We start from the raw sequence: 72,089 nt of genomic DNA on the forward strand, positions 1-72,089 counted from the left end.
ATAAAATTTCATTATTTCCTTCCAATAATTGTAGTTTGTTCCATCAAACTTCAAATCGTTAACATGAAAGTCCTACGCCATTTCTAGATCTATCTCAAGCAGTTAAAACTTTCCAAAGAGGAACCATGCTCTGATACCAATTGTTGAACACCCAGCGGGACTAAGAGGGGGGGTGAATCAATCCGGAACTTCAAAAACAATTATTAGTTAACTTATTCAATATCAACACTTTAATCATCAGCACATGAAACGGAAACACAAACATATGAACACCAGATTTACGTGAAAAACTCAAACAAAGAAAAATCACAGTGAAAATCTAACTCACAATATGAAGAACAATGTTTACAAACTACTATCAAAGGACTCACTGTCAATTAGCAACGAATGAAATAGATGAACTGAAATTGAGAAGGATTCTTCTAATCATGAAATTGTCATTGAACAATAATCAAGCAACCAATAACATGGCAAACACCTCTAATGATCTCCACTGTCACAACACTCTATTTGGCAGAACATATCAACTTCAAAGCTCTTCCCAAACTGACTTTTGCATCACCACAAACTCAAATTTGCTTGCAAATCATTCGCATACACTTCTCACACAATTCACTTCTCAGCCATACTCTACTCATCCTTCCGCACATCTTATATATGAGATACACCATTAAAATCCTAATCAAGGGTCAACCAAAACAGAATAAGCAATATTACACAAAATAAGCTACCCGAACCTAAAATACTTAGATCGGTCCACTCCAGGAAAAAGAGAGAACCAAACATATCATAATACATCATTCCATGAATGATCCGACAAACCGCACACGCTAACACATATCCCAAAAGATGTTACAAAGCATAACGTGTAGATATAATCAACAGATCGACCACATAACCACTTCCAATGCAAAATACTTCATGCGGATCTCCACATACCAGAGTGAGACCCAAATAAACATCTCAAAACATCTTCCAACACATATCCAAGCCAAAAGAACATGATCCACTAAACCGCAATGCAATTAACAACATATTTGGAGGGCGCCAAAAACATTCCAGACCAACCTGAATACAGGATGACAACCAACACCAAAAGAATATTCAGACCAAACTCCATCCAAATAACCAAGGTCTAACAAAGCATATCCAAATAACTAGGTTTGACATCAATAACAACCATACAAGCTCATGCTAAACAACAATCACCAACAATCGTACATTCAAAACTATACCCTCTAAATGAGAGACCAGAATGTTATTCATGCATAACATATTTGATAGAACAAGAAGTAGTCCAATGTTTCTAAGTTAACCCCCAAAAACCGCCACATTGTATCAAGAGCACCTCTTAACATAAAGTTGAACTACTTTTGTTTTATAAAAAAATTCTAAGAAAAATGCTTGAAACATTTGTAACAGGTTAGATCTGCGTAATTCATATATATCAGCATCATATCATGTAGCGATTTTAGCATTTCTTATGGTTGCTAATTTATCCTTTCTCGCTTTGTTATAATGCTCGATTGGCTTGTGTTTATTTCAAAGTTCCCAGACTCGGACTCGGCTCGGACTCGGCTCGGACTCAGCAAGGCTAACTCGACTCGTGACTCGGCAATGACTCGGCAATGACTCGGCAAAATAAAAAAACCCTTGAAATTAAGAGATTTTTAACAATTTTAAACTTGTTTCATGCACCCATTATTGAATAAAGCCCAATTATAATGTGTGCTAGCTTGTTATGCCATGAAAGGCATGTTGGTAGAGTATCTACTTGTTTGGGGCTTCTGTTTAGTATTTTCTTTGGCCAAATTGAAATTTTGGGAGCACCAACATGAGACATCATGAACATCTTCACTTGGAAACTGTAAGGAGTGCTTGTGTATGGTAGCATTAAATAGCGTGCTTGTTGAACTTAGATTTTACCTTGGGACTATAGTTGACCTTGGTCTTTCTTGGACCTCTTAGTTTTTAGGCTATATATATGTTGGATGGAAGGGGGAATTGTGAGGCCATAAGGGTTTGAAATTATGCTCTTCAGAGACATGTCCCTTGCCAAAAATAACCTTGTGCCCCATGGCGGGATTTTTTGGGATGTGGGGATAGGTAGGAAATGTCCCCAACTCACCCTCTTTTTTCAAAATTTTAAGAAACATCCCTGTTGTTAGGTACTCACACATCGCCCCATTGCAAATGAAGACCCCCACTTTTTGCTTTCTAGGGTTAGCTCTTTTAGTTTTGTTGTTGGTCGTTTTAGTGTCTTAGCCTTTGCATTGAAGGGATTGAGTTTCTCAAAGGTCATCAATTCAAGTGGATCTCCTCAAGGTGGACTAAAGGAGGTTAGGTCAGTTGAGTGATTAGGGGTTATTTAGATCATTCCTAGGGTTTTTGTGTACTATCTGGTCACGCTTCATGTTGCTAAATCAAACCTTGGTGTAATGCATAGTGTCCTCCTAGGTCTCGTCCCTTACATCAAGGTCAGAGTGAACTCGCCTTAAAAGTCTGGAATGTCATCCTGATCCTGAAATGACTTGAAATTTGACTAAGTCTGGAAATTTGAAGGATCCTCCAAAAACTAGATTTTGCATTATAACTCATGGAGGTCCGAAACCACTCTCAAACATCCTGACAATATATATGGAATATAACTTAAAGTATAAGAAAGACTTAAATGTTATATTCCATATATGAATCCTGATGGAGAGAAAAACTTGTCAAACAAGTCAAAACATTGACCTATCGTGGCCGAGTCTTGGAGCTTGGACTCGGCGAGTTTTGCCATAACTCGCCAAACAAACTTATCAACCAAAAAATAATTTTAATGGTATTATGGTTACCTTGATAAAGCAAATAAACCAGAGTTCCCAAACTCGCCGCGAGTCAGGCGAGTTCGTCGAGTTGGTGAGTCGAGCCAAGCTCGGCGAGTTATGCTGTTAACTCGCCTACTGGAGAGTTATGGCAAAACTCGCCGAGTCCGAGTCCCAAGTCAGCAAAACTCGCCGAGCTTGGCTCGACTCGCCAACTCGACGAACTCCCCTAACTCGCGGCAAGTTTGGGAACTCTGGTTTATTTGCTTTATCAAGGTAACCATAATACCATTAAAATTATTTTTTGGTTGATAAGTTTGTTGATAAACTGATCTCCACAATACCATTTCGAGTTGATGATACATTCAAATCATGTCACTACTAGATATAGGATTTTTCTATAAGATTTCACATAAAGTCAAAGCAAAGCAATCCGTTTCCGGCTCATTTTCTCATCGTCACGTAAGATTTGAGTATGCGAAATGTGTTTTAGGGATGGATTCAAAGATTTCCAGAATTTAGGGCATAACACAGGGAAGTGGAGCTCACAGTGTATAAAACATAGAAAAGGAAACTGATTCTTAAGAAAAGTAGGAGAAATCACAGTCACAATAAAAGTGAAAAAGGGGAACCGTGTCTAGAATTTTAAAAATAAAATATGTTTTTTTTTCAATTCTTCAGTCATCTAGGGCAATCAGACATACCCAGGGGTGGGGATTTTTGTTTGTTTTTGTTTCTGTCCAGGGAAAATTCTTGGAATATCCCCAAATCATCCCTCTTATTTTTTAAGATTTTAGGTAACATTTCTGGTGCATCTCCCCATCTCTGCACATTATGAGGGATACAGGTTACAATCAACTACCCGTAGGGACTTATACTGAGGCTCAGCAGTTCCGAACTCACAAAATGTTGGAACAACTAGAAGAACTGAAGTTGATCGTCTTTTTGAAGTTATTGTGGCAAAAAGTTTATTAACTACTGATTTGCTATTTGGCATGCGAATGTACAATTACTACAGCCTTGAGGAAGATAATCATAGCATTGAACACTTGGAGATAAATTATGAGGGCAAGGGAACCCCTTACAAATCAAGCTTTGGGAGTAAATGTACAAGTACAACAATATTATGTACACATATTGTCACCAAATGATGTGGGAGGGGGTAGGGATGGCGCCCTCATATCTATACTAGGTTTCTGGTGACTGAAGATAATTAATATTCTCATGCAAAATTTTATATCGAGTCGAGCTGAAAGCATTCAAAACTGAGTAGGGCAATATTATAAACACGTATTGTCACCAAAATATGTGGGAGGGGGTAGGGATGGTGCCCTCATATCTATACTTGAGGTTTCTGGTGACTGCAGATAATTTATATTGTCATGCAAAAATTTATATTGAGTTGAGATGAATGCATTCGGAACTGGGCGCTTGAAGCTTCTATTTAGTTCTCTTGCAAATCCCATGAAAAGACTGTTTCTACTAGTTGTAAACAGAGCATTAGCATTGATTCATTTTGACTGGGAAGAGTGACCTAGGTATGCAAAAATGCCAAGAGATATATTTTTTACTACATAATTTTGCCAATAATTTATGAATGGACATGAAATAAAGAAAAAGACCAAGAATCTATATGCTTTTAATATACAGGAAGAAAATAATGTGGGCTTATCATAGTCTTGACTCAAACCACTCATAATTTACAATCATATAGAATATATAAGTTTATGCCTGTTGTCAGGAATTATTGTAGATTGTTGTCATAATTTATGTCTAATTTTAAAGAACAATGTCGGCATTGATTTTACGGAGAGGAATTGACTCTTGCACTAACACTGATTTCATTACTGGACACTGATTTTACGGAGAGAGGAATTGACTCTTGCACTAACACTGATTTCATTACTGGACCTTTGCCTTTGATGGGGCAGGCAGCAACTGCAAAAATGACAATAGAACTTATCAGACTATAGAGCTAAGTGTTTTTGTACTTACTAAAGGCTCATGAGAAGACCATAATCATGCCTTCAAACCAAGAACTTTAACTTTAGCAGAACAACATACCTGATAGCAGGAGATGAGAGAGGTTATAAAGCCAAAGGCTCCTGTTATACGTGGATTAACTTTCTTGGGAGCCAACTGAAGCAGCCCTACAGCAACCACAATATCCATTGATGATTTAATCAAGTTCAACAGCCGATCATTTGATTGCTTGAGTTTGGAAAGGTATTGCTCATTCTGCAAACAAAACAATTCAAAAAATAAGCCACCCTTTGTAGACATATACCTTAAATGCTTTCCCTAGTCCCTACTCTCTCATTCGATATACAAAATGTAATAATAGATTCATTTAATAAACTACTCTATATTTGTCATGCATTAATGCACTTACTAAATTTCCATAATCAAAAGCAGACGACTGCAACTTATTTCCTGACGTGGCTTGCTTGAGCTCTTTCTCTAACTTTTTTATTGATAGAGTCAACCGCCCAATCTCTGAGAGCTGGAAAGCATTCCCATAAACAACAAAACTATTTGGATAAATATTTTACATAAAAAAATCCTTACAAATAGTAAGTAGAAACAAATGTAGACCTACTAACCTCTATTAAAGTAGTGCAAACAGAAGAACCCAACCAGCAGAAAAGTGAAATTCTGGAAATAAGCTCAGTATGCTCCTTATTCTGGAGAAAGAAGTCCAATATAAACCGCATTTAACATATACAAACTTGGCTTACTGACAAAAATGGGAAAATTAGATTTAGAAGGTTACTAAAGGCTACTACTTACCTTGTAGATGCCTGTTCTTCCTGCCCAGACAATTTGATCTAATGCCAGAAAGGTTGACAGCAGAGCATTTTTAGACTGCAGGGAAAGAAATATATGATGAGTATGTGCTTAACAAATGCGATTTTTGAAAAGTGATGAAACCATGCACATCTGAGCCAATCATGTACGGATGAGACATACCTTCCCAAGCAACACAAGAGGAAGAGGGGTTGCCTTTTGTGATGGAGAAATAAGCGCATGCAAGTCATTCACAAACTGCATGTATGCTCACATATCTTGGTTATCTCATGGAACTTGTTTAAGACCTGCAGAGGGTTAAAATAGCATAGAGAAATGACAATTCAATAGCTTTCGAAGGCAAACCTTGAAAAGGCGAAAAACTTTCCGTGCTAAGCTTGTTGACTTGTCAACATTTTGTGCTGTACCGGGTTCACCATTGCTAAGGAACTTTGAACCATATTGAATAGCTCTACATATTTTATCTCTAGCTTCTGCTTTATTTAAATACAAAACAAGGAGAGCAAGTTCTGCTCTAGCTGTGTCTATCGAGCTCATTACTTCAATATTTCAGAACTTAGTTGCAGCTGTTAACAAGTAGCAAAACTAAGTTGATTAGTAGGATGAAAATCGAACATCAAGGAGATGAATGAAGCTGAGATGATGTGAATGTCAAGAACATTTGTGTCCATATAAAGAGTAGCCAAAAGAATCCTTTTTCTCCCCCCCCCGACAACCAAAAAGTTAAATGTGTTAAAACTTTTACAACCATTAATGAGAGGGAAGAAATCTTTTCTCTTATACCAGATCCACACTAGAATGTAAACATTACGGTGCACTAATGAACAGCTGTAGATCTTTATGCTACCAGAATTTCAAACCAAAGATAGAATCCGTCAAGCAACTGCAGTATTCATCACTGCCACTTATTGTAATAAAAGGAAAGCATTAGCTTTAAAAGAGAGTTTTGAAACATATGGCACCAAAATATTCTCACAAAACAATACCATTAACATCCAAGAAATGGGATTGCAGGGTCAAAATTGAAGGCTAGTGAGAGTGGAGCATTGGAAGGTGAAGCAGCAGAGGTGCAGGTAGAAGGGCAGATGATCAGCATTTTGTTCAGCCCAGTAAGCCCTCTATCCTTCAATGGGGCTTTCATAACTCATCCAAAGGCTTGCGTTTCAGACAAAGATTTGCATTTGCTGCTGGAAGAGGGTGCTGTCAGGCAGATTTACTGAGCATGCAAAAATACCTCTAACACTCTTTCTCTATTCTGATGGAGACACTCTTTGCCATGGATAAGTTCCAGAAAATCCATTAGGTACCAACTTTGGTGAGATTGGTGTGGAGGCTATTGTCAGGGGGGATTAGAAGTAGAGGAGACATGAAGAAGTGTGGTCTAGGAGTCTACTACTGAGGCACTGGGGAGTCTGTTCTCTAGAGATAAGGAACAGTTGGAATCAGTTTTCCTCTCCTTAGGGGACATCCTGATAACTCTAGTTGATGATGATGTACTGGATCCGATCCTCTCAGATGTTTGTGTTGATTAGCTTTCAAAGAATCTGGAAGTGGATCTCTAGTCAGCAGGTTTATGGCATAAGATCAAAGTTTGCAAAGATTATCATTTGGATGGAGTTCATCTAGAGCAACATCAAGTGCCCCTCTCCATCTTTGTTGTATAGAGGCTTATTCCATGAATTTTATAGTTTGCAAAGCTTCAAGATTTTGTCTAGAACAATGGCTCATGGTTTTGTGGAACAGTTGGTGTGCCGGTATGCCTTTGGAATCCCTTTTGTTGATCTAAAGATTGAAACTATTACTAGGGTTCAACTTTGGATTTGTTGTATAGATTCCCTATGGTTATGTGAAATTGAGAAACGATTAAGCTGTTGGCAAAGAAGATTGGAGATTTTATGAGGATTGATATGGAGTGGGGGGATTTTAAAAACAATTTTGCAAGGATCTGTAACTTTGTGTTATTGTAGACATTTCAAAACCTGTTTTGCATTCCATTCACATTGTATTTGCACATGGAATGTGGATTCAATTTTTGTATTGAAGGACTACAAACTAGATGGTTCGGGTACAATGAGATTGGGTAGAAGATTTTTTAGTTCCATTCTCCTAAGTTTCTAGGGTCCAGTTTGGTTCATTAAGAAAAGTGGATCCCCTAAGGTGGGAAGCTAGATGAGTATTTTATGCAACTAAACCACAGTTGTTTTATGGTAAGTCAGGAGGATGGCATGATGATTCTTTCATAGGCTCAATCTAAAAAGACTCTGACTGTTGCAAATGATGAATACTAAGAGGGGGGGGTGAATCAGTATACCAAAGAATACTGAACTTAAACACTTAAACAATTTAGCAGTAAACCGGTATAACAGTTTTACTAACAAACCGGTTAACACAAATGCAAACCAGACAGCAAAAAAGGCATTCACCCACAGAAGCACAATCACCATAACACGAGAGATTTTGACGTGGAAACCTAAATGGGAAAAACCATGGTGAGATGAAACTCACAAGTAACTATCTGCAGAATAGTAACCAAATTGGTTAAGGTCAGACCGGTTAAGGTCATACAATGTTCTTCACCAGAACAGATCTTGTTAGGAATCTCAATCTCTGTTAGGAGATAAGTCCGATTAAAGACTACCTTGTGAAAGGATTTCAGATCCACAAATGTGAACCACCTTGTTAGAGGATTTACAAAGGCTTTTCTGGGCCTACCCGGTTAGGGGTTTCAGACTTGTCGAAGATGTGAGTAATCAACAAGTGAATGATCTAGCAAATAGCACAGTCTGCTTGGTTAGATCCATGATAGCTCATTGCTAATGCATTTCAGCATTACTTCAGTCTTCAGTAAATCCAAACTTTGTTACAGCTTACAGACTCGATCTTCTCTTCTAAGATCGCACATACAAAAACTCATCAACATCCAAAAAAAACCTTAACAGCTACTTCAACTAAAACCCTAGACATGATGTCCTTAAAAAGGAATCTGATTTCATGTCGGTCCAATAGGATTACATTGCAAGTTCCTAGGTTCATTGCATCTAGACACATTTGATAACACGGCACAAAATCACCGTCAAAGTGTCGGTGGATGGTAACTCATCACAAAGTATTACCGGTTCATACAACTTTACTGATTACCGGTTGGTAACTCATCACAAAGTAATACCGGTTCAAACATTAAACCGATTACCGGTTGTCAAAAATGAAGACTGGGAAAATGATAACTGCGGCTTTAGTTTCTTCGCTCCGCTTGAGGTCTTCATACCGCTTGAGATCGGTAAACACTTTCTGCAAAACACCGATAGCCTAAAGACTCTAATACATAATACCGGTTTGGAACTCATACATAAAAAGTGATCTCAAAGCAAGTGTGTCCCCATCAATGACAATCACAACATAAACATCAAAAATGCCAACAATCTCCCCCTTTGGTATTGATGGCAACACTTAGGAAAATTTTGACATCTAAGTGTTTTACAACAAAAATATGCCATAATCAAAATTACTCCCCCTAGGCATATACACTATCCCTTTTGCAGAAAATACAATGTATACTACTCCCTTACAAAGATAAACATGAAAGTATACATAACATGCAGCAAAATTTTAAATACAGAATACTACTCCCCCTTTGCCAACAATGACAAAGTACAGCTGAATAACCCCTGTTTCCATTATCATTAAAAATAATAAGTGTTTATGACAATAAAGAGTGAAACTTGTCAAAAACTGATTTAAAGTCCCGCATAAATGTCTTCATGGATAAGGACCATGACTCAAGCAATGAGGTAGCAACCTCACTTTCCGTTTGCATCTAGGATACATGTTCTTCCATGGCGTCCAAGGTACTCATCTCTTGAGTGACCGTTAAGGCATCCAGATTGAGATAACATTTCTGAAGTATTTGCAGTCTTGGTAGTAGAATCAGTTGAAGTTCTTGCAAATCTCGTGTCTGGTTGCTGATCTCTAACTCTATTCTTGCAGTCTGGAGTTGAAACCGGTGAACGGTTTGCCCATATGCGGTGAAGGAATCATAAGGCATCTTGAAGGTGCTTATGTATGTCTGCAAATCAGTTTGCAGTTTGTCTTTCTGAGCAAGCACATCATCACAAAATAGATGAGGTTGACATATCTTACTGAGCAGCAGATTCCCCTCATACAGAGCATCTCTTATGTCCTTCTATGCCTTCTGAAGTTCGGACCGGAGCTCATTCAACTTCTTCACCACTGCAGTGTTCAGAGCCTTTTGATGCTTCTTTTGAGCATTGGCTTCAGCAACATCTTCCAGGCATTGCACCTGGTCCTCTACAACTGTGCATAGGAGTTTCAATTGAGCTAGAGAGGAATCGGTACTTGGGAGATTGGTATCGGGAATCAAGCTGGTAAGAGTTTCTACCGCAGTTTGAATGACATCTTGCTCCTTTCTCCTCAGCAATTCCAGTCGCTCTTGAGCACGCTTAATGCTCTGCAGTAGCTCTATTTCATTTGCGGATTGGAGGTCAATTGGACTGGTGATGTCAGCCGGTTTGGCTTGACCACCGGTTGCCTTTGGGGTCTCTACATGTACACTCTTTGCCGCTTCCTCCTTTTCCTTGGCTTTTTGCTTATCTTCTTCTGCCTTCTTCTGCTCCTCATCTTCTTTCTTTCTTTTCTCTTCTTCCTTCTTCCTTTGTTCTTCTTTCCGCTTCTCTTCTTCTTTCTTCTCCTCTTCCTTCTTCTTTTCTTCCTATTGCTTCTTCTCTTCTTCTGCCTGTTTCCTCTTCTCTTCCTCCACCTGCTTCCTCTTGATTCTTTTTATTTTTCTCTTCTTGCTCCTTGTCAGCCTTTTCCTTGTCCAGTTTCTCCTGTCCTGCTGTTTCTGTTGGTGTATCCAGAGTAACATTTTCACCGTCCAAAGCATCAACATCAATAGGGTCCAGTTGCTCAGTGACCCGTTCTCCTTCACTGTTATACACCTCATCCGGTTTTGCAATTTCCGGTTCTTGTTCAGCCTTCTTGTTGGCTTCGGACACTTGGTGCAACTTCAGAGCAGCTTGGGCATGAGAGTGGGTATCTTTTACCACCTCAAGGACTTTCCCTTCTAGCAACAAGAGTCTCCTTCTTCGCATAAAGAAGAGGCCTTTATATTTTTCCATAACTTCATAAAGTTCGGAATTAGACACATCAAGAAAATATTGAGCAAATATTTCCTCTCTTATCTCCTGTTCCTTTTCTATGGCAATGCGCCATTTGTTGTCTAAAGAATTATATAAAGAATCCGGTGTCACAGATTTAAATTCTGATGGCGACCGGTCATTAATACATAAATATTGAATGACTTCCTATTCTACTTCCTCCTTCTCATTATCATTGAAATCATCAAAATAATCTGCTAAATCACTTAGCACTTTTCTCCTAATGTTCTTAATAGTTCTTTGACAATGTGTCAAAGGTTTGTAAGAGGAAATATCAATATTTACTGGTGCTGATGATGCCGGTTCATTGCTCGTTGTCTTTGTCTTCTTTCTTGTTTGCCTAGTCTTCTTAGGCTGTTCTTCAAATTTTGTATCTTCTGAGTCCGGTGTGTTGCCTTTTGTCTTCCGCTTTCTCTCAAATACTTTGGTGGGTGCAACTTCCGGTTTCTTCTTTGCCGGTGACTACTTGGTCACTTTAGGACTTGCTGAAGTAACCAGTGCCGATACAGATGACACTGCCTTTCCTTTCTTCACTGAGGGTTCTTCAACCAGTGTAACCCTTTCCAGATAGGTGTAGGTTCTCTTCTTCTTAGGGTCAAGCGGTGAAGCAAGTAGGGTAGAAGCATACTCATCTAGCATATCGTACATCACCTCATAACCCATAGGCTCCACTTCTTCATTTCTGGGCTCAACAGCCTCCATTAAGCACTCATCTACTCTGATGGTGAAGCAGATGTCCTCTTCATACTTCTTGACAATGTCACCAGATATTCTCACCCTTTGGCTCGTCTTGTGTCTGAACTCATCAAAGTATTTGTTCAGGACGTCAGGATAACCGGTTCCAACCGCTTGAAGACTTTCCCTGATTTGCTTTGTAACCGGTTGGTCAGCAGACCACTGAATATTACCGACTCCTGGGAAGTAGCCTTGGAAGTAGAAGAACAATCCGACCAATAGTTATCCGAATTTAAATCTCAAGGCATTGTCCTATTTGATTGACTTCAGGTTCACCAGTAGCTGCCTTTGCATACAGGTGCATAAATCAAACGAGGCATCTTCCATGATCATCCTGTAGCCAACATTTACCGCTACATCAGAGACAGAGTTGATCCTGCTAGCATAGAATGTCCGGTAACCTATCACCATGCAGGCATACTTGACCAGATCGTCACTCACAGAACCGGTGAGCTTGGTCATATCGGTCTTGTTGATCTTCCTTAGGGCTGGTACTTCTCCAACGTTATAGAAACTGGTGATGACATGAATTGCTTCTGGTGTGATGTCATGTGTCCGATCCAAATACATTTTGTCACCGTGCACTCTGCTTAGAATGATGCGGATGTGATCATCTGTGAATTCTTCAAGGAAATAGACTGCATTGTGAAGCTTCTTCTTTTCCAAGATGTTGAATTCCGGTTTGATCTTCTTGTCCTTCCCGTAGAACAAACTCAACTGAGAATGGATCACTAGAGATCCTAGGTCTTCAATTTTATAGTCAATATAATCTGAAATACCTTCCTCCACTATAACACCAGCGGGTATTTGGGATAGTGCATTATATTTTGCCTTCCGTTGGATGAAATCTACTGAATCAACGGGTGCACTAGAACTAGAGTGTGATGCTGAAGCCATGATAAACAGAAAACTCGAAAAATACCTTTGAAAGTCTTGATTTAGGGCTTGCAAATTCCGCTTCGCCACTCACTACTTTAGTTGCTGGGTTATCGCTTTGAGTTCTACACTTGACCGATTGATGTTATCTTCAGATTCTTCAAGGTTTTGAAATCTCTCTGAATTGCAAGACAAATCGTCTTTTGTCGCTCTGCACTTGAAAACTTCTTTGCTCGAAAATTCATAAGTGAAAATGACTTGAAAATCCCTTTTAAATGAATTCTCCACCTACCATAATAAATGCTCCACCATTAGGGCATAAACCCTAATTTGCCTTTTACCGTTTCCGGTCTTCTGCCAATTGACAGGTATCACATACCGGTTAAGGTCTTTTACCGGTGTAAACTGGGGGTTCGAAATATTTTACCGATTTGTTTCCCCCTAAGCTTTCCTGTAGCTTAGTTTGCCGGTTCAGAGATTTCCACACTAGGTGCAGAAACCGGTTCTTCTAGAGACACTTCTTCTGGCTTCTTTTTCCAGATTTTCTTCATATCCGATTGAACAGTTTCAACATCAATCTTTCCTTCCGGAGTGACCGGTATATCATCCGATATATTTTTTCTCGTTCTGTAGAATCTTACTGTATGGCCCAGTTTGTTGCAATGATAGCAAACCATTCCAGGTGCTCTCCAGGGTCCTTCATTCATGTTTCCATTCTTCCTTCTGCATGTTGCAGCAGTGTGAGCATTATCATGACAGATCAAACAGGTTGCTCTCCATCCGGTTGCCACTTGATACCCACCGCTTCTTGACTGATGATTATAGGTACTAAACCGGTTTGGATTCCAGTTCCCAGAGGGTTCAGGAAAAACTCCTTGACTCCTTTGAGGATACCTTCTGGTGTTGTGCATGACAGACCTGAATTCATATGCTCTATGCCCAAACTTGTTGCATGCATAACAATTTCCATTGAATCTATTGGATCTAGGCTTATTGTTTAGAAAGTAAGGAAAGTTATTGTAAGTCTTATTTCTACATACATTAGCAGTATGTCCTTCCTTGAGACAATTAAAGCAATTAGGTTTGAACTTTTTCTTACCTTTATCCTTTGATGTCGGTTGCTTCTTTGATGCTACATCTTTTGCTCCAGAGGTCTCACCTTCCTCATATTCAGAGAAACCAAGTCCATTAGTATTCTTTACCGGTTTAGCTGATTCAAGCTTTTGCTCTAGCTTAACAGTGCTCTTATTGAATTTGGCAAGTATTTCCTTTGACTCGGTGAGTTCTTTGGAAATAGTAGCATTGGATTCCTTCAAGGTTGCATTCTCAGAAATAGCCATGTTTAGTTCTCCTTGCATTTCCTCTTTTTCCACTTTACTCTCTTGGAGATGAGTGGTAAGTGCACTGATTTCTTGCTTCATCTTGGAGATCTCATGATCTTTGCCTTTTACCAGATCTTCAGCTTTTTTTCGGTTCTCAAGCTCTTGACACATCCTGATAGTCAGTCCTTCAAGTTCCCTTCTTAGGTTAGCATTAGACTCATTCAGTTTTTCAACTTCTTGAACTAGGGCTTCCATGTCCACTTCATCAGAGGAACTGTTTTCAGTTAGCTCTATCAGTTTCTCAGCATGCTCTCTCCTTTTTGCCAAAGAGGCCTTGTACTTGACTTTGAGTTCATCATAGGCTTTCTCAGTTTGAGTGAGCCGATGAGTAAGTTCCCTCACAGTTTATTCCCCCATATCTCTTTCCAAGTGATTAAACTTATAGAAAGGTTGGCTTTGATACCAATTGATGAATGCTAAGAGGGGGGGTGAATTAGTATACCAAAGAATACTGAACTTAAACGCTTAAACAGTTTAGCAGTAAACCGGTATAACAGTTTTACTAACAAACCGGTTAACACAAATGCAAACCAGACAGCAAAAAAGGCATTCACCCACAAAAGCACAATCACCATAAAACAAGAGATTTTGACGTGGAAACCCAAATGGGAAAAACCACGGTGAGATGAAACTCACAAGTAACTATCTACAAAATAGTAACCAGACCGGTTAAGGTCATACAATGTTCTTCACCGGAACAGATCCTGTTAGGAATCTCAATCTCTGTTAGGAGATAAGTCCGATTAAAGACTACCTTGTGAGAGGATTTCAGATCCACAGATGTGAACCACCTTGTTAGAGGATTTACAAAGGCTTTTCTGAGCCTACCCGGTTAGGGGTTTCAGACTTGTCGAAGATGTGAGTAATCAACAAGTGAATGATCTAGCAAATAGCACAGTTTGCTTGGTTAGATCCATGATAGCTCATTGCTAATGCATTTCAGCATTACTTCAATCTTCAGTAAATCCACACTCTGTTACAGCACATAGACTCGATCTTCTCTTCTAAGATCGCACATACAAAAACTCATCAACATCCAAAAAAAACCTTAACAGCTACTTCAACTAAAACCCTAGACATGATGTCCTTAAAAAGGAATCTGATTTCATGTCGGTCCAATAGGATTATATTGCAAGTTCCTAGGTTCATTGCATCTAGACACATTTGATAATATGGCACAAAATCACCATCAAAGTGTCGGTGGATGGTAACTCATCACAAAAATACCGGTTGGTAACTCATCACAGAGTAATATCGGTTAAAACATTAAACCGATTACCAGTTGTCAAAAATGAACACTGGGAAAATGATAGCTATGGCTTTAGTTTCTTTGCTCCGCTTGAGATCCTCGAGCTGTTTGAGGTCTTCATACCGCTTGAGATCGGTAAACACTTTCTGCAAAACACCGATAGCCTAAAGACTATAATACATAATACCGGTTTGGAACTCATACATAAAAAGTGATCTCAAAGCAAGTGTGTGTCCATCAATGACAATCACAACATAAACATCAAAAATGCCAACAGCAAATCCATTGGTAAAGGGGTGTGGAATCTTGTCTCTAAGGTTCTGCAGGAGCAGGGTCGAGAGATGGAAGTTGACTTAGAGCTTGTCTGATGAAGTTGAATCACAACTTTTGAAGCACGATCAATTGGTATTGAAGGACGATCTGCCTGCCTTGAGGATTTCAGATTGTTTGCAGGATTTGGCTAAGGTGTTGTTTTCAGTGGATAAACCTAGGAAGCACACAGGGCAGAAATCTGAATTGGAGAAACTGTGGCAAGAAGCAATGAAGCAATCAACACGTGATCACAATGGACTATGAAAAATCTCTTACCTTGGAAGTGTAGGATGCCAGTTGATGTATTGTATTGAGTTGTTTCTATGTAGAGGAGTGCCTTATTGAATGTATTAGTTTGGTTTTGGATATTTCTTTGTTGCCGATTTGTCCATATTGATCTTTCTGATTAATGGAGGTTTGTAAATTGTTTTTCCTTGGTTCTTTTTGTACATTTTTGCCATAGTTTTTGCAAGCTTGGTGGCTTGTTTGTCCCTTAGGCTAAGGTGTCTTTCTTGAGTGGCGTTTTTAATTGGAATAAGTGATAGTATCTTGATCTTGCTGGATGTAAAAACGCCTATCATTTTTTTGATGAGTGAGGTTTCAATCGATCCCTCATAAAAATAAATTAAAAAAATCCAAAAACTGAAGTGTGCTAATGTGCCATATCAGTAATTGATCCTATGTATGTTGGACAATTTAATCCCAATATTAGCTACTTGTTTAAAATTGTTCTATGATTGGCATGCCTTTAATGTACCAAAAAAGGAAAGTATAAATAGCTTCGCACTTAACTTTTAGTAAGATTATGATGTCATGTATCAAAATTCCAAGAACAGCTTTTACAACCTCCAAATATACTTAATGGAGATTATAATGAGCAGTAGCATATCTATTTATATGCTTTCTCTTGCAAGTTGAGTAAACAAGGTAGGGATAGGGAACTTATAACACTTATTTTTCATTTCACAACCTAATGGATGTTAATGTTGTAACTACAGGAGACATCATTTCCTGCAATGACAGTAAGGTTCGTCTTGCTGTTTGCATTCTTCCTCAGTTCGTGATTTTGCTCGACCTTCTAAGCTCCTTGATTGTTGCTGTTTATTTTCTTTGCTTCCTAGTTGATGGATATGTTTCGGTTCTTGGTAATATCTGTCACCGTCCCTCTTGCTCGTGCACTTATGGATGCATTATGTTGCCAGCAGTTCATCTTCGTTGCCATTCATATTTTCTCCGAGAAGAAATTCATTTGTGGATCTATCTTCAAGACCACTGTTGGTGCGAGCCTTGCTTGGTATCGTCGTCTTTATGATAAGTGTCGGTGTGGGAAGAGTTACACTCGTGTAACTGTCACTGTGCGTTTGAAGTTATATTCCTCCGCATTCCTCCGTGAGGCTCCGTCTCGCTTCTTGATTCTTTTTGGGTGCTTATTCTTGAAGAGAAGAAAGTGCCATCGTATTGTATTCCGTGTGTAGAGGAATTCTTTAAAGGAAAGTTAATTTAGTTCCTTCGGTGATTAGTCGCAGTGAAGAGATTCGAAGGCAATTATCTTCAGCAGCCATCTTGTATTCTTCCGTCTTTCATATAATCTTTATGTGTACGGTTAATGTGCGATTGATATGCATTGTAACATAAGTTATATGCTGCAGGTGTGATAGAAGTTTTTTTTGGAGTTATATGCTGTTGATTGTTAAAGTGATAACAATCATTTTTGTTAAGCATATCAGCTTTGTATCAGTTATGTGTTAATAATAAAGATCAATTTTGGTGTGGCTGGGTTTTTCACCCTCAGGTGGAGGGTTTTCCCAGGATAAGTTTTTGTGTTCTGTGTTCTTGTGTAAATCCTTGTTTCAGATTTCTGAGTTTTTTTATCTATCTGGTTCTAAATTTAACAATGGAAATGTTAGTCCATGACCATAAAATAACATAAATCACACGAACATTGCAACAAGATCATAAAGCATCAAAGTTGAAAAGAAGAAGAGCATTTACAATGTAACATTGTGGATTTTATAAGTTGGGAAAATCCTCCAGAGGCAGAGATATTCCATAGTTCAGCTATGTGAGAAGCAAGATACTTTGCGATAAAATTGTATTCAAATGTAGAAAGAACAATCCAATTCATACTCTATCTGCTAAGCTATTGCCATTAATTGTTATGCTATACCTTAAAGCAAAGTATTCCCTACTTATTTCTTTGGATGCCTTCAATTAAACATTCACAATGCACAATCTCACAATTTCTTGCCTCTCCAAATACAATGCTTCCAAGCTTTCCCTCCTACCCCCAACAATATTGCTAGTACAAGTAACAAGTTAATACAACCTCCAGAAAATCACTATTGGCCACACCAAGTATGATGAATCGCTTGGAGAAGAGCTTTGGAATTCCAAAATCCAACCATGGTTTTTACCTCTTTACCAATCAATTTGAAAGATTCCGTGTCTTTCAAAATCAACACCAAACTTTGTCTCTTAATCAAGTCACTTGTGGTTCAAACTTCCAAAACTTACTTCTTTACTACATCTTCCACAACTCCCATAGATGATCTAAGAAGACAATATCCTCCATTCATTATACTTTAGGAGTTCTTTATTTTCATGTCTATCGAACACCTTTTCCTTCTCTTCCTAGATCTAACCCCCTTACATTCTCCTTTTTAACTTGTTTGTTTTTGTGAAGCCCAAGGTTCTATAATAGATGTCATGTATTGTCCACCTATTAATTTCTTCTTTTTTAGTAAATTGAGCTTTTATGGAAGCAAAAGTTGCACACTTCACACTTTTCACTCTATGTGGCACACTCATTTGTGTCCACTCACTAGATGTTTTTTTAGGACTCATTCAGCCCATTTTGGTACATGGAAGACTTCATAATGGTGTCATGCAGACCAAAGATGCATCCCCTAGTTGTCTCTTGCCCATCCCCAATATTTTAGATAATGTTGCTGCCTTAACACAATCAAGTCCAAATTGAACTCAAGGCCACTAGATTTAGAATCCTCAATCTTATTTATGCTTGGTTCGACTCAATCTTGTTTGTCCTAGTATGGTTTCTAGTTGTTTTGGTGCCAATATTAACCCTTGCATTCTTGCAATTGTCAATGAGCCTTGTTAATATCTGATCTAAGACATTCTTTTTTGGCCCATGAACTCCTCTATATTTTCTCTTGGCTCTACGCTTTGTACTTAAAACCCTATTTCTTTTGGCCTCATTGAGCATCCATGGGGGCCATTTTATTCAAGCTTACACATGCAAGCCTTCAAATCTTTAATTCAAAGCCAATTCCTTTGACCCGTAAGCATTATCCTTTGTTTGTACATTACTCTTTGGTTTCGCTACACCCCTCATGTACTCTTATGCACTTTACTTTATTGCTCATGTAACTACTAATCATTTGTCACACATAACAACTTCCCTCAATCATCACTTCCCCTTTGAGGAACATTGGATCATTTCTCATTAGGTAACCCTGAAGGTCAAAGAAGTTGAGAAATTTGACAATCTTTGGCATTGCAAAAATTGTTGGTTCCTCCATGTCATCCATTGATCGCACAAATCGCAAGGTTGATGAAATTCTTAATGCATAGATAAAAATGATGTTTGCAAGGTCTTTGTTATGTAAAAACTTACACAAAAGAGGTATATGATATAAAATATTTTGCAAAGACTTGATAATAATATGCCACTTTGAGGGGGCAACCTCCTGATCCATTTCGAGGTAGATGCTCCCACGGTCTTCACCAAGTACACAATACTCAACATGATGATAATATAACTAACCTCTACCTATCCAAGATGAATTAGACAACAACGTATAATTGTTAGGCCGACCTAATTAACTAAATAATAATACAATAATGATAATATGATTTAATTAAGGATTAAGGTAGCCACAAGCTGACTACTCAAAACCCAATACACACTATAGGGTTAGGGGCATAACAATCTCCCCTATTTCTAGCCTATTAGGTGACATGTTAGATAGTCATTGGTCTCAACCTATTAGTTCGACCAAAATTAGGAATGTATACTACCAAATGATCTATGACCTGTTGTATTAAGCTTTCCGCACTTATAACTCCTATGCTCTATAAAGCTAAGGACCTTGGCTACATGTCATGCTCCTATTCAGAACAAACAATGGTCCTATCAACCACCTCTGGCTTCCAAGGATCATTACATCAAATCTCATTTGATAGCCCTTAGAAAAATTCTCCAAAAGTTTGCACAACTCCCTTTGGGGCTCCAAGAACCAAAGAATCCTCCACATCATCCAACCACTAATGTATTGTCTGCATAGGGTTAAACAAAAGATCTAAGGGACACCACTTGATGAGAACCACAAGCTGACAATCTCAAAGCTTTCCTTCAAAATGTTTATATTGCTTGTGGAAGCTTCTAAAGGTTGTTAAATCATAACTCATCCAACAATTCTTGGAACCCAAAGATCTCATGAGCTCTAACACCCTTTGAAGCTTTGAGAGCCGTGATATCATTTCTCACCTAACAATCCTTGAAAACCCAATATATCATGATTTCCACTATATATTATATATAGCTTATCACTATGCTGGTCTCTTAAAATATATTAATATCAATGACCATTGCTCATTCTTCTCTTTGAAGTTCAAGTTATCAAATGATCATTGTTTTGTAGTTTGAGTATGTCCAAATGGATGCTTATGCAGCCTAGCATCATACGGGGTCGAATTAAACAATGACATGTATCTACATGATGCTTATACAGCCTAGCATCATAGCGAATCAATTAAACGATGATAGGTGTCCCTATTGGCTATGCCAATATGGTGGACCATTCCATTGTGTTGTGGTGTCTTCTCTTTAGGCCAACACATATGCTCAAGGTTCAATAAGTTTGACAGTCAGTTTCTATTGGAAATACTTTGTGACTGGGATGCAAATTTGTCATTATTTGTCAAATAGAGATAATTCGGGGATCAGATTTCTTGCTGAGTATTTGTTGACTAATATGATTGTAGGGACTTGACTAATAAATTTGATATTGGACTGCTTTAGCAATAATTAATGAAAATTTGATTTTGTTTTGCTGTGTGCAGGACTATCATTTTTTAATGCTGACTTGTGGCACTATGAGGAGCCTTGTTTCCTTTTGTCGAAGAGGTAGCTGAGAAGCAAATGAAGATCAAATCCAGCCCATCCTAGATGCTTTATTCAAGAGCAGGTTGATTCAGTGAGGCATGGGCCTCTTCCCAGCATTTAATTGGCACCTTGATTGCATATAAAGAATGAAGCCGCTTTTTTGAAGATATTGCTGCAAAATATTTAATACAAGAAGATCATGTAATATCAGAGGTGGGCCTCGTGTCATCTAGGTCTTGCTATATCAGAAGAATAGCATGTAGCATTCTTGATTATTGTGAAAATTCATGGCATACTTCTATCATAATGCATATAAATAACTAAACCTCTTTTTGGAAGAGATTGTTGCAAATTATTTATTGCAACAAGATCCTGTAATATCAGAGGTGGGCCTCATGTCATCTAAGACTTGCTATATCTGAAGAATAGTATGTAGTATTCAATCAATGGCATACTTTTATCTTACAATCTGCCATTTATAAATCCCTGCTGTAGCATTCAGCTGAGGCTATTTTCTTGCATCTAGAACTGTAAAATTAAACAACCTTAGTAATGTTTATGAATTTATTATTTAATGCCTTTTCAAAATTTATATTCATTGATAGCAATTTCCTGGATGTGGACTAAGAAATAGATTTCTTCCCAGAAATTGTATATATAGAATGTTAATTTGCACTGTTGAAGTTGCATGGTCTTATCATATTCTAAATTGAGTGTCTGCCATCTCTTTCCTTTGGAAAAATGCAATACATATCCTTCAGCTTCACCTATGTGAAACATGGAATGTTAATTTGCATTGTTGAAGTTGCATGATATATGTATTTGTATGTGGTATTACCTATATTCTAAGATTGAGAGTTTTCCATCTCTTTCCTTTGGACGAATGCAATACATATCCTTCAGCTTTACCTATGTGAACGGTCTAAAATTTTGATACGATGATAAAGGCTTTCCAAAACCTCAAATTATGTATTCCAACCAAAAAATCAAAGCTGAACAAATATACATATTGAAAAACAAAAAATCAAGGCTGAACAAATAAAAAATTCTAAATACCAAATACTAGATAGTATATGGTATATACGTTGTCCTGTAAGCTACTCACTTTTCAAACTGAACGATCATTTCATGCATATGCAAGCTTTGACGTTGAAAGACAAATTATAATGTTAATTGTTGGTAATCATCAGACAAATTGCAAACTCCCTAGGATTCCAGTCTTCATGTAAACAGGTGACCTTAATAAGCTAATGTACGTGTGAGCTATTTGGGTCTTGCTTGGAGGTGACCTTTAAAAAAAATCACCTAGTAAAATTCAGCAACCTGAATATTGTTACACTTACACGATCAAAATGGCAACATTAACTGCTGTGATAGAAAAACGGGCCGAGTTGAAAACTGTGATTGCTGTGTTCAAAACTTATCACACCAATCAATGAAGATGCGCACCAGAATGGAAAATTCAGGAGCCATGGCAGCAATTACAAGATCGGAACTTTAACAGTAACAAGCACCGATTGTAAAACAACAAAAAAAACTTACTTAAATAGCACCAATTGATAAAAAATAAAAAATACTTAATCAGGAGCCACGGCAGCAATTACAAGATCAGAATTTTAACAGTAACAGGTACCCATTGAAAAAGAAAAAACAAAAACAAAAATTGTTTGAATTAGGAGCTACAAAATGCTTAGTCTTTGAGAAACCCCAGACCCACCGATCAACTCAAAAACTAGGCAAAACTTATTGAAACTGATATTTTCTTAGTGGGGGAAATGGGTATTAATATTACAGGCAGTATAGGAAATTTTGCAGACACTTCTAATGGCCTAATTATGAATTGGGTTTCGTACAAAACAACGCATATGATGTTATTTTCAATAATCTCAAAAAGATTTGTATCGTGACATAAAAAACATAGAGATAATAGGCTTGTAACGAGTGCGAACTTACAGTAAACAGCAACTCTGGCGGCTGAGAAGAACAAGAGATTCTCCCTCAGAACATCAATCCCACCACATTATTAAATATGAATTGATGTCCGTCCATAATTGTATAAACAAACTAATAATAGATAAAGACCATTTTTCGTCACAGAATTCTAATAATAGATAAGAGCATTTTGTGTCAACAGAATTTTTTGTTTTTTCATCGTTATCATATAATATTTTGATTTGAATGATAAACAACCATCGCATAAAGGCTTTCTATATCCGCTCATCATGCACCGCAAAAACAAGGTTTTATTTATTTATTTTATTTTGGAGGGAAATATGTGTTTTATAAAGGTGCAGGTCAGTGTAATAATAATGGTAAATATGTGTTTAGAAATTATTTTCCTATTAGTGTAGATATTCAAATTTATTTATTTATTAGAATTTTTTTTTCTATTAAATCTTTTAGAAGTTTTGGATATGGAGTCCACTTCTATATATAAAAACAAGAGTTGCATCATCTTTTTAATAAGGGTGTATCTAAATGTTTTCAGATTGAGGATAATGAAAAGATGGGTCAATTAGGACCAAATCAAAATGATTATTGTTGCCACATACAATAACAAAACCTATTCTATACTAAAGGCAAGTTGAAAGTGCCACCAAAGAATAAAAAGTGCATGTCATGGGGGTACAATAGCTGCTATACTCTTCAATCCTAGTTCTGAAGAGAAGGCCAAATGTACATCCAAATGGTTGTACTAATGTCATAGAGTTTCCCCATTTTTCCCTTTCTTGGCGAACCTCAATGTTATTTGATGTTGCAGATTGTGGTTCTTCCTCATGACTTTTGTCCATCCTTGGTCTCTTGGATGATAACTCTCTTTAAATGAATTTACCTTGTTGCCCATCCCTTGAGGAGAAAGGGTACACTCAACGCCCAAGATACAGGATCCCCCTGTGGATCCTAAAGAGTCTGAAAGTTGGTTAGCTACATGAACAATAGTGAGGAAAGGAGAGGGCAAAACATTGTAGCCTATAGTCTGTTCCAAGCCACAAGAATCATGCAACAAAAGATTATGTTTGATCTAACTTAGATTCTGGAGGTATCCCACCCACCTTCTCTATGGTCTTCTACATGGTCTCAATTTTTGTAGAAGAGATATTCTTTTTGGAAGAAATGTTAGTTGTATACTTCTTAGGTGAAGCTTCTTTCCACCATGAAGCCTCTTGTTTTGGCTAGGATTTAACGATTGGTTATTTTGCTACAATGTGATCAATTTTGTAACATCTCTTGCATTTGAAAGTGAAACCTTCATAGTCCAAAAGTTTTGACCAACTGTAACCATTGGTATTCAAGATTAGTTTTATCTAGAGATCATTGGTAGTGTCCAATTCTACCAAATCTTGTGTCATCCCACATAAGTGGGTTACACTTTTAATCATAAACAAAACTCATTGGTTGTCAAAAAAAAATTGTAAGGCCCTTCGAATGAAGGGGAACCTTTGCTTGAATGGTTTTTTGTTTTCGCTTGAACACCCCCGTTTGAACGAACACCTCAATATGGAGGGGCTCGTTCAAAGACCTTGTCAGCCAACTTTTTTTATTTTTTATTAGGGTTTAGTGGGGTTCATTCGAACCCCCCTTCGTTCAAAGGTATTTAGAGGGGTTCATTCAAACCCCCCTTCATTCGAACCCCCTTATTTTGCACTTGCCCTCCTCCATCTACAATTTTATGCAAATTTTTTACTTTTGAGGCTTAATTTGAGGATCAAGATGAAATCAACTTGACAAACCCAATTGCACTATTATAATCCTCGAAACAAAATTTCCAAAAGTATAGTTTTAATATATTTTGATTTTATTATGAATTTTATTTTTAGTTTTACTAAACATAGGTTTTCACTAAACATCAACTTCTCTATTCTACATAAGTGAAAAAATAGTAAATTAATTTTAAAAAATTTGAAAAATATTTACGCACGTATTGATGTCATTGTTCCAACAACAAACAAAATTCTATACATACAAAACAAGTTATGTGTGACTTCATACACCTATGTCTAAGTTATAATTAGTTTGACTTCAAAAATTAAAATGAGCATTAGATATCCGTGTTAAAAACCTAAATTTGAAAGAATCAAAATTTTATCCTTTGTTATGTGCAACATCATGCACATCACTATTAAAAAATAGTGTTTATGTTAAAACTTAATTATAAAAGGAAATGGAAAAAGAAATGCAGAGAATCACTAGTTCGCATCATCTTTAAATTGCTTAGTTTAACAGTCATAAGTTTTGAAAAGTGAAAATTTAATTCAAAATGTTCTAAGGATTTTCATCTATAACACAAAGTTACCAATAGAGTTTCCAATTGCTGCAACACATGATTCAAACCGATAATGAAAGGGAAGATTTGAGAGGCGAATTGAAATCGGTATGATTGAAAAAGTCTCAATTGATTGATTAAAATTTGGATGCCATGACTTCAGTAGCATACTCTCTCCCCATAGCTAAACATAACTAAGAATAGCATTTTTGTCTTTCTGACAGCCAAAAACTACCATAAAAAACCTCGTGCACATGGGTATATTTCTAGCTTTTCTTCCGTTAGAGGAAGCCATGATTTTGAAATCCAATTGTGAAGCTTTGCAAGGCTAGGCCATAGTTAACTAAACCTTCCAATTAACCCATTCTTTGAATGAAATTATTCATTCTCGCATAGGTCCTGCATCAAACACACATTAAAATCCAATTGCAAGGGTTTTCCAGAGTTGTGTACAATCCTCCTGTTGACAAAATGATGTATGCATTCACTACAAGGATCTAAATAAAATTTAAAAACCTATGAATTAGGAAGATAACCAATCTTTATTACCAATAGGATTGTGTTATGTTTGCAAAAAGGAGATGGGGATGGAGAGATAGGGATAGAAAGAGGAAGAGATAGAGAGAGAGTGTTTGATATGGAGAACAAAAGATAGAGATGCGAAGGAAAAGAGATATAGATAGAGGTCTAGGAAGAGAGAGAGGAAGATGGAGAGAGGGGGGGAGATGGACAAATAGTGAGAGGGAGAAATGTCTAGAGATAGAGGGAGGAGAGGAAGATAGAGGAGTGGGGGAAATAGATATAGGGAGATAGAGGGGGAGATAAAGATACAGAGAGATAGAGAGAAAAACAAAAAAAGACAAGTAGAAGCATACAAGTAGAGTTGTAGAGAGAGACACACACACATATCTTTCCATATATATGGAAAGAGGAAGAGAGAGAAAGAGATACATGAGAAGATAAAGCAAGAGAAAAAGAGATAGATAGGTAGAGGACAGAGTGAGATGAAAAGAGATAGGGGAAGAAAGAGGGAGAGATAATTTACACTATATAAAATATAATTATTATATATTTTATATTATGTCAAATATTATATACAATAATAATATAATTCTATTATATATGATTGAATTTGTATAATATGAAAATATTATATACTAATTATGTATATATTTGTTTAAATAATTTTTATTTAAATATAATATAATACTATTTCGATATTTGTCCTCGTCTAGATTAGATCATGCATTTTTTTTCCTAATGATGGATCATATAGTTTGATTGAAAACGTAGGCAAAAAATATCTACATGATCTAATGCACAAGAAAAAAAATACTCAAATCGCAATGAATTAGATATAATATTATTATTTTTTTAAATTAATTTTATAAAATATAATAATATAATTTATATTGTATGAAATATTATTATTATAATTATATAATCAATTGATTATAATTAAATTATTTTCTAATTATTTATTAAATCTTGTAAGTTTTTATAATTAATTTAAATTATAATCATAAATTAATATGTACTAAATTAAATTAAACAATATAGAATATATAATATAGAATATAATTATAAAAATAAATATGTATTAATATAATTATAATTATCATAATTAATAAAAAAGTTTAAAAATATTAAATAAATAAAAAAATAGTAGAAACACGTCACCTAAAATGTATTAAAAAAAATATTCCCCCACCGTAACTAAAAAAAGCATATTTATATGTGGAATATATAAATAGCTATAAATACTTAGCTATTTGCAATAGATTTAGTGTAAGGTCTTGAAAAATATCACACAAAATCATGCAAGGTGAACCATTTCGTGGAGTTAATTTCTGTAATCGAATGGTTTGTACGAGATTTCCCTTTCATCTCATGGGGATTTGAGAAAGTTCTGATCGGGGATTAGAGAAAATTTTGATCTTTTTCTGAAGGGAAAAAGCATGGCGACGGAATGTAAAAAACAACGAATGAACAAGATGTCTTCAATCGTCTTACATTTTATTTTATCAGTTTTTAACCGTCGATTTGAAGAAGCAGGTCGTTCCTTTCAAATAAGGAACTCCTTCGGCAAATTAAAGTTATTTTATTTATTTAATAATTATTTATTTTATTTTTTGTTATAGGAAAGTTAGGGTTCACTTCATTCATACTCTAAGAGAAAATGCAAGATGGGTTCCACCAAATTTAGATTGGCATAAGTTGAAATTTGACATTGCTAGAGGTAACTTGAGTGTCTTTAAGAGCGGGTTGCATCGTTCAAGATCATAAAGGAGAAATGGTGGCCTGTATTGCTAAGAAACTGTTGATGGGTTATGTAAAGTGGAAAATTGGGAGCTTAGCAAATTCACCACGAGGAAAGGAGAATTCACTAAGCTCAATTTTCACTTGGGGAGACTTTACATTCAAAACAGGGTGATGAATCTACTAGATCCAATTCAAAATGATGCAAGGACTGAATATTAAGCAGATTGGTTGTGTTTGGAGTGTAATTGACCCTCTTTTGTAAGTTGACTAGTTGAATTACGATCAAGTGCTAGAAATAAAGACAAAGTATGAGAAAACGGTGAGCTTGAGATTTAGGATTTCGTCGTGCACCTGAATCTAGGAAGTTTGAGATGGTTTGGAGCTACTCTACAAAATCTGCCAAAAGTTGCAGGGATTGTGTGTCCGGACCAGGTCGCCCTTCGAACTTTCCGCACATCGAAAAGGGTTTTTCTGTCTTTGCAAATAAAACTTAAATCCAAAAGTCCAGCTACGCACCTGCTTTCGGCACACAAAAGGAAAGGGAAATGTGTTGGGAATAGGGGCTTACCTTTAGGTCAAACCTCGGTTTTGGAATTAACCAAGTGGTTGAAATAATGTAATTGAAAAAATTGAAAGTAGAAATCCTCCTCTTTGAGGGGATGTTGAATTGCTTGAAAATGAAATGCTTATACCTCCTTGTGAAGTTTTGCTTGCCTCCACATGGAATTATGATTTCATGAATTAGAATGATGATCTCCTCTTCAATGCTTGAAATCTTGACTCTATTGTTGCTCCAAAGCTTGAAGGAAGACTTAAAATGCTCAATTGCTCTTGAATGCTTGATCTCTTGAATGCTCGGATGCTTGATTGAATTTTATATTATTTCAAATGAGAGGGGAAATCCCTCTTATATACTTGCTCGTAGGATTAACTGATTAATTTTTTGACTTGAGCCAACATAGAGGGGATTTTATCGCTTCAAATTTGAGGTAGGTCAAGGAGAGGGGTCCAAGATAGGTCCCCCTTAAGGGGGACTAGGGTGCCACACCCTGGTCCTGCCCTAAATTGGGGCAGGATCAAGGTGCAGGCAGGGTGCATTTTTGAGTTGAATGGTGTTTTTGATATGTGTGATCATAATCAGGTCTCTGATCAGGCTGAGGGGTGCAAACACTAAGGTGAAGGCTCAAATGCAGTTGAAAATTGCAAGGGGTGCAATTTTAAGATGTTACATTTAGCCCCCACTTTAACAGGAGTATGAGCTTACACAAATACTTGTGATAAAGTACAGGGAAATCAGATTGAAAGACTTTCACCACATCAAAGAGGCAAGATTCACCAAGCCCCTAGTGGACTTTAAGATCTTACGACTTTGATGATAAGGTAAAAGGGAAGATCATGAGAGAGAAAGAGAGAACCATGACTACAACTAGTAAGGTTCTCTTACTATGAGTCATGAAAAAAAGATACTAAAAATCACAAAGCAAAGACAAAGTTCGCTAAGTAACTTTAAGTATCAAGAGAGAGAATCATGAGTGGAAAATTGGGAGCTTAGCAAATTCACCATGGGGAAAGGAGGATTCACTAAGCTCAATTTTCACTTGGGGAGACTTTACATTCAAAAGAGGGTGATGAATCTACTAGATACAATCCAAAATGATGCAAGGACTGAATACTAAGCATATTGGTTGTGTTTGGAATGTACTTGATCCTCTTTTGTAAGTTTAATAGTTGAATTAAGATTACTGTTGGAAATGAAGACAAAGTATGAGAAAACAGTGAGCTATAGATTCGGGATTTCGTCATGCACCTAGATTTGGGAAGTTTGAGATGATTCGAAGCTGCTCTGTGAAATCTGCCAAAAGTTGCAGTGACCATGTCCGGACCAAGTCGCCCTCCTATTGGTCCTCCGAACTTTCCACACGTCAAAAAGGGTTTTTCTGTCTCTGCAAATAAATATTAAATCCAAAATTCCAACTGCACACACAGAAGGAAAGAGAAATATGTTGGGAATAGGGGGTTGCCTTTAGGTCAAACCCCGATTTTGGAATTAACCAAGTGGTTGAAATAATGCAACTGAAAAAACTGAAAGTAGAAATCTTCCTCTTTGAGGGGATGTTGAATTGCTTGTAAATGAAATGCTTATACCTCCTTGTGAAGTTTTGCTTGCCAACACATGCAATTATGATTTCATAAATTAGAATGATGATCTTCTCTTCAATGCTTGAAATCTTGACTCTATTGCTACTCCAAACCTTGAAGGAAGACTGAAAATGCTCAATTGCTCTTGAATGCTTGAATGTTCAGATGCTTGATTGAATTTCATATTATTTCAAATGAGAGGGGAAATCCCTCTTATATACTTGCCCGTATGACTAACTGATTAATTTTCTGACTTAATCCGACATAGAGGGGATTTTCCCACATCAAATTTGAGGTAGGTCAAGGAGACGGGTCCAAGATAGGTCCCCATTAAGGGGGACCAGCACACCACGCCCTGGTCCTACCCTAATTTGGGGCAGGATCAAGGTGTAGGCAAGGTGCATTTTTGAGTTAAATGGTGTTTTTGATATGTGTGAGCATAATCAAGTCTTTGATCAAGACAAGGGGCACAAACACTAAGGCGAAGACCCAAATGCAGTCAAAAATTACAAGGGGTGCAATTTTAGGACGTTACATTTAGCCCCCACTTTAGCGAGAGTATCAGCTTATGCAAATACTCGCGGTAAAGTATAGGGAAATCAGATTGAAAGACTTTCACCATGTCAAAGAGGCAAGATTCACCAAGCCCCTAGTGGACTTTAGGATCTTACGACTTCGATGATAAGGTAAAAGGGAAGATCATGAGAGAGAAAGAGAGAACCTTGACTACAACTAGTAAGGCTCTCTTACTATGAGTCATGAAAAGAAGATACTAAAAATCACAAAGCAAAGACAAAGTTCGCTAAGTAACTTTAAGTATCAAGAGAGAGAATCATGAGTGGAGTGTATGCCCCCACGTTAAAGCAATTGCATACGCCTTGCCGGGAGCAATTTCTTTAAGGTAGGATACACCCAAAGAAGACAAGCACATTATCACAATAATTTAGCCCCCAAGAGAGGATAAATCAAAGGATAATGAACACAAAACACAAAACACGAGGTGGTTTCACCTAACTTTGGAGTCAGTATGCTTTTTATGATAACTCATGTATATCATGTATATATATGTGCACAAAATTGTCCTCATCCCCCGAAGAAAGGAAACCACCATGGAAGAAGGGAACACATGTGTCTTTTGAGTCAACATGGAAGAGAGCAAAAGAGATCTCAACGCTTTGCATCATCCTCAAGTAGACAACACTGGGGATAACAAATAGAAAAATAGGGAAACAAATAGAAGAATGTCAGGGTATGTGCAGGATCATGGTGTGCCAAAACAGGCCCTTAAGTGGCAATGAAATTTAAAAAAATCAGAGTTATGTAACTTGACATAAAAATTTGAATAAGTTGTTGGCAATATTGCATTATAACATACAATGAAAGATTGTTGGCATTTCAATAAGGATATTGAGAAGGTTGTTGATGATTATGGATATAACTGATTAAGGATGTTTACTGTCTTGATATTATTATTTTTTCATTGATGTCAATAAATTGATTTTCTAATTCAGTATGATGTCGCCATATCTTGAGAAGTATGATTTAAAGAGTATAAAGATGTCGGTAAAAGACACAGGAAAGAATATGATGAATAAGGTATTCAATGAGCAACTAGTACTAAGTCAGACAATGATGAGATCATGATGTTTTAGATTGTTTTAACATCATACATATGTTGTAAATTGTAAAGGTTAATACTATACTATGTTATCAAGCAAAGATCTTAATCGGTAAACCCTAAGGAACCTAGTCGGTAAACCCTAAAGTTATCGCTATCGGTTAATGAAGGCGGAATGTCTACCGAGTGAAGTTTAGTATTCACCGAGTTGTCACCGAGTTGTTACCGAGCTATAATAGAATGCATTAAATGTTTGCATGAGTTATTTAATGAAGGAAGCTGATGAGCTGGAACTAATTGAATGATTGGTATGCCGTTAATATAGTTGTTAATGAATCTAAGGCAATGGAAAGTCGGCATGAAGATCTACAGCTCATATTGAACCACAATACCCTGTCACAAGTTTCAAGAAATATATGCAAGTTCCAAGGCGGGGTAAAACGTTTTCAGATCGAAAGATGTATTGAACCTGGACAAGATCAAAGATCTGATGGCTATGATTGATCATGGGAAATGTGATCAAGGAGATTAAGCGGTTACCTAATTGTTTATAAATAGGAAATTGTTGATAAACAATGTATGCGGGCAAGTGTATGCACAGGGATGCTACATAGTGATTACCGAGCACAGAAGCTTTAAGACCTGTTTGAATAACAGAGTATAGAAGCCTAGCAGATAGACAAGATTAGTTCTATGTCTAGATTGTATTGAACAAATAGGAACATGCTTTAGCATTTTAGATGTGAAGTTGCAGATAGATTTTATTACTGTTATTTTGTGAAAGTGACAGAAAATCTCTTAACCGAGTGGACTTAACAGTCTTATTTGTAAAACCCTCTAGCAAGGTGACATTCTGATTGAGTGTTTGAAATCCTTTAACAAGGTCACTTCTAACAAGGTGAAGATCCTAACAGATCTGAGGGAAATCCCTTAACTGGGTCACATCTAGCAATGTGTTTGTAATCTTTAACAGGATTTGCTTTTAACCGAGCATACTCTAGAAGAGTATATTTCTTAGTGGGTCCAAAATCCCATAGTGGTTTTTCCCTATTTGGGTTTCCACGTTAAATCTGGTGTTATGAGGTTTATGATGTTTATATGCTTTTGAGTTTGCATGTTTGACAGTTTTAGTTATATTACTGAAATATATGTTACTGAGGTTGAATCTGATGTTTTTATGAAAGATTAAGTTTGTATGATTCACCCCCCCCCCCCCCTCTCATCTTGTTGGCTATTGGATCTATACTTATATTAAGTATCAGAACTATCATAAGTCATGAACAATATTTTTAAAATATGTAAGAAGAGAATCTATAAAAAACTGAATGTAGTTCTAAGCTACTAGTTGTTTTTTGGAAAAAAAAAATCCTATTTGATGAAAATTTCAAATTTCAATGCAGTGGTACTAAAAGTTTAGGAAAAAGATAAGAAGTAGGTGTATGTCTGACCACCCTAATTACAATCAAATCATAATTATTTTTTATAAGATTTATAATATAAGTATTAGACTCATGTTCAGATGTGACACATTTTTTTATAATTTTTTATAAAGTAAAGAATTATTTATGAATTTTTTACTACAACTTTTCATAAATTTAGAAACTCCTACGTCTGACCACCTCAACTTTGTCAAAACCTTATGAAATTCAATTTTTTAAAATTTTTCCTTATAGTAGACGAAGCATAGGATGTGACGCATATTTCGGATTCAAAAAATGTTATATTGTTTGAAAGTTATGAGTGTTTTTCAATCAGTCTATCAATTAGGACTTTTGTTTGGATTCAATTAGAAAATAAATAATAATTATTTATTAAAGTCAAAATAAGACAACCCTTATATTGTTGGAAAGCTGAGAACATCCTTAAAAAAACCCTTTTTGTTTTATCAATTTTGGCTATTAAAAAAGTCGTCAACCACCAATGTAAGTCTGGAAAATCAAGGAATACTGAAAAACACGTTTTTTCAATTAACTTTCTAGGCTTGTCACTTCCAAGCCAAATCCCAAAGCAAACTCGAGCCAAAATTTTAAATTTTAAATTTGTATAACAGAAATCGGATTTCTGATTCCAATAAGTAAATTCAATAACTAAATTTGCACACAATTAATCTATTGTTTATTAATATATTAATATACAATATATTAATTTATAAATATATTAGTATATGATATTAGAGAGAGGGAGACTGGGGAGTGGGGAGAGAGAGGGGGAAGGGAGAGAGATAGAGATATTAGGAGAGAGTAGGAGAGAGAGAGAGAGGGAGATTAGGGGAGAGGGAGGGAGAGGGAGGGAGAGATTAGGGAAGAGGGAGGGAGGGAGAGGGGGAGAGGGAGGAAGAGAGATTAGGGGAGAGAGAGAGAGAGAGAGAGAGAGAGAGAGGGGGGGGGAATAGATAGAGAGATTAGGGGAGAGAGAGAGAGAGGAGAGAGAGGGAGGGGGAAGGGAGAGAGATAGAGATAGAGGGGGGGGAGAGAGGGAGATAGAGAGAGGGAGGGGGAAGGGGTCATATTGTGTCCTATGATCCCTTAGGTGTCAATTTTTTGTAAGCAGTATTGGCACTTCTTTTTATATTGTAATAATGGTTCATCTTGTCACCTTATGACACATTATGACCCATTAGGACACCATATGGTGTCGTTAGGGGTCATATGGTGTCCTAAGGGGTCATGGGATACCATATGACCCCTAAGGACAACATATGGCCCCTTATGACACCATATTGGGTCGTTATGGGTCCTATGGTGTCCTACGGGGTCATATTGTGTCCTATGACCCCTTAGGACACTATATGACCCCTTACGCCACTAAATTGTGTCGTTATGGGTCATATGACCCCTTAAGACACGATATGACCCTTTATGACACTATACGGTGTTGTTATGGGTCAGATAAACCCTTGTGACACCATATGGTGTCCTTAGGGGTCATATGGTGTCCTAAGGGATCATGGGATACCATATGACCTCTACTGACAACATATGACCCCTTATGACACCATATTGGGTCGTTATGGGTCCTAAGGGGTCATATTGTGCCATATGATTCCTTACGACACCAAATTGTGTTGTTGTGGGTCATATTGTGTCTTAAGGGGTCATATTGTGTCATATGACCCCTTAAGGCACCATATGACCCCTTAGTACACAATATGATTGTTTACAACACTATATGGTATCGTTATGGGTCATATTGTGTCCTACAGAGTCATATTGTGTCTTATGTCCTCTTAAGACAACATATGACCCCTTACGACACTAGATTATGTTGTTATGGGTCATACTGTGTCCTAAGGGGTCATATTGTGTCATATGACCCCTTAAGACACCATATGACCCCTTAGGACACAATATGACCCCTTATGACACCATAATGGGTTGTTATGGGTTCTAAGGGGTCATATGACCCCTCTCCCCTAATCTCTCTCCCCCTCTTCCCTAATCTCTCTCTCCCCTATCTCCCCCCTCTCTCCCCTAATCTTTCTCTCTTTAAAATATGAGTACTCAAATCCGATATCCGATTTTTGCCACTGTCATTAATGTAGCAACAGTAAAAAAAAAAGGTGGCAACGAGAATTGTTTTTGGGACCCCAAATTTATGCATTAAAATCGGATATCCGATTTCTATAAATAAAAAAGAGCCTTGTGGGCCATTTTGTGGATTCCAACGGCCCACATACAAAATATATGTGAATGTATGTCCATATACAAAATATACATGCCAAATAGACATGTAAGCATCCCAAAACTATCTATAACATCCTAAGCTACTGATGGATCATCAAAATCGATCCTCTTCACCACACTGCTCGACTCTAAAGGATCCTGCACAAGAAAAAACAAACCACAATTAAGATTAGTTATATTATATAACTCACATTCGAAAAGTTAACATAAAACTAAAAATAGTAGAAAGAAGACAAAAACTCGGTGGATGAAGCTCTACAACCAAGGATGAATACGAACGGTCCTTGGCGGTAGGTCGGGTCTCCACCTGGGGGCTGCCAAACCTAGTGGGAAGCCCCCGCATTTACTCCTACTTGTGCCTCCATTAATGGAGAAGAATAGCGATGGGGTTGGAATTAATACCAACCAAAGCAATAACGATGGGAAAAAAACATTCCACCAAGCCGTTCAAGGGCTTTGCACGACATTCCCAGACGAGGCGAAATTCGAGCCAGACATCCCTCTCGATGCAGCAGCAAGCCAAGCCCATGAAGAAGGTGAGGTTGCCTTGACTTCAGGAGTTGTCATTAAACCTAATTCTTCCATGACCGATTGCATTTCTAAGGAAATTTCTAGACTTAGGGATTCTGTGATTTTTTTAGCAGCCCTTGATGTAGATGGGATGTCATCTAGACAGTATTTGAATAGATGGTTTCAAGATACTTGGTGTACAAAACTTCGCATTCATGTTTCTTTCTGTAGAATGTTTCAAAAAGGGTTATTCTTTATTTTTTTTAATGATAAAGAAACACAGAGGAAAGTTATCGATAAACAATTTTGGAATGTAGGAAATGCTTGTTTTAGGGCCGTTCCTTGGACCCCTCTTGCATGTAACAAGGAAATCATGGCACTCTCTAACCCTAAATGGGTAGTTATTAAAAATGTTCCCCCATTCTTATGGAACTGTATCACCAAAATTACCGAACCTCTAGGCAAAGTAATTAAAATTGACTCTTCTGCTACCTTATTACCCCATATGGATGAGAGGGTACTCATTGCTTTCAATCTTGGCTCGATTTTCCCCTCAAGAATAGATATATGTATTGAAAATGAGTTATTTTCATGTCCCTTAAAGTATTTGGGGGGAATTAATGCATGTCATAAATGCAGGAGAAGTGGGCATTTCCTTAAAAATTACCCTCTGATAGGAAGGAAAAATGTTACCTCTTCCAAGAGGACCTCTGTTCGAAACCATCTACACTCGGCCTCAGAAGACCCCTCGAACCCTAAGCAGACTACCCCTACTCCCCGCCCATTACACCTTGAACCTTCATCTCTCGGCCCATCCATCAATACACAACCTAACTCTATCGACCCGCCACCTCTACCCGAACCTGACCCCCACCCTTTCGTCCACAAGATTGCCCTAATCCTTCCAGTGCTCCTCCCTCGATTGCCGAGTCTTTACTCAAGTATCAGATGGCCCTAAAAGAGGCTAATTTGGTTGCCAGTGAATCTAATCCACTGGAATCTGATGTAGTTGAAGTCTCCACTAATAAAGGTGGACCCAGAACTCAAAATGCACAACAAATTGTCCTAGAAAAATTGAAAATGGCTGCAGAACACAGAAAACAACTTGAATTATCAATAAGTAACCAAAAAAAGGAGTTTGAATCCTTTACCATGCCCTTGCTCCAAGAGTTGATCGAAGGGGAGGATGGTGGTGCTCATGATACCACCAATGCTACCGGTGTTGTTAGTCAATCTCCTTAGGGGTATGAATGTAGGGATAATTACGACCTTCCTGGGGAGATGAGCATTCCCCCAATATCAAATACTCCCTTGGAGGCCGAGGATGGGGGTGAGGAAGCACCACACCCCACCAAACCCCTTGAGCTGACATCTGATAACATTGATGGGGAAATGGGGCTTACCATTCCCCCTTTCGACCAACATTTAGAGAAAGATCATTGTACTGGACCTGGATTGAAGTCTGACGAAGTTGTGATTATCAACAATGATGGGGATAATCCATTTTCCCCAGATCTTAGAGCTTTTGATTCTGGAACTAATAATGGGGGAGAAGAGCTAGCTGGAAATAAATCCAAGAAAAAAAGGAGGAAAAGATCTCCTAAGGCCGCTAAAGAGACTTTAGTTAGGAAGGACTCATTGGGACCTGAGCAGCTCTCTGAGCTTAGGAAGAAAAGAGGTAGACCACTCTCAACAGTGGCCTTTGATGCCAGTCACCTTTCTAAACCTGAGGAATGGCCTAAGTGCTTCAAGGGGTTTAAATCCCTGGTGGACACTCCTGAATTAACCTCCCAATGTTTAAAGCCATCTCGTGGAACATTAGGGGACTTGAGGCCCCTGACAGAAAATATGTGGTCAAAAGATTTCTAAATATGCACAAGGAAATTGATTGCCTTATGCTCCAAGAGCTAAAATCAGTGGGAGAGAGGGAGATAGAGAGAGGGAGGGGGAAGGGGTCATATTGTGTCCTATGATCCCTTAGGTGTCAATTTTTTTTAAGCAGTATTGGCACTTCTTTTTATATTGTAATAATGGTTCATCTTGCCACCTTATGACACACTATGACCCATTAGGACACCATATGGTGTCGTTAGGGGTCATATGGTGTCCTAAGGGGTCATGGGATACCATATGACCCCTAAGGACAACATATGGCCCCTTATGACACCATATTGGGTCGTTATGGGTCCTATGGTGTCCTACAGGGTCATATTGTGTCCTATGACCCCTTAGGACACTATATGACCTCTTACGCCACTAAATTGTGTCGTTATGGGTCATATGACCCCTTAAGACACGATATGACCCTTTATGACACTATACGGTGTTGTTATGGGTCAGATAAACCCTTATGACACCATATGGTGTCGTTAGGGGTCATATGGTGTCCTAAGGGATCGTGGGATACCATATGACCTCTACTGACAACATATGACCCCTTATGACACCATATTGGGTCATTATGGGTCCTAAGGGGTCATATTGTGCCATATGATTCCTTACGACACCAAATTGTGTCGTTGTGGGTCATATTGTGTCCTAAGGGGTCATATTGTGTCATATGACCCCTTAAGGCACCATATGACCCCTTAGTACACAATATGACTGTTTACAACACTATATGGTATCGTTATGGGTCATATTGTGTCCTACAGAGTCATATTGTGTCTTATGTCCTCTTAAGACAACATATGACCCCTTACGACACCAAATTATGTCGTTATGGGTCATATTGTGTCCTAAGGGGTCATGTTGTGTCATATGACCCCTTAAGACACCATATGACCCCTTAGGACACAATATGACCCCTTATGACACCATAATGGGTCGTTATGGGTTCTAAGGGGTCATATGACCCCTCTCCCCTAATCTCTCTCCCCCTCTTCCCTAATCTCTCTCTCCCCTGTCTCCCCCCTCTCTCCCCTAATCTTTCTCTCTTTAAAATATGAGTACTCAAATCCGATATCCGATTTTTGCCACTGTCATTAATGTAGCAACAGTAAAAAAAAAAGGCGGCAACGAGAATTGTTTTTGGGACCCCAAATTTATGCATTAAAATCGGATATCCGATTTCTATAAATAAAAAAGAGCCTTGTGGGCCATTTTGTGGATTCCAACGGCCCACATACAAAATATATGTGAATGTATGTCTATATACAAAATATACATTCCAAATAGACATGTAAGCATCCCAAAACTATCTATAACATCCTAAGCTACTGATGGATCATCAAAATCGATCCTCTTCACCACACTGCTCGACTCTAAAGGATCCTGCACAAGAAAAAACAAACCACAATTAAGATTAGTTATATTATATAACTCACATTCGAAAAGTTAACATAAAACTAAAAATAGTAGAAAGAAGACAAAAACTCGGTGGATGAAGCTCTGCAACCAAGGATGAATACGAACGGTCCTTGGCGGTAGGTCGGGTCTCCACCTGGGGGCTGCCAAACCTAGTGGGAAGCCCTCGCATTTACTCCTACTTGTGCCTCCATTAATGGAGAAGAATAGCGATGGGGTTGGAATTAATACCTGATGCCCTCCTAAATGGCACAATTGTTAGTTCAAGATCAATCAACACAAAAACACACAAACCATTAGTGTTAATCAATCTAAAACTAAAACATATGAAGGCATTCCAAGAGAGATACTAAAAACACATGCTAATGAATCTAACTAAAGAAGTAAGACAATGAGATATCTCCAACTATCTCTCAGCATGATATTAGTTCCTTCTCCCTTGTTCCTCTCCTCTCCAAGTTCCAAAATAGTGTAGCTCTCAGCAGCTTTTTGCACTATGGATGCTTATGGAGGATTGAGATTTATAGAATAGCTCTAAATGTGAAATAAAAAGCTATTTTAATGCTAAAATGATGTGTTTTAACCAAAAAGACAATATTTAGTTATGCTATTGCTAAATGCTCTCTAAAATGGCTATAGTCTAAATGCTTACAAGTTTTCAGGATCTGGATTATGAAGGAATGGGCTCTATTTATAGGAAAAATGGAGCAATGGATGGCCAGGATTGAATGGTTTAATCAAGGGTCAAGCTTAAAAGTTGGGGATCCATGTGCACAATTGGCACCAATAAAATAATGACAAGTGTCAACACAGGATTGGGTTGAAAGAAGAGGTTGGAGGCATTAAAGGCCTGAGAAGACCTCATGGTTATCTAAAGGCTAAGGGTCAAGCCTAAATTAGGATTACCCACTGAATTAGGAGTTAATCCCAGGATAAACCTTTGTGCAAATGATTAAGAGATAATCATGGTCAAAGTATTAAATGCTTGATGAGACCTTTGTGGTTGGGTAGAGGTTGAGTCAAACAAATGTTTTAACCATGTGGGAGGGTTGAATTAACCATTAATGGTTATTGGAGACTTTGGGGAATTAAGTGGTTGAAAGTTGGAAGCCTTTAATGGTTTTCAAAGACTTTGGGGTTTTTGGTGGTTGAAGGTAGAAAACCTTCAATGGTTATCCAAGACTTTGGGCCATTTGAGAAGTGACTCCATTTTGCTTAGGAATGTGACAATAATTAGGGGATGGATTAGGCTAATTAGGAAGGGTTTAGAAGAATCTAGAAGGGGATTAGATTTTGCAAGTGGATTTGGTGGGTGAGGGAAAATAGGATTTTATTGAAATAAAAATTCATTTATTTCAATAATGTGTGCAAGTTGCATTTGTAGGAAAATGCAAGTGGGGTGGGGATAATGATTTAAATAAATGTTTTATTTAATTTATTTAAAAGAGGAATAGGGGGATTTAATTAAATAAATAGATTTTATTTATTTAATTGATTTGAATTGGATTTAATGAATTAATTAAAATAAATTGAATAATTTATTTAATTAATAGAAGAGTGTTTGGAGATGAATTAATTAAATATTTATTTAATTAATTGGTGGCTAGTGGATTTTTAATCAAATAAATACGAAATATTCATTTAATTAAAATGGACAGATTTATGTGACTACAATACCAACCAAAGCAATAACGATGGGAAAAAAACATTCCACCAAGCCGTTCAAGGGCTTTGCACGACATTCCCATACGAGGCGAAATTCGAGCCAGACATCCCTCTCGATGCAGCAGCAAGCCAAGCCCATGAAGAAGGTGAGGTTGCCTCGACTTCAAGAGTTGTCATTAAACCTAATTCTTCCATGATTGATTGCATTTCTAAGGAAATTTCTAGACTTAGGGATTTTGTGATTTTTTTAGCAGCCCTTGATGTAGATGGGATGTCATCTAGATAGTATTTGAATAGATGGTTTCAAGATACTTGGTGTACAAAACTTCGCATTCATGTTTCTTTCTGTAGAATGTTTCAAAAAGGGTTATTCTTTATTTTTTTTAATGATAAAGAAACACAGAGGAAAGTTATCGATAAACAATTTTGGAATGTAGGAAATGCTTGTTTTAGGGCCGTTCCTTGGACCCCTCTTGCATGTAACAAGGAAATCATGGCACTCTCTAACCCTAAATGGGTAGTTATTAAAAATGTTCCCCCATTCTTATGGAACTGTATCACCAAAATTACCGAACCTCTAGGCAAAGTAATTAAAATTGACTCTTCTGCTACCTTATTACCCCATATGGATGAGAGGGTACTCATTGCTTTCAATCTTGGCTCGATTTTCCCCTCAAGAATAGATATATGTATTGAAAATGAGTTATTTTCATGTCCCTTAAAGTATTTGGGGGGAATTAATGCATGTCATAAATGCAGGAGAAGTGGGCATTTCCTTAAAAATTACCCTCTGATAGGAGGGAAAAATGTTACCTCTTCCAAGAGGACCTCTGTTCGAAACCATCTACACTCGGCCTCAGAAGACCCCTCGAACCCTAAGCAGACTACCCCTACTCCCCGCCCATTACACCTTGAACCTTCATCTCTCGGCCCATCCATCAATACACAACCTAACTCTATCGACCCGCCACCTCCACCCGAACCTGACCCCCACCCTTTCGTCCACAAGATTGCCCTAATCCTTCCAGTGCTCCTCCCTCGATTGCCGAGTCTTTACTCAAGTATCAGATGGCCCTAAAAGAGGCTAATTTGGCTGCCAGTGAATCTAATCCACTGGAATCTGATGTAGTTGAAGTCTCCACTAATAAAGGTGGACCCAGAACTCAAAATGCACAACAAATTGTCCTAGAAAAATTGAAAATGGCTGCAGAACACATAAAACAACTTGAATTATCAATAAGTAACCAAAAAAAGGAGTTTGAATCCTTTACCATGCCCTTGCTCCAAGAGTTGATCGAAGGGGAGGATGGTGGTGCTCATGATACCACCAATGCTACCGGTGTTGTTAGTCAATCCCCTTAGGGGTATGAATGTAGGGATAATTACGACCTTCCTGGGGAGATGAGCATTCCCCCAATATCAAATACTCCCTTGGAGGCCGAGGATGGGGGTGAGGAAGCACCACACCCCACCAAACCCCTTGAGCTGACATCTGATAACATTGATGGGGAAATGGGGCTTACCATTCCCCCTTTCGACCAACATTTAGAGAAAGATCATTGTACTGGACCTGGATTGAAGTCTGACGAAGTTGTGATTATCAACAATGATGGGGATAATCCATTTTCCCCAGATCTTAGAGCTTTTGATTCTGGAACTAATAATGGGGGAGAAGAGCTAGCTGGAAATAAATCTAAGAAAAAAAGGAGGAAAAGATCTCCTAAGGCCGCTAAAGAGACTTTAGTTAGGAAGGACTCATTGGGACCTGAGCAGCTCTCTGAGCTTAGGAAGAAAAGAGGTAGACCACTCTCAATAGTGGCCTTTGATGCCAGTCACATTTCTAAACCTGAGGAATGGCCTAAGTGCTTCAAGGGGTTTAAAACCCTGGTGGACACTCCTGAATTAACCTCCCAATGTTTAAAGCCATCTCGTGGAACATTAGGGGACTTGAGGCCCCTGACAGAAAATATGTGGTCAAAAGATTTCTAAATATGCACAGGGAAATTGATTGCCTTATGCTCCAAGAGCTAAAATCAGTGGGAGAGAGGGAGATAGAGAGAGGGAGGGGGAAGGGGTCATATTGTGTCCTATGATCCCTTAGGTGTCAATTTTTTGTAAGCAGTATTGGCACTTCTTTTTATATTGTAATAATGGTTCATCTTGCCACCTTATGACACACTATGACCCATTAGGACACCATATGGTGTCATTAGGGGTCATATGGTGTCCTAAGGGGTCATGGGATACCATATGACCCCTAAGGACAACATATGGCCCCTTATGACACCATATTGGGTCGTTATGGGTCCTATGGTGTCCTACAGGGTCATATTGTGTCCTATGACCCCTTAGGACACTATATGACCTCTTACGCCACTAAATTGTTTCGTTATGGGTCATATGACCCCTTAAGACACGATATGACCCTTTATGACACTATACGGTGTTGTTATGGGTAAGATAAACCCTTATGACACCATATGGTGTCGTTAGGGGTCATATGGTGTCCTAAGGGATCGTGGGATACCATATGACCTCTACTGACAACATATGACCCCTTATGACACCATATTGGGTCATTATGGGTCCTAAGGGGTCATATTGTGCCATATGATTCCTTACGACACCAAATTGTGTCGTTGTGGGTCATATTGTGTCCTAAGGGGTCATATTGTGTCATATGACCCCTTAAGGCACCATATGACCCCTTAGTACACAATATGACTGTTTACAACACTATATGGTATCGTTATGGGTCATATTGTGTCCTACAGAGTCATATTGTGTCTTATGTCCTCTTAAGACAACATATGACCCCTTACGACACCAAATTATGTCGTTATGGGTCATATTGTGTCCTAAGGGGTCATATTGTGTCATATGACCCCTTAAGACACCATATGACCCCTTGGGACACAATATGACCCCTTATGACACCATAATGGGTCGTTATGGGTTCTAAGGGGTCATATGACCCCTCTCCCTCCCCCCTCCCCCCTCTCTCCCCTAATCTTTCTCTCTTTAAAATATGAGGACTCAAATCCGATATCCGATTTCTACCATTGTCATTAATGTAGCAACAGTAAAAAAAAAAGGCAGCAACGAGAATTATATTTGGGACCCCAAATTTATGCATTAAAATCGGATATCCGATTTCTATAAATAAAAAAGAGCCTTGTGGGCCATTTTGTGGATTCCAACGGCCCACATACAAAATATATGTGAATGTATGTCCATATACAAAATATACATGCCAAATAGACATGTAAGCATCCCAAAACTATCTATAACATCCTAAGCTACTGATGGATCATCAAAATCGATCCTCTTCGCCACACTGCTCGACTCTAAAGGATCCTGCACAAGAAAAAGCAAACCACAATTAAGATTAGTTATATTATATAACTCACATTCGAAAAGTTAACATAAAAAGAAAAATAGTAGAAAGAAGAGAAAAACTCAGTGGGTGAAGCTCTGCAACCAAGGATGAATACGAATGGTCCTTGGCGGCAGCTCGGTTCTCCACCTTGGGGCTCCCAAACCTAGTGGGAAGCCCCGACATTTACTCCTACTCGTGCCTCCATTAATGGAGAAGAATAGCGATGGGGTTGGAATTAATACCAACCAAAGCAATAACGGTGGAAAAAAACATTCCGCTAAGCCGTTCAAGGGCTTTGCATGACATTCCCAGACGAGGCAAAATTCGAGCCAAACGTCCCTCCAGATGCAGCAGCAAGCCAAGCCCGCGAAGAAGGTGACGTTGCCTTGACTTCAAGAGTTGCCATTAAACCTAATTCTTCCATGACTGATTGCATTTCTAAGGAAATTTCTAGACTTAGGGATTCTGTGATTTTTTTAGCAGCCCTTGATGTAGATGGGATGTCATCTAGACAGTATTTGAATAGATGGTTTCAAGATACTTGGTGTACAAAACTTCGCATTCATTTTTCTTTCTATAGAATGTTTCAAAAAGGGTTATTCCTTATTTTTTTTAATGATAAAGAAACACGGAGGAAAATTATCGATAAACAATTTTGGAATGTAGGAAATGCTTGTTTTAGGGCCATTCCTTGGACCCCTCTTGCATGTAACAAGGAAATCATGGCACTCTCTAACCCTAAATGGGTAGTTATTAAAAATGTTCCCCCATTCTTATGGAACTGTATCACCAAAATTATCGAACCTCTAGGCAAAGTAATTAAAATTGACTCTTCTGTTGCCTTATTACCCCATATGGATGAGAGGGTACTCATTGCTTTCAATCCTGGCTCGATTTTCCCCTCAAGAATAGATATATGTATTGAAAGTGAGTTATTTTCATGTCCCTTAGAGTATTTGGGGGGAACTAATGCATGTCATAAATGCAAGAGAAGTGGGCATTTCCTTAAAAATTACCCTCTGATAGGAGGGAAAAATGTTATCTCTTCGAAGAGGACCTCTGTTTAAAACCATCTACACTCGGCCTCAGAAGACCCCTCGAACCCTAAGCAGACTACCCCTACTCCCCGCCCATTACACCTTGAGCCTTCATCTCTCGACCCATCCATCAATACACAACCTAACTCTACCGACCCGCCACCTCCACCCGGACTTGATCCCCCACCCTTTCGCACACAAGATTGCCCTAATCCTTCCAATGCTCCTCCCTCGATTGTCGAGTCTTTACTCAAGTATCAGATGGCCCTGAAAGAGGCTAGTTTGGCTGCCAGTGAATCTAATCCACTGGAATCTGATGTAGTTGAAGTCTCCACTAATAAAGGTGGACCCATAACTCAAAATGCACAGCAAATTGTCCTAGAAAAATTGAAAATGGCTGCAGAACACAGAAAACAACTTGAATTATCAATAAGTAACCCAAAAAAGGAGTTTGAATCCTTTACCATGCCCTTGCTCCAAGAGTTGGTCGAAGGGGAGGATGGTGGTGCTCATGATACCACTAATGCTACCGGTGTTGTTAGTCAATCCCCTTAGGGGTATGAATGTAGGGATAATTACGACCTTCCTGGGGAGATGAGCATTCACCCAATATCAAATACTCCCTTGGAGGCTGAGGATGGGGGTGAGGAAGCACCACACCCCACCAAACCCCTTGAGTTGACATCTGATAACATTGATGGGGAAATGGGGCTTACCTTTCCCCCTTTCGACCAACATTTAGAGAAAGATCATTGTACTGGACCTGGATTGAAGTCTGACGAAGTTGTGATTATCAACAATGATGGGGATAATCCATTTTCCCCAGATCTTAGAGCTTTTGATTTTGGAACTAATAATGGGGGAGAAGAGCTAGTTGGAAATAAATCTAAGAAAAAAAGGAGGAAAAGATCTCCTAAGGCCGCTAAAGAGACTTCAATTAGGAAGGATTCATTGAGACCCGAGCAGCTCTCTGAGCTTAGGAAGAAAATAGGTAGACCACTCTCAACAGTGGCCTTTGATGCCAGTCACCTTTCTAAACTTGAGGAATGGCCTAAGTGCTTCGAGGGGTTTAAATCCCTGGTGGACACTCCTGAATTAACCTCCTAATGTTTAAAGCCATCTCGTGGAACATTAGGGGACTTGAGGCCCCTGACAGAAAATATGTGGTCAAAAGATTTCTAAATATGCACAAGGACATTGATTGCCTTATGCTCCAAGAGCTAAAATCAATGTGATTTACCCTAGAAGTTGGTCTAAAATCCATCCTGAGGGAGGCCACTCCCTTCTTCACCAATCACCCTAAAGGAAAAGGTGGAGCTGCAATTTTATTAAATCCTAAACGGGCGAATAAGGTCACTAAATGGGGACAATCCCCTTGTGAAAGGGCATTATGGGCTATCATACAAAATGACAATTCCACCTTTGGCATCTACTCAATCTATGCCTCCAATGACTACCGAAAAAGAGGGGTTATGTGGGAATGGCTTGCAAACTTGGAAGACATCCCTGGGCTCTTGGGAGGAGACTTCGACATGGTAATTAATGCACAAGATAAAAATGGAGGAAACAAGGTGGAGTGGAAAGGTGCTGAGAGAATACAGTGGGAAAGGATGGTTAACAAGATGAGACTGATTGACCCTTTAGCAGGAAAGAAGGGAGAGTATAAATGAATATGGTACACCTGGTGTAATCGCCAAAAGTATAATAAGAGATTCTATTGCAGACTTGATAGATTTTATTTCAACAAAGACTTCTTCGAAACTGTTAAAAATGAGGAAGGAATTCAATATGCTGTCATACCATATGCACTATCAGATCATCATCCTATTATGGTTGGGTTAAAGATAATTGATAGTAGAGTGGCCCCACCAAACCCTAATTCAAACTTTAGAATGAACACTAGTCTACTAATGGATGATGACCTGAAATGTGCCCTGTGTCTTGTCAAAATGTTTAATAAATACGACAATAGCCAATTGTCCAACATTGACAGATGGAACCAGAATGTTAAAACCTGGACCTCACTCTGCCAGGTTGTGGGTAAAAAGAAGGCTAAGGATACCAGAGCCTCTGAATTACAACTGTATAGTGCCCTCCAAGTGGCTGAGCTTGATCTTCAAGGGGATCCTGAGAATGTAACACTCACCAGTCAACTTATTAAGGCCAAGACTGATCTTAAAAGATTGCAAAATCAGAAAATCAAAGGGTGGAGAACTAGGACTAAATTAAATTGGTTAGATATTGGAGATCGAGGTTCTAAATTCTTCTTCCAGCTTCTTAAGATGAAACAAGCAAGAGAGAAAATAGACACCATATGGGAGCAGAATAAGAACCTCTCTGAACCAACTGAAATTATTGAGTACTTTGCTCAATTCTACAAGGATCTATTCTCTGCTGAACCAATTAGGGAGGAACAGGAAAATGCTAGAAAGATAGTCATGTCTTTGGTCCCCAAACTTATTGATAAGGAAGATAATAGGATGCTAGAAATGGCTATTTCAAAAGAAGAAATCAGGAAAGCGATATTGGCCCTCAATAATAATAAATCACCTGGCCCTGATGGGTTTCCGATAGAGTTCTATAAAGAAAATATTGAATGGATTGTTGATGACCTTCAGTCTCTATACATTGAGGCTATACACATTGGATCCTTGGGAAAAAACATTAACCAAGGTCTGATCAAGCTTATTCCTAAAGAAGGTGATAGAACCCTACTTAAAAACTGGAGGCCTATTACACTATTGAATGTGTCAAACAAAATCTTAGCTAAGTTGATTGCATGCGGATTGGAGAAAATCCTACCTAAGATTATCAGTACTACTCAAATAGGGTTTGTTAAAGGACGATATATACTGGAAAACCTAATTACTTGTTGGGAATCGCTCCACTAGGCTAAGGAATCAGGACAAAATGGATCCATGCTACTCATAGACTTTGAGAAAGCCTATGATAGAATAGAATGGGAGTATATCATTCAGATGCTTCAATCATTAGGCTTCCCCCCTGGATTTTGTAATATGGTCAGAACTCTATTATGTGATGCCAATGCCTCTGTTGAAGTAAATGGGATAAGGTCTTCCAATTTTTCACTAACTAGATCCATCAGGCAAGGATGTCCTCTAGCCCCAACCCTATTTGTCCTATGTTGATGCAATGTTCTACTTACTTAAGGACTCCTCTATCACTCCTCCTGTTAAGGGTATATCCTTACCTAACAAAAAGGAAATCTGTAATGTCCAATTTGCTGACGACACTGCAATATTAATTAAACTCGAGGAAGAAAACCTTGTTGCTCTGCTGAAAAATATTGATCTATTTTGCCTAGCTTCTTGCAGTAAGATTGTTATGCACAAATCCAATCTCCTTGGTTGGGATGACAACCCCCCGGGATGGCTTTTAAAACTCTCTCTCAATTGGTTGGGCCCTACCCAAATTGTAAAATACCTAGGTATCCCTTTCTCTGTTCTTCCAAATCTAAAAGAAATGTGGGAATGGGTAAGCAATAAGATTGATAAGAAGATCTCCAAATGGAACATGAACTTTCTCTCCTTGGCTGGAAGATTTCAGGCGTGTCAAAAAATATTGGCATCATATAATATCTATTTCTCATCAGCTTGGCTATTTAGAAATTACCAATTCAATCATGTTCAAAAGAAGATTAGGGAATTCCTATGGTCAGATGGAAAGGGTACTAGGAAGCAGCATGCTGTGAAATGGGAGTGGTGCACTATGCATAAGCTATTTGGTGGGATGGGGTTGAAAGACCTGAAACTACAGGGTAGTGCCCTTCCCTCCAAGTGGATTCTTAAGGCCATGGAAGGTAATGAGCCATGGAAAGTAATGAGCCATGGAAAGTTCTATTAAGAAATAATGTTGTATCCTCGGCCCCTAAGAAAGCTAGGAAATAGAAAGATCTCCCCATTCTTGACCTTCTTCTTGGACAGATTGAGGTATGCCCGATTGGTTTTGATGTCTTTAAGTCCTTATGGAAATCTTGGGAATAGGTGAAGTACTTGGTACATATCAAAGTGAATGGCACTATACAGGGGCATATTGCCAATAACATATCAAAATGGTAGAATCTATTTCATAATGGAAAACCATTAGCCGCTCTCCAAGGCTGCTTTGCACTGAAATGGCACAATATGGGTATTAAATATTTTGAGCAGCTATTTGAGAATGGCCAATTGAGATCGTGGGAGGAGCTGAAACTTACCTTCTCTATCTCGACATCCCAGAATAGGACCTGTAACATTCTTAAAATGGCTTTATCTTCTTCTCTTCCCCCCTCTCACCCCCCTCTCCTCCACTCCCCCTTCTCTGCACTTTGTTGGGCCGATGACACACCTCTCCCCTCCCTTAAAGCTAAATACATCTATTCTTCACTTACTGAGGCTGATACCATTTTTCTACACCTTAATAGTTGCTGAGGTCTAAACTGGGAACCAAAGGACTAGAAAGATAGGTTGTGTAAATTTTGGATGGCCCATAATGAACCAATAAAACAATTCTTTGGCTGGCGCCTGCTGTTAAATAAGCTCCCCATAAAAGATAAGGAGGTTAATTTCCTAAACTGTAACATATGCAGAGTACCTGAAACTGTGAAACATATATTTTTTGAATGACCTTTTGCAAAATAAATATGGATATTATTCGGCTTTAATTTGGTATCTAACTCTGTTGAATACATAGATGTTATTCTAGGCTATATCAAGGGCTATAGGAAAATTGCAAATATCTTTTGGTCTTGTTTTTCTTTGGAGGTTCTTTGGCTCATTTGGAAGTTTCGTAATGATGACTTCTTTAATAACAACACCAGGCACCTCACCGAGTCTCTTAGGAGACTCATTATTTACTCTATCTCTATACAGGTCACTGTTGTACTCAAGCTAGACTCGGACAAATTTGACAGATGGATCAAGGAAGGGGCTACTACTATTTACATCCAAGAGTTGTCTCACAGATTCACTTGGGAGAGGGATGAACTGGGCAAGGCCACATTTGAGCAAGCACTAATGGCCTTTATGAGGCACATGGAGCGTAGACAAATACACATGGAGATCACTCGGGAGGTAGCTGACCTGATTCATGAACGCACCTCTCACCCCCACAAACAAGCCATACTTGATGGTCATGTGGAAGTGTGGCATGATGGGAACTTGGGGTGGGTGGCTTGGATCCCCCACTGGGAGACAACTCTTCACCGGAATCTGAAATCATACTTACCTAGTTCTCTAATGTTTTTTTTTGTTGCAATTATGTATATCTAATGTAATCATCTTCTTATAATGGAGGTGCTCGTTAACTGTATATTTTTGTGCATGCACCTTCCCTTGGTGCCTTGATACTATTGAACTCAGATTTTCCTGATGCTATGTAATGTTTATATGATATCTAATCCAAAAAAAAGTTAACATAAAAATGAAATATAATTGAACTATTCTTGTTTACCTCATCTCCACATTTTCTCTTCGGCTTTGCAGGACTCTTGATGTATGTCTTCAGTAGAGGAGGTATGTTTTCAATATTTTCATACACAACCTACATATGTTCACAAACATGACATTGATACAAATTAGCATATAATTGTCACTGATAATAACGAATTATATCTACTAAACACAAAATAAAATAAACACATGTACCTGAGACATCTCTTCTTCTTCTTCTTCTTCTTCTTCATCTTCAAGTATAGTGGGTGTAGTCAACAAGGACGTGAAGCCAAGAATTTTTTGTACATATACACAACAAGTATGTGAAACTATAAATCTATGTCTAGATGTGTATAATCATTATAAGTTATTTAAACTATTCATTCAATCATATTTGCATTCAATTACCTTTCCCTTGTCTCCAGCTGCACTACCAGATCCCGAATTTCACAACCCCACACTTGCGCTACTTGTGCCCTATAAGAGTAAAATAAGATATACATGCAAGTTACTACATAATGTAATTAATGCCAATATAAATGATGATCATGTATGTACAATAAAATACAAATGACTAGGTGCAATAATATATGTACCGTAAAGCTATCAAGGCCAAATGAAATGGACATCAAGGTGCCCTCCTGGATCTGTGTGAACTCCTCCTCTGTCATCAACTGTTAAATAGATCATGTAAATAAACATTAGTACTTAATATTATCTAGATTATAAATATTCATTTAAAATATAGAATGAACTGTGAAAATACAAATCTTACCACTACATCATGAACATATGATGAAGGTGCCTCATCGCCTCTAGCATGTGAGGACTCTCAAGGGTATCCTCCAGTCCCCGTCATAACATCTGGTGCATCATGCATCTCATACACCTCATAATCTATAGTGTGCGCAAGAGGATCAACAGGTTGTCCAACTTGACCCAAGCATAGGTGTCCACACATGAAACAACTATGGGGCACACAAATGTGTGGAGCTGAGGAGGATGTGTCAACACCACCAGATGCATCGCTACCATCAAAAGAAGGCTAAGCTACTGTGAAACTGAAAGGATACTCAAAGAGTGAATAGATGATATGGTTCGTGACGCCACCTCACAGATGATATCTGGATGCTGCATTGGAGGTGGGGGATAAACAGGAGAAGGGGGGACATATGGGCCCTGGACTACTCTGACTGCCCCTGGTCTATCTTGGGGCATACCTAAACCTACACCCTGGAAAGGTTGGATGCCAAAGTAGTTCACATGTTTTCCTAAAACAAACTCAACATACAATTTTTTGATGAAGAAGAAGGGGACATCAAGATTGTTGTTGGGTGGTTTATCAAAAACCATCCACCAACGATCCCAAATTTTTTTCACAATATCATCATTTGTGCACCATTTAATAGAAAGTTTTGTTTTTTGGGGGTCTACGGGTTGACTAGTGCGGGGATTCACAAACAATGTGGCGATATCAGCTTTAGATATCTCGAGATCCTTGATCTCCTTATAGGACAAGCCATCCGCATATTTTTCCCTCATAGAATCTTGCCACAAAAGAGCGACATTGTTGTCCTTAGTGATGGTTTCTATACTCTTTATGATGGACGTGAGGGGATCAAACATTGGGTTAAGGCAAGGGATCCTATGATAGACATCTGCAATCCCCCTCAATTGGTTCAAATTTTGTGCAATTAAATTCTGAATTGAGGGGGGGTTTGACAAAGGAGGGTTTGGTTGTTGCGGTTGTGGTTGATCAATGTTTTCACTGTTATCCCCCATTTTTAACCTAATTGAATGTAAACAATTGAATTTAGTTAACAAATTTGAACAATTTTGTATTTGATTTTAAAAAACCTAGTTTTCATGAAAAAAAATATTTTGAATGAAAAAACAAATAAACGTTTAAAAAAATGCAAAAATTTGAATGAAAATGATGAAAAACAATAAAAATCCTACCTTTTATTGGATTTTTTTTGCAAATTTGGGTCACAAACTCAGATATCGGGTCCAACCGGATATTGGATTTGCTTGAATTCACACAGCCCATGGGTAAAAAATAACCCACGGGCTATCACAACCCTCTTTTATTGTCTCAAAGAAATCGAATATCTGATTTTTATAGTTAAAATATATTTTTTTGTATTAAGCATCCACATAGCTCCTTTCAAGCACCAAACTAGAAACAACAATTGGAAGACCAAGGGTCACAACTTAGAAATCCACTTTAAACAACCAATGGAAGACCAAGAGTCCCAACTTATAATTCTACACAAAGGTGTCCCTCACGGGAGTTGAACTTGGGTCTCCACATTGAGAACTCAATGCTTTAACCAACTAAGCTCAATCCCTTGGACTAGTTAAAATATTTTAAAATAACAATATATTATTATATTATATAATATAATATATTATTATATATTATATAATATATAATATATTTTTTAATTTAAAATTACCTATAAAAATCGGATATCCGATTTCCCTAGGTATTTACCATGCCAAGGTGTACTGACACCCAAGCCAAGCAAAAAGTCAACATGGATTTTCTTGTTTTTAGGTGAGTGGAAAAGTATTTTTTCACATCGCCACTTTTTTGCCCCCCGTGATCCTGCACTAACCTGTCACAAATGTGTGTGTGTGTGTGTGAGAGAGAGAGAGAGAGAGAGAGAGAGAGAGAGAGAGAGAGAGAGAGAGAGAGAGAGAGAGAGAGAGAATTTACAGTGCTAATGAAGCTATTGAAGCATGCTATCCTCCCCTCGATCTTGTTGATCATTATTTCGAGAAGGTGGACAACACGCAAGAGGAGCCACATCGAGCACAATAGATGGAGCTATCACAAGTTCCAAACAAAGACCATGCTCTAATGATGAGTCACTTTGTTCGTTGCTAGAATATAGGATTAATGCTTTTGAAAATTTTGCAGATAAATCATTGTCAACATCAACATAGTCACATTCATCATTAGAAATATTAGGATCAACATTTTCATCATTAACAACATTTTCATCTATTTCTTCATCAAGATTAATAAGAATAGGAGCTCTAATAGGAATAGAACTTGAACCATCATTTGTTTTAAGCATTTTGCATCTTGGAGAATTAGGTTGAACATCTTGTTTAGGAGAAAATGGAATCATGTCAAAAATTGGTGTCTTAGGAGAAGAAATGGTTTGGGAAGCAACTTCACGAGCTCTAGCACAACGTCTCTGTCAGTGTTCTCTCGCACATTGATTTCGTCTAGTCTTGGCTAAAGATTGAGGAGGTCTAGGTTCATTAGGTATAGGCTTCATCTCTTCTTTTAGGGAAGGATGAGTGGGTTGTGGTTTTTTAAGTTGGACAATAGGAGAGGTCGATCGTTTCTCTCTATAAGATGAAGGAGGAGGGACCACACCATATAAAGGAGGAATGGTAGGTGCAAGAAGGAAACCGGGTCCATCATGAGGAGGAGGGATAGGTCTTCCCTTAGGAGGAATAGATTGATGTTTAGAAGGAATAGTTTTTCTACCTTTGGGAGGAAGAGTAGACTCATCCATAGGAGAAGGAATAGATTTTTCTTTAGGAAGAAGAATATCTCTTTTCTTAGGAGAAATGAGACTCTTCTCTTTAGGAGAAGGAATAGGTGCCTCTTTGGTAAGAAGATTATTTCTTTCCTTAGGAGGAAGAATAATCTTACTCTCAAGAAGGTGCATATGATCATCAAGAGGAATGCTAAGTGTTCGATTTCTCGGTTTACTCAAGGATAAAATCATTTCATTTTTCTAGTTTTGATACGATCTAAAGAGAGCACCACTTCTAGGTTGAAGAGTTTGGAATCGTTCGGAACAAAAGTAATCAAGACAAACATCTCCACACCTCATTGTAGGTTGATATATGCTATGATTAATAGTTATGATTTTATCATTATGAGGAAATTTCAAACACTTATGAATAGTAGAAGCGATCGCTTTCATGGAAGAGAGCCAAGGATGTCCCAACTTCACACAAAATTGATCGGATGTAGGAATGATATCAAATTGAACATCTAAGAATTTAGAGCCAACATCAATAGAAAGTGTTATAGAACCAATAGCGGGGCAAGAGAAGCCATCAAAAAATTTAACTATCACATCAATATCATCATATATCACTTGATGCAATTGCAAAGTATACAAAAATTATTCAGCTATCACATTAACCATGCAAGCATGATCAATAAGCACTCCTCTAGCAGGTATACCTTTGATTTTTGCACTTATGTATTTATGGGCCATTAGGTGCTTTAATGGTCTCACTAGGATAAAATGTGATGCACAAATCCTTAGGAGGTTCTTGTTTGTCTACAAGGTTCACCACATTATTAGATTCAAGGCCAACATCATTGCTAGAGAAAGCAAGATGATCAATCTCAATCACATTAGTGGAATGGGATGGTAAAGGATCAGTGAAAATCTGAAGGTTCTAATTAGGAGGAGCTACAAATTTATTTCCTTTATCATTCACACCCATAGATATGGCATTGTTATCAATCAATTCTTGAATCTTACTTCTCAATGAAAATTAATTTTTAGTATCATGACCAGGCTGACGATGATATTGACAAAAGGATTTAGCATCAAAGGTGAAGTTGTCTTAGATGGATCAATTGGTTTGATTTGCGGAAGTTTTAACACATTCTTTTGGATTAACCGAGACATAATGCTATGCAAAGATTCATTCAAAGGAGTAAATTCTTTTTCTCTTTTAAAGTATTTAGACAAATGAGGCACACCTGTAGCGCCTACCAGTTGATTGTTGTTGTTGTTGTCATTGAATCTGATGAATCCTTTGTTTGGTTTGAACTTCACGAACGATTGTTGAGCACTATCACCCTTATCACTCAAAGCCATGGAGGATATGATTGTTCCAATTGACTCACAGTCAGTTGATAATTGTGAAGTATTGCGCACAAATGCGGAAAGGAAGTAAACTCAGTTAAGAGAAGTTTATCCCTAATATATTTTTGTAAATTAGCAATAAAAATCTTTTGAATATCTTGATTAGTCATAGGAAAACCAATCTGAGAATGTTGGATATTGCTAGTACTAGGATATGTTGTTGTCATTGATGTCAACATATTCCTATGTTCAATATTCCAGTGATTGCAGAGAATTAATTTGGTTTGGTTTATTGATGAGGATTTGTGGTTCAGTGATGAAGTACCTACTTCATTATTTATTGATTCCATGATGCTATGTGGTGATTTGGTTGAGTTATGGATTCCTGTATGAAGATTGTTCCTGTGTTCTATGGCTGGTAGAGTTTGGTATTTGATCCATTATGCTCCGGTATGATCATATCTTTGGTTGCGGATTTGGGAGAATGTTTTGGATGTTCATGTGTATCTACATTTCAGATGGTTCGTGATTTGGTTCTTCGCAACTTATCTTTCTAGTCCAAATTGTTTTTGTTAAGTGTTCTTGAGTGTTAGCGTGTTGATCGATGGAATTTGATTAAGTGGTGTTGGTGCAGCTATTGCAGATGGTTCTAATTGCTTGTTGGTGTTCCCTAATCATGTCCTACTTGTTTTGGTGGTCCACATTGATCCTTGTGCGCGGTATTGGTGATTTTGTTGATTCGATGATATTCTTTGTGTTATACGGTATTTTTGGTGGTGTAACGTGTTGCGGTTGATCTTAGTGAGATTTTTGGTGGTGATGCGTGTTTGGAGATTTGATTTAGGTCCATGCTATGTCATCTATGGCATTGTATTGGTCTGGTGGTTTATTTATGTATCGTGTGATGTAATTTTGTAATTGAGGGTTGTGGGTTTGGCCGACCTTGTAGTCAAGGTTGATGAATTATATAAATAAGTATTATATTCATGTAATTTGTGTGTCGATGCGGTGTCTGTATTATCAGAGAGTGGTGTATGTGCACATAACAAATTCATCCTTCAGTATGGTGTATTGAGAAGATATTGTTGCATGGCAGACAAATGAGCTTAACCTGAACTATCATCAGGCATTAGCAGATGCTATCTTTGCAGTTCATGTAATCCGGATTGTAGTCCGAATATTATTGTAAGGTAGTGAACCTTCCTTGAGGGTTGGAGCCTTTTGGGTCATTGTATTTTGAGCTGCGAGCTCTAGGAAGTGTGACTGAATGCATGTGCATTCCCCATTGTAATATTTACACATACTACTACAGAGTGTCATCTTATTGTGGGTAGGTTCCCACCATGGTTTTTCCCTTAATTAGGTTTTCCACGTCAAAAATATTGGTGTTATGTGTGTTGTTGTTATTGTCTTTATCTTTATTATTGTTGCAGTTGATCAGATATGAGATTGTGCTTAAATTGTTTAATACGATGAAAATTGATTCACCCCGCCTCTCAATTTTCCTTCCTTGTCGTTGCCAAAAGAGAATACAAATGCTTATATCTACCAATAAAATTAGTCACTTTTTCTTTAGCACCTTGTTTAAAATGCATCAAATCAGTCAAAGTAACTTTAGGACCAATGTTATTGTGAAATTATTGAATAAGAGCATTAGCCAGTTGTTGAAAAGAAGTAATAGAATAAGGAGGCAAAGAACAATACCATTGAAAAGCTATATCCCTTAATATTCTAGTAAACAATTTCGCTAACAATCTTTGATCATGAGCAAAGTCACTACACAAAGTTTGGAATGTTTTAACATGAGTTAAGGGATCACCTTTTCCATTATAAAGTTCCAACTGAGGGACTTCTACATGTTTAGGAGGGACGACTCTAACAATGTCATTGGATAATGGGCTCGCTACATCAAATGTGGGCACATTATACTTGGATTGATTCATAGAAGTTATTTGTTGTTGCAAGGAAGACACTGTTTGAGGTAGACTATTGATTGTAGCTTCGGTAGAAGGGTTGAAATTAGACATGTTGGATTGAGAGAGAGGAGTAACATTGTTCAATAAAGAAAGAGATTGAAAATAAGGATGCGGGACACTAATATAAGTAGGTAATGGAGAGGGTTGGGTAACACATGGAAGACTCATAGGAGGAATGAAGGAATTGTGATTGAAGGAGTTGCCCCCTTGACTAACATTTATAGGTGATGAGTGTGATTGGGTAACTAGGGGAATACTCATGGTAGGAGGAATGAAAGAAGAGGTATTGCCCCCATGACTAACATTTGTAGGTATAACATTTTGTGTAGAGGTATTGCCCCCATGACTAAATTGGAAATTTTGAATTTTAAAATGCCAAATGATTGAAAGAATAATGCAATCCCCTAGGAATTTGAAATTTAAAAATAGGGCTTTGCCAAAATAACCTCTTAATTTAAATTTGAAATTATCCCTTAAAAGATAGAAATTTAAAATTAGGACTGAAAATGACCTCTTATAAGTGGTTAATTACATAAACCCTAATTTTTAAAATTAAATCGATTTCTTCAACATTCCAAAGTTTCAAAATTTTAATTAAGAGGCTAGATTTGAACAATCCTAATTTTAATCTTCTCTCCTTTCAAATTTTAAAATTTAAATTGAAAATTGAGTTGTTGAAATTTAGTTTTGTTTTCGACCTTAGGGCGACCTAAAATCAATAAAATTTCACAAATCTCTAGAATTAAGTAGTAAAATACAATCAAAACAGGCTCCCGAAATTTGGGGAGAAAAAGTCGGGACCAAGTAGGTAGCGACTTGGTCTGACCAACTCTTTTCTGAATTTTCAGGGAAGCAAGATATTGTGATTTTAATGCGAATTCAAGACGGATATGGAAATTGGAGATGTCTAGATATGTGAAAATAAGCCTTGAAGGTCGAAATAGGACACATTTGGGATGTTTGAGAAGATGATTAATTGAAAGAATACCAAAAAGGGCACACTTAAGGGTTGACTTTTATGATATTTAGAAATACAATTAGAGGCTTTAGATTTAATTGTGTCAATTATATGGTTGAAGAAAAATTTGAAATTGCACAAGATTAATTTAAATTTAAAAATTAGGGTTTGTTGCATAAACCGCTTAATTTTAAAAATTTAAATTTGAAAATTTGAATGTTGTAAGGAGGGAAAGTGAATTTTGAAATTGAAGGGAGGACTCAAATCTGAAAATTAATTCAAGATCTACACAATCCACAAGTTTGATTTTAAAATTAAAAATTAGGGTTTTTTTTATTTAACCACTTAATTTTAATTTTTTTGGAAAATAAAAAATGTAAATGAAAACTTGAATTGTAGAATTGAAGAGTTCTCAGATCTGAAACAATCAATCCAATTTAGATAAATCACAAGTTCAATTTTGAATTTAAAAATTAGGGTTTTTGTGAATCTAACCTCTAAATTTTTGAAAATTGCAAGGAAATTAAACTTGTAATTGAAAATTTAAATTTTAAATTACATACACTCAAATCTAAAAACAAAAATCAGAATTAAGGGTGTTCACGTCAGGTTCACCAAAATGTAAAGCGGAAAATTGGGAGCTTAGCAAATTCACCACGGGGAAAGGAGGATTCACTAAGCTCAATTTTCACTTGGGGAGACTTTACATCCAAAAGATGGTGATGAATCTACTAGATCCAATCCAAAATGATGCAAGGACCGAATACTAAGAAGATTGGTTGTGTTTGGAATGTAATTGACCCTGTTTTGTAAGTTGACTAGTTGAATTAAGATTAAGTGCTGGAAATGAAGATAAAGTATGAAAAAACAGTGAGCTACAGATTTGGGATTTCGTCGTGCACCTAGATTTGGGAAGTTTGAGATGATTTGAAGATGCTCTGCAAAATCTGCCAAAAGTTGTAGGGACCATGTGTCTGGACCAAGTCGACCTCCTATCGATCCTCTGAACTTTCCGTGTGTCGAAAAGGGTTTCTCTCATTTGATTGATAACCTAAGCCACAAGACCATTAGGATTAGTCTTGAAGATTTTTTTTTCTCATTTCTTGATTGCAGGGATCATCCATGAATTTTTTCAAATACGGGGAGCATTCAGGTTGGTCAACAAATTGGTCCTCTTATTGATCAAAGAGATGACTAGTTTCGAGCATCTCATTGCCCTTAGCGACCATCTTTGCTTTTTGGGAGGGAGTCAAGACCATGCACGAGTAACCTTAAGGATAGAATATGATGAGAACCAACTTTAGAATAATTTGGACTTGGTGGAGAAAATGATGAGAAGGACTTAGCAAACTTGGATTTGACTTGATTTGGATTGGATAGAAATTGATTGGATGGTCCTTGGATTAGAATGAAATAGATTAGATGATATCTTAGCCCTTGGATTAGGACATAGATATGGAGTGTGGGTCGATGATTGTGGACTACAAAAGCGAGGTAACAACCAAGCTAAGTTAAACTCAGACCTTAGGTTAAGTTTGTATCAAGCCTTTTTCTACTTAGGATAGACCTTGTTCCTAAGAAAACTAGGGAAAAAGGACTAGAGTTTTGATCAACCCAAATGATTAGGATCAATTAAACAATCTACTTGAGATAGATTCTTCCTCAAGAACATGGTTAATTGTGGATTTGATTTATGATAAAAGGTCTAAGACAACAAAATGACCTTGAATTGGGAGGTTGATTGATTAGTTGACGATTGATTGAAATTGGGGATTGGAAATTCATTGATTGGGGTGCTAAGTCCTTAAAAGATGAGTGGAAATGATTATGGAAGAAGGTGGATTGAAGAAAAGAGACAGAATGAAGGTGACCCTAAATGGGGATGACTCGGGACATGATCATCGGAGTATCATCAAAGACATTTTTGACTTGCATATTGAAATGGTTAATATTGCTTGTTTTATGCAAGCAACACTTAGGTCATCTTGGCTCAATTATACCTTGATGCTCGTGCTAACTTTCCATATCAAAATCCAGGAAAGTCGTGCTAAGGTCATCATGGTTTAATTATACCATTGATGTTTGCACTCACTTCCCACATTTTAAAAAGCTCAATGATGACAAAACGCAATAACCCAGTGACTGGTTCGGTTGTCACGTTGCATTTAGCTTGAATTTCATTCTTTCATGGGATCCTACATGCTCATTCTCTCCAAGGTTAAATCAATCGCAGGAACCATCAAGGTATCATCATAAGTGTATACGCAATTAGAATAATGACTCATCTCTCTCCAAATATTATCGTCCCAACGAAAATCTTATATCCCCCCTCAACAGAACCAACATCAGCATATCTGAATCTTTCTACAACTTGATATCAACAAACTATCAGTTCTTTATACAATCAACCTTATCAATTCTATCAATCGATCGCATCTAAATCGATTCTATCATGCCTTATATATGATGTATCTTTCCTGAAACTAGACATTTTGATCATGTCTTATACAGGATATATCATTCCTGAAACCAGACGCTTTGATCATCTTTGTCTTATACAGGAGGTGTCATTCCTAAAACCAGACTAAATCTCGATCTTATCAATCTAATCAACCAATCTTTATCAATAATCAAAAACCACACCATTGTGATCATAGAACTCACATTTTCATCAACCACAGTTACAGACATCGAATCATTTCTAATCGAGATATCAATTTCGCAAAGATCCAAACACTCCAAAGATCAATTATCTCAATTAATCTCCTGAGGGGGCATAATCGTATCACAATTTATCAATCAATAGCTGGGGCATCCTATCAAACCAATATCATCATCAAAATGAGATTATTCTTTGAATCAACGTGTCATCACACCTCACTTCAAAGAGGGGCAAAAGGTATACACCTAAAAATGGTCTGAAGATATTTAATTAAATAAGCAATTATTTAATTAATCCCCCTTCCTAATTTATTTGAATTCATTAGGCAATTTGATTAAATTCTCCCTTTCATCTACTTATTAATAAATCTAAGGATTTATTCAATAGGTTCATTTCCATAGTCCCCTTTGATTAATTAATTCAAATTAATTAATCTTCCCCCCATTTAAATCAATTATTCTAATCCTCTAATTAATTAAAAAAATCAATTTATGAGTTGTTGAGAATTAATTAGTCTTTTCCTATTATTTGAATTCTTAAATTCAAATTACCCACATGCCTCCTAACTTCTAACCACCTAACCTAACCATCCCTCTAACCTAACCCATTCCACCTAACCTTGGGTGTAACTAACCCTATCCTATCTTGCACATTCTAACCTCCTTATCCTAACCTCTTAAGGTGTGGATATTTTCTTCTTGAGACACATGACACTTTGGCCACATGTCTCCTCTCTTGGACACTTGCCCTTTTACGAGCAAAGATCCTTGACACTTGTCACCACAGAGATGACAAGTGTCTCTTCCTCCAACCTCTTCTCCAACCTCCTCCAATTTCACCCTTGATATCTTCAGACTCAATCTTGACCGTTGATTCTTGCCACCTCACCCCTCGCCTTGGAAATCCTATAAATATCCCCCATTTTGGAGCAATAAGGATCCCATCTCATTTCATCTTATGCATTGTTACTATAGGCATATCATTTGAGCATTGTTGTTTTAAGCAATTGCATCTTAGATTTAGTTTGATTTGATCATTTTCTAGCATAATTGTTGAATCATGTAGATTAATCAATCTCTTTTCTAGCTTAATTGCATCATCATCATCATAGCTTAATCATGCATATCATTAGCTTAATTAGTCTCTTGGATCAATCTAGCATAATCAATCTCATCTTTGCATATCATTATCATTCCAAATCCTCCATCTAGGTGTAGTTAAGTCACTGGGATTGCTTATCCAGATCTGAGAGAAAATCCATACTCGCATCTCTTAGGAGGCGATGGGTCGCTTTGTCATGGTTCATCTTTGTTTGCTTATTATTTGCTAACGATGCTTGTAATGATCTATTGAGTGTTTTGTGTTGCAACTGCAGGTATCGCACTTCACAGGCACGATAGTTGGTGTACACAAATTTTTGACGTTTGAGGATTTACTTATAGGTAGGCTTCTTCTTCTTGCCTTGGTGATAAATGGACCTTTGGAGATGCTTTGATGCATGAGTGAAATTGGTCAAATTTTGGGTCAACTTTGGAGGGTGATCCCATAATACTGTGTTACACTTTTTGGCCAACTTTGACACTAGAATCAACATTTTGCATCAGATCTTTACTTTCTAAAACCTATAATAGCTAAACCATTAAGATTTTGAAGATGAAGTAAACTACTAATTTGTGAGATTTTTTCTATAAATTCTAATTTGTTTTTATTTTTTTTTCTAAATTAGAAATTAATTGTCCATATTGTTATGCAACTTTTAATAACTCAATATTTATACTAATCAACATTTTTCATAAGTGACATTTATTTGGTAATGCATAACATTTTTTATAGCAAGAAGGAAATTCTAATTTTACCAATATCTAGTGAATGGATTTTTTTAAATCATTTTTTGTTACATATTTTTTAAGTTAATTTTTTGAGACAGAGTAATTGTAATTTGGATAGAGGTGTATTCCATAATACATAACTTTTTTTGTATCCATTTGAATTAACTTTTTTTGTGTGTTGAAATTGAAATTAGGATTTCAATTTTTCCACATGTGTGAAACACAATCCTTAATGTTCGATGAAAAACCTACATTAAAATAAAATAAAATATAAATATATTAAAAATATACTATTTGGAAAGCTTATAATAAGGACTAAATACTTAAAAAAACAAAACTTCTGAATGAATTCATTTGACCACCCAAAAGCTAATGTAAAAGTGGTTTTTTTATCAACATTTTGATAAGTGTGAAGGAGAACCCATTGTAGGTATGATTTAGAAGTAGAGAGGTTCTATCCAAGAAATGTTGATCTAAGAGTCTTTGTTCTAACTCTTCTCAATTAATTATTTCAAATGGAACCTCTTAAAGCTTAAATCATTATATTTTCTAAAAAATGTATGGTTTCAAGAAAAATCAGGATGTACCAAAAAGTGTAACCCACTATTGTGGGATCACGCTAGAAGTCTTGGATTTTGTCTACTCTTGGCAAGAGAAATCAAACAATGACAAAAACATTGGCAAAGGTAGCAGTTATAATAAGCGTGAAAGTTAGGAGGGCCTAAATTAGCCCGATGTTACAAAATTCACTAGTTTGCACAAAGAAGACATGCAAAATACAAGCAACCTAGGTTGAAAATTGGAAAACATTTAATGGGGCCTCTACATCAATAGAATACATCAAACAAGCGGATAGATAGAGATTTTGGTAGCATTGCTTGTTGGCGTTTGTAGCTATGGTCGGATTCCTTCTAAGGCTGACATAGCTAATATAATTATCAAATTGACCTATCGGCCTTAGATAATTATAAGTTCGATTTATAGTCACTTATATGCTCAAATTTAGTTAACATAAATAAGACGAGTTGATTATGTAATTATCAATTTACATTTATCTTGCAAGGTCGACTTGGAAGTCCGCCACCTTGCATTGAGTTCTGGCCTTTCTTAAAGGGTGTTGACTCTTGAGGAAGGGTCACCCTTGACCGGTATAAAGGAAGGGTGCATTCCTCTCCCTTATGATCAATACATTTTTCCTACTATAGATTGAATAATAAGTTAGTCTGCATTATTTAGAAGAGAAGTGCTCGGAGGAGACGATAACCATTTATCATCTATGGTTGGAAGGGCATCAATGATATGAGTCATTTCTCGCGGTTAAACGAGCACATCAAACAACATGGTATCAAAGTTGTATTCTTTCCTGTGTCCTCTCTTTAGTGATGAGATGGGTTCAACCTGAGCGGAGAGGCGATGAATTGGTATCACTGATTTCTTGGTCATAGAATCAAGTTGCTCGACTTGTTTGTGCCTCTATTGTCTTCATCCCCCTAATAGATGCTTGTGTGTGAGTCAACATAGGTGCCATTTTCCCATAAGGTATTTTGGAGAAGTGTTTTGGGTTGCATCGACTATCGCTATGTGAATTCCATTCTTTCTTATAGCATGATTTCAAATCACAGATTTGGGTTGGTCACTTGTATTCTTTCCCGAGCATAAGACATTGCCTGAGTTCGTAGAGGCTTGCAAATATCATTCTATTCATACTACTAATTGACGGGTCAGTGCGGCTATCTCATACTCAGCATGAGACTTAAATTTTTAGCGAAGTTTTCTCTATGTCTGGCACATCTTAACATTGTTGAGTCGTGGCTTTGAGAAATATCGCAGATATTAATAAAAGGGCCGATTCAATATTTATGGTTGCTGCAAATATTAGTTGATTCTTTGGCAATTCGTGGAATGGTGTTGCTCTATGTGAGAAGCTTGAAGTTGAAAGAAGACTGATGTCGAGTTGTTTTGCTGAAGTGCCTCCCAGTGCTGAAGCAAAACATATCTTGAAACTACTGTCTGGAAATATCACTACGGGAGACTTTGCCTTGTAGACCAATCATTAACTGTACTTGATCATTCTTTTTCCTTGTTGTGGATGTGAGTTGTTCAAAATTTCTATGAGTTGTTTATATATTGATGATTTTGTGTATTGGTTGTTATATCGATTAAGGGGTTGGTCTGATGTTGAAAGCTTCATCAATCTGGAGCAAAACATTTTACAGAGTAAATGGAGTGAAAGGAAAAGGATTTTAAAGCTCTAAATGGAAGAAAAGATTGAAAGAGTTCGGCGGAGTCGCAATGGTAATTCACTCACCGGTCATTTTGTTGTCTTACAAAAGAAAATTTGTGGAATGGATTTCGTTGTTGACGGACATGGAGATTGTCCCGTATGACTCTAGTTCGTATCATCTGAAGGCCACCTCAAGCTATCTTTGTCTAATATGGAAGAACATGTTCGAGGGACAATTATTCCTTCAGAAGTCAATACCCAAAGCTCTGGCTGGCCTTGTACTTTGCCATCACGCATGGGGGACTCATTTTATTGCCAGCGACCACTCTTCCTGCAGGAATATCGATTACCTTGTTGTGTCTTTGACGAGCAAGGATAACATCAACAATATTGATATTGTAGTTAGTGTTAAACATCCTGCTAGTGGAAGACCAAAGATGCACCCCCTGGATTTCAAATCTACGTCAAGTTTGAATAAAGTTGAGATTGCAGATGCCAACGGACTGAAGAGAATGAAGAGAAAATAGCTTCAGCTTAGGGACATGTCGCCTACAAGGAGAAGTGGAAGTTCATCTCAAATAGCAGCGGATCTATAATTGATGGTCGCAGAGTACTCACGAATGCTCACTCTGTAGAGCATTGTACACAGGAAGAAGAGGGGATCAAATACCAATAGAGACCGAACTTGTGACATTGCATTATTAACTATGAATGATGTTGGATGTTGTCACTGTCATAGGTTATCCAATTGGCGGCGACACAATTTATGTGACTAGTGGAGTTGTATAACGCATTGAAGTTCTTTCATATGTACATGGTTCCATAGAACTACTAGGAGTGCAGATTGATGCTACTATAAATGCTGGAAATTCTGGTGGATCTGCATCCAATGGTAAGGGCCAGTGTGTGAGAATAGCATTTCAGTCTCTCAAACACAAAGATGTAGAAAATATTGGATATGTTATTCCAACTCCTATTATAGAACATTTCATTTCTGATTACGAGTGTTCGGGAGAGTACACAGGACAACCCAAGAAGCACAAGAGATTGAATTCAAGGGAGGAAGACCTTGATAATTACTACCGTGAAATTGAGTTGGTGGTTGGAAACATCTTCGAAAAGGAAGAATCAATATTCAGAACGAGCCTGACATTTCAACTTTAGAGGGAGCTTGACATTTCATCAAAGGCAACCTTGGACAAGGAGGTCAGAAGGTTGGAATCTGTTTTAGAGGGAGCCACATCATCATGAAGATCTATTAATGTATTCTTCTCTGTGAGAGAAGTTTGAGGTGCAAACCCTTGTTAATGCATTCTTCTTTGCGAGAGAAGTTTAAGGTGCAAGCCCTTGTTAATGCATTCTTCTTTGCGAGAAAAGTTTGAGGTGCAAGTCATTGTTAATGCATTCTTCTCTGTGAGAGAAGTTTGAGGTGCAAGCCTTGTTAATGCATTCTTCTTTGCGAGAGAAGTTTGAGGTGCAAGCCCTTGTTAATGCATTCTTCTCTGCGAGAGAAGTTTGAGGTACAAGTTCTTGTTAATGCATTCGCTCTTGTTAATGCATTCTTCTCTATGAGAGAAGTTTGAGGTACAAGCCCTTGTTAATGCATTCTTCTATGCGAGACAAGTTTGAGGTGCAAGACCTTGTTAATGCATTCTTCTTTGCGAGATAAGTTTGAGGTACAAGCCCTTATTAATACATTCTTCTCTGCGAGAGAAGTTTGAGGTGCAAGCCCTTGTTAATGCATTCTTCTCTGCAAGATAAGTTTGAGGTGAAAGACCTTGTTCCACCCTCTGGGAGTAGCCATGGTGGATGTCATGTGAGAGACTCCATGACTTAGCACTTGTGTTTATTCACCCTCTGGGAGTAGTCATGGTGAACGTCATGATGATATAATGAGATCATATTGAGTGATTCTGTGATGAGCACTTGTGTTCATTTCCATACATGGGAGTAGCCATGATGGACCAACCCTTTGGGAGTAGCCATGGTGGATGTCACCATGTGACTCAAATATCGAGAAGGATTCCTCCCTAGCTAAGAGGGAGTGTTGATGTTTTAGCTATGGTCGGATTCCTTCTAAGACCGACATAGCTAATGTATTGTCTAATTGGCCTATTGACCTTAGACAATTATAGGTTTGATTTATAGTCACTTATATGCTCCAATTTAGTTAACATAAATAAGATGAGTTGTTTATGTAATTATCAATTTACATTTATCTTGCAAGGCCAACTTGGAAGCCTGCCACCTTGCATTGAGTCGTGACCTTTCTTGAAGGGTGTCGACTCTTGAGGAAGGGTCACCTTTGATCGGTATAAAGGAAGGGTGCATTCCTCTCCCTTATGATCAATACATTTTTCCTACAGCAGATCGAATAATAAGTTAATCTGCATTATTTAGAAGAGAAGTGCTCGGGGGAGATGATAACCATTTATCATCTATGGCTAGGAGGGCATCAATGATCTGAGTCATTGCCCATGGTTAAACAAGCACATCAAAGAACATTTAATGGGGCCTTTACATCAATAGAATACCTCAAACAAGCGGACAAATAGAGATTCTGGTAGCACTGCTCCCCCACCACGACACTCACTTCTCAAGCATACCAAATTCTCTTACCTTGAAGATCCAAAGATCTTTTAATCGAGGACTTCCTATCTCATCTTGAGTGGGTAAATCAGAGGTATCTATGGGGTATGATTCGCACACCCTGAACCATCAAATGTAGGGATTTTCGGGCTACTTAAACAAGGTCCTTAGTAATGTTCTGAGGGATCCCGATCCAATGATATATTCTCGAAGCAAGCCACTTAAGGCTTTAGTTGAGCTTATCGGTGCAAAGAAGGCCTTCACATACATCAAATTCACTTAACACTTCAGCCACCTGACAAGTATATTTATATAGCGGCTAGGAAATCCCGCTCGAGATCATGTTGGCAGAGACGATATCTCCGACATGTCCCAATTTTCAATTACTCCCTTGGGGTTATGAGGCCCCCAAGAGGCAACTCTTTATAAAAATGAAAAATCAGGTGTTGTTAAGCACCTTTCTCTTCACCCAAGGTCCATGAAGGAGGGGGGAGAGGATACTTGGTGTAACGGTGGGTCCACCCTACACATGTTCAAGTGCACCAAACACATAAAACAATGATTATTTTTAACCCCAAATAAAATGATTTCTAATATATGATGAAAGAAAAAAGAAAACCAAACTAGTGATAAAACTAAGGCCTTCGACAAACGTACTATAGAAAAATGTTAGTAGTATGATAATTATGTCTTGGACACTCGAGGAGATTATGCAAAAGCTCAAATTTAACTATTAATACTTAAAAATGTTTGCCTACGACACAGATGCCAAAGGACAGGCGCAAACGCCAATGTCTGCACAGACTTCAGTTTAAGGCCCGATGTAGACAGAATGCAAATGTGGGAAGAAATTTCAAAACTTAAATTCAAATGTAGGCGGAAAAATTATAATTGTATAGATGCTAAAATGTTGGGCGCATACGATAACGTCTGTGTAGACATCAAAATAGGTTTGCTACAAAAACAGGTAGTGGAAAATTCAAAAATTCAAAAAAAAAAGTTTGCACAAAGTAGAAAAATGGAGAGGTGGAGAAAATTAATTATTGGACTATAGTGAATGGATAGATGGATGAACATGGTTGATAGAATTTGGCTAAGTGTGGGGTAATTTGGGCATAATAAGGGTGTAATGGATGATTTGAGCTCTCAAATTAACATGATAAGATTACTTGATGATGGATATTGAAATGAGGGGAGGAGACTCCAATTTATAGATTGGAGGAGGCCAAAATGGAGGGCCAAGATTGATTTGGAATGAAGGGTTGAGATTGAAAGAAGGTGGGAAATGATTGAGAGGACAAGGTGCGGGGTTCAAGAGATTTGCCATAAAGACATTTCTTGTCTCCACATCCTACAAAGTACACGAGGAAGAGTTCCCCAAGTACATTGGGAAGGGAAAGGAATATAAAATTCCTTGGAGAAAGGAGAGAAGAATTAAAAATTCCAAAATAAGGGTGTGTGAGAAGAATAAATGGAGAAAGGAATTAAAAATTCATTGGGAAGAAAGGGCATGAGGATGTGCATAGGACTTGAAATCGTTTGAGATGACCAAAGCTGGTGCATTTAAGGTTTGAAAGGTGAGGAGGACAAACCATTTATGGAAATTGGTTGACTCATTCCTAATCAAAGTTATTAGGTATGTGCAAGTGATTAAAAAGGATGATTAGGTGGATTAATGAGGGTTTAAGGTGCAAGTGGACAAGTTAGGAGGATGTGACATAAGGAGATAGAATGAGTGGAGGAATATAAAATTAGAGGAAAATGATAAGCATGATTATAGAAAAATTAAATAGGCTAGATGGAGATTAGAGGAAGTGATTTGTAGGAATCACATAGTTAGGTTAATTAATTAAAATTAATTAACTAATAGGAGCTTAGAAGAATAAGAAAATGATAAATTAATTATTGGACTATAGTGATAAAATTAATTAATTTTAAGAAGAATGGGATAGACATAATTAAATTAATTAATTATGTAGAAAGGCTCAAATTAATTAAATATTAATTTAATTAATTTTAGACGTCTACAATTAACAATGATTTATCTAAACAATTTTCAAAAGCATTAATCCTAGCTCCTAGTAACAGACAAAGTGACTCATCATTAGAGAATGGTCCTTATTTGGAACTTGTGGTAGCTCCATTTACCATGCTTGAAGTTTCTCCTCTTATATCCTGTCCACCTTTCCAAAAAAATGTTCAACAAGATTGAGAGGCAAATGATTTGCTTGATTAGCTTTATTAGTGTCGTAGACTCTCTCTCTCCTCTCTTGCTTGTTTGTGGAATTCCTCTATTTGTATCTCATTTCTTCTATATGTTGTCCCTAGTGTTGTCTAACTAAGGACGATGCAAAGCATTGAGATCTCTTTTGGTCTCTTCCATGTTGACTCAAAAGAAATGCGCCCTTCTTCCATTGTGGTTCTACTTTCTTTGGGGGATGAGGTCAATTCAATGCAAATATATTTCATGATATACATTATTTATCATAAGAGCATACTGACCCTAGGGTTAAGAAGAACCCTTATGTTTTTTGTGATCATTATCATCTGATTTTGCCTTTCTTGGGGACATATCATTGTGATAACATACTTATTTTTTGGATGCATGTATACTAGCTTAAAACAATTGCTCCCGTTGTGGCGTATGCAATCGCTTTAACGTGGGGGCATACACTCCACTCAACATTTCACTCTTTGCATATCTCAATACTCAAGTTACTTTGAAAACTTATCCTTTTCTATGTAATTTTGGTATTTTTTGTTTTCATGACTCATACTAAGCAAGCCTTACTAGGCTAACAGTCATGTTTCTCTCTCTTTGTTATGACGTCCCTTTTATCTTGATATTAAAGTAGTAAGATCCTAAAGTCCTTTGGGGGCTTGGTGTATCTTGCCTCTTTGATGACTTGATGAAAGTTTTCAATGCGAACCTTTGTACTTTACCGAGAGTATGCTTAGTCTCGTACTCCCGCTAAAGTGGGGGCTAAATGTAGCATCCTAAATTGTACTCCCTTACAATTTTGTCCTCATTTCGGCCCTCACCTTGGCGTTCTTGTCCCAAGGCCTAATCAAAGCCTTGATTCTACTCACAACATGCAAATAATTCATTTTTTCCAAAATACACACTTTCTTACCCCATTTCATGTATCCTTGATTGGTCAGGACCAGAGCGCTAGTGTACTGGTCCTCAGGGACTAGAGTGCATTGTTCTCTAGTCCTCCCAATTAGGGCCTATTTTAGCACCCCTCAATGATAACATCATTTGTGTGGGAATTCCGATCCCGTTTCGGCACATGTTGGAAAATTAAATTATTTTCGACAAGCATGTATAATTTTTAAGGAGGTCTACCCCTCTCATTTTGATATCCACATTGAATCACATAAGAGATTCATGCAATCAATTCAATAAATCAATCATTCAAGTTCAAGTGAGCAAGCAATTAGTCTTCTTTCAAGCATTGGAGCAAAAGTAAGGTTGAAAGGTTCAAGCATTGGAGTTGACATTCATGTTCTATGTTTATGAAAACTTCATGAAATCCTAATTCCTTGTGGAGACAAACAACATTAGTGTTTCAGACATTATTCAATATTTACCTCAAAAGGAGATCACTTTCATTACTACAATTTAATTATATTTCATTTCTATAACCTAAGGAAAATCCCTATTCCCAACATATTTCCCTTCTCTAGTGTGCGTAGGAACAGGTACGGAGTTGCGATCTTCAAAATTGGCTTTATTTACAAAGACAAATAGGTTCCCCTTTGGACAAGGAAAAGTGCAAAGGACCAGAACGATGGCCATTTTGGTCCTAACATTTCAAGAGCTCCTTCTGGGAATTGATCCAAACACTCTTGCATTGCTTAGATCCAAGTTCGTGGCTCAATCTGATAATTGTAGCTCACTGTTCACATATTTTCACTTCAATTCTAGCACATTTACCCTAATTTCAGCATCTTCACAATTCAACTTAAAAGAGGACCCCCGAATAGTGGATCTAATATAAATTATCAACCTTATCCTTTGATTTGTGGCTAGATCTATTAGGTTCACGCCTCTTTTAATGTAATGGTCCCTAAATCTAAATATTAGTGGTTTTCATACATCTAATGGTGGAAACCCTAATATGTTCACCATTACATCTATATTGAGGTTTTAATGCATGTGATGACAATCAAAATTAGTTTTTTAGTAAGATATAGATGTGGATATTGTCCTTATTAACATGGTAAAAATAATATGGGGATATAAAATATGCCCCAAAAAATAGTTACATTAGATAACTGAAGAAGATAATAAGATGTTTTAATTTTACTAACTTCTATGCAAAGGGGATATCAAAAATAGAAATTTGAGGGGTAGAAGTCAAATTAGGGATGTTTATAATATTACCCTATAATCACACGTGTTATTCCATTAGTTTATTAAGTGAGTCTTCCAAGAGAAACAATTCATAAGAGCAATGTATAATGATATCAAAATTGTGGAAAGCAAGTGGTGTAAAAAAATAGCTAGCACTCTAGACAAGATTTTGTAGGAAATGTTCAAGAAGCTAATGCTCTCTCTATTATATATTTCACAAAGAACAATTCTATAGAGCTTCTTTCCAAAGTGAATGGATCAAAACCACCAAACTACTAGGAAGCCTTGTAGAAATTATTATGCAAGCAAGCCAAGAACTTTATTGTTGACCATTTGCATAAAAATTGAGTAAAGCTCACCAATAATGAACAAGACATCACAAAAAAATGAGAAACAAAGCTAAGCACCCAAGAAACAACTACATATATTCTTACAAATCATTGGCCAACTTGTGATAAACTACTTAGGCTTAAAAAAAGAGTTCTAGTGGTCTAAAAACACATGAAATCTTAGGAAGCTCAATGAGCCATCTATGCACTTCAACATGCACTTCAACATGCTGGAGGCATAAGCACATGAATAGTTTAATAAGATAAAGTTTATGTTTGAATTGAGAAATTAGCATATAAAGATAACCATTAAAAGTGTTGCACCGAAGTTGAGAGGAAATGAAATGGAATTATTTAGGGTCATCGCCAATGCATAAGGAATTCTTACCACTTGATTGATGATATTGTTTAAGAAAGATAATTGTTTGCATAACTACATCATTTCACCACCTTATTCAAATACTAAAGAGGCAAATATGGCACAAGGTTTTAGATGCTTGAGATGAGCAAAAAATATAGATAAAAGAGATGCGTTAATAAAAA

At 37.4% G+C, this 72,089-nt stretch overlaps 1 protein-coding gene across 2 annotated transcripts; it reads right to left on the reverse strand.

The window, feature by feature from the left end:
* Nucleotides 1-4,416: 4,416 nt before the first annotated feature.
* LOC131060524 (peroxisomal membrane protein 11-5) lies at nucleotides 4,417-22,682 on the reverse strand. 2 transcript variants are annotated; one of them, XM_057993771.1, is made up of 8 exons: nucleotides 22,422-22,682; nucleotides 5,961-6,181; nucleotides 5,778-5,852; nucleotides 5,598-5,672; nucleotides 5,411-5,491; nucleotides 5,200-5,310; nucleotides 4,872-5,045; nucleotides 4,417-4,745 (listed from the first exon to the last, which is right to left on the reverse strand). In XM_057993771.1, the coding sequence occupies exons 2-8, from the start codon at nucleotides 6,150-6,152 to the stop codon at nucleotides 4,710-4,712; spliced, it is 744 nt and encodes a 247-aa protein (XP_057849754.1). In that variant the 5' UTR covers nucleotides 6,153-6,181; nucleotides 22,422-22,682; the 3' UTR covers nucleotides 4,417-4,709. The 2 variants fall into 2 exon arrangements, with proteins under 2 accessions (XP_057849754.1, XP_057849755.1); XM_057993772.2 differs by lacking the exon at nucleotides 5,961-6,181 and having other exon boundaries at nucleotides 5,778-5,902; nucleotides 22,422-22,635.
* Between the last annotated feature and the right edge of the window lie 49,407 nt (nucleotides 22,683-72,089).

The sequence above is a fragment of the Cryptomeria japonica genome, chromosome 2 (genome assembly GCF_030272615.1).
Source record: "Cryptomeria japonica chromosome 2, Sugi_1.0, whole genome shotgun sequence".
NCBI classification, from domain to species: Eukaryota; Viridiplantae; Streptophyta; class Pinopsida; order Cupressales; family Cupressaceae; genus Cryptomeria; species Cryptomeria japonica.

Bases quoted from the DNA above. Each gene is read 5' to 3' on its own strand.
- LOC131060524 (XM_057993771.1), bottom strand. From the start codon at position 6,152: ATGAGCTCGATAGACACAGCTAGAGCAGAACTTGCTCTCCTTGTTTTG. The intron at 5,853-5,960 runs GTTTGCCTTCGA...GCATACATGCAG, and splicing joins AAGTTTTTCGCCTTTTCAAG to TTTGTGAATGACTTGCATGC. The intron at 5,046-5,199 runs GTAAGTGCATTA...TTTTGTTTGCAG, and splicing joins CTTTTGATTATGGAAATTTA to AATGAGCAATACCTTTCCAA.